The 72,089-nt window shown below is 38.2% G+C and overlaps 2 protein-coding genes and 1 non-coding gene across 3 annotated transcripts; 2 read left to right on the forward strand and 1 right to left on the reverse strand.

Annotated features, from left to right (window-relative positions):
* The first annotated feature begins 19,999 nt into the window (after positions 1 to 19,999).
* Positions 20,000 to 30,570, forward strand: LOC118617999 (integrin binding sialoprotein). Its single transcript, XM_036243975.1, has 7 exons — positions 20,000 to 20,053; positions 20,146 to 20,196; positions 20,293 to 20,370; positions 21,071 to 21,073; positions 24,766 to 24,828; positions 29,071 to 29,235; positions 30,052 to 30,570. Exons 1-7 carry the CDS (start codon positions 20,000 to 20,002, stop codon positions 30,568 to 30,570), a joined length of 933 nt encoding a protein of 310 aa, XP_036099868.1.
* Positions 30,571 to 40,383: 9,813 nt separating this feature from the next.
* Positions 40,384 to 52,584, forward strand: MEPE (matrix extracellular phosphoglycoprotein). The gene is made up of 5 exons (XM_036249997.1): positions 40,384 to 40,427; positions 42,372 to 42,437; positions 47,411 to 47,464; positions 48,424 to 48,516; positions 51,112 to 52,584. The coding sequence occupies exons 2-5, from the start codon at positions 42,384 to 42,386 to the stop codon at positions 52,582 to 52,584; spliced, it is 1,674 nt and encodes a 557-aa protein (XP_036105890.1). The 5' UTR covers positions 40,384 to 40,427; positions 42,372 to 42,383.
* Positions 52,585 to 52,812: 228 nt separating this feature from the next.
* Positions 52,813 to 52,875, reverse strand: LOC118622000. The gene has a single exon (XR_004957860.1). It is a non-coding gene; the product is annotated as a U7 small nuclear RNA (small nuclear RNA).
* Positions 52,876 to 72,089: the final 19,214 nt, after the last annotated feature.

Consider the following 72,089-nt stretch of genomic DNA (forward strand, 5'->3'; position numbering starts at 1 on the left):
ACAGCACCACAGATTCTGTGTTCAATGGCTGTGGAATTTGGCACAAACCATGCCATTGTTTCCATAAAAAAACGACTCTGGTTTCATTTATTTTGCCACCGGGAGTCAGTGTGTTGTTCCTTGTACATGTAAACGCATCTCTTGTCTGGATAGAATTCAGTTCCATCTCAGGCATAAACACCTTCAATTTTAAGAATAGCTGTGTGGTCCCTTTGGTTCTAAAGACTCCAGTTATAGCCAGAAAAAAAAATGGCCTTGGACCACAGTTTTCCAGACATATTTTTCATTTGAGAACTTCTGTTCCCAGCAGCTCCATAGGCTTCAAAAGGGTGGAAAGAGGAAAATGATGGCATCTTCTTTATAGCACCATTATTATTTATTCTCTCTCTCAAACGGCTTAATTTTAGTGGGACTTTTAGAAGAAATAAAGAAGACAAGGGGAGGGGGAGGGTGGTGGAAGAAGGTTTAGGGGGTATAAATGGTGATGGGAAAATAAGAAGAAGAAAAAGAAAACAAGTATGATCAGTTCACCATGGGAATAAATGTAGTGCAGCCAGTATCTTGAACTACACCCTTCTTTGTAAATCGATTTCCTCCAAACGTTAAGGTTTTATAGCAACACTAAGAGGTGTTATGGACTTTCAGACAATGGCCTCACTATATATCTTACGGTATTAATTTTCTTATTTCATTTGACTAATATTTTGAATTATGCTATTTGGAAATTAAAAATCATCCTGTTCACATATTTATTAGTGCTGCCTTCTCCTTTTGCAATGTCAAAATATATAAAATTTAATAATTTCTACCAGAAGTAGGTATGGACAAATTTGATGAGAAACTATTCTCTCTATATTTATATTTTCCACTAAAATATATCTTATTTTTAATACAGAATTTTAGGTCCTATATACAGAATAGCTGTTTATTATATAACTATTTAAAATAAGTGGAGGACCTTAAGATTAGAAACTTTTTACCAGAGAACAAATTCTGATAATATTTAATACTGCTAAGGATTCAGTGACAGGCACGATCATATGATATTTTGTAAGAATTTACATTGGTTCACATTTTCTGGGAAGTGAATTGATAATCAAATTTGAGAACTTAAAAATGTTCATGACTTTTAATATAATAATTTTATTTCTGGGAATCGTTACTGAGGAAATGGTCAGAAATTCTATCAGAGATATAAATGTAAAAAGACCTTCCAGTCATTATCTCTAACAATAAAACTATAAAAATAACCCAAAAATCCAATAATAGGAATAAAGAATTATGATACATTAATTTAGAAAAACATTATGTAGCCACAAAAGACTGGGCTTTAAAACAAATTTTTTATAATGTAGAAAAATCACTAGAGATATAACCATAGGTGAGAGGAAATAGGATCAGAAAGGTACACAGTGTATTTCAACTACATCTATCACTAAAAGGCTAGACGTGTGTCTACCCTTACGAAATGCTTGTCTTTGGTCACTCTAACGTTGTTTCCCCTAAGAGCTATAATCAGTGCGGGATTTACCCAACCCCTATGCTAAGTGGATGCTTACACCACCAGCAGAGTGAAGACACCAAAATCAGTTTTTGAAAGAATTTTATATTTCAAATTTTGCTAAAATTTTCACTGAAATAAACATCATTGAAAAATTGATTTGTCAAACCATCTTATAATTATTTTGTAGTTTAAAAATTGATTTTATATGAGGGTCTACCTTGGTCTTTTCAGTTCTATTTGAGACTTCCTTGCTGTGGCAACCATAAAGCAGAGTTAAATTGAGTAGTTTTCTTAGTCTGAGTCATAGGTAAGGTAGGAATTATCAATTTATGTTTGCACTTTTGGGTACCATAAAAGTTTGACTGATATAGTTTCAGAGTGTATCCTGGGATTTCATACGTGATGAGAGAAGAGTTTACAGGATGGAGCATATATCTGCAATCTTTGTCATCTCGTAGCACACATAAAATAATTACTAAAATTCTGCAGCACACCAAAAATATATATATTTTTACCGATATGACAAAAAATTGATTCATTCACACCAGACAGCTATTGTTGGGTTGGCTGTTGTCATTTTTTATTTGACAATCAAGGGAAAAGAGGTCAGTGCCCCTGACTAAATAGTCAATTACTGCAATTTATTTATTTATTTATTTATTTATTTATTTATTTATTTTTTATTTGGTACTTGCCCCAGTGGGAACCAAACCTGGGCCTCTCTGGTCCGTAGGCTGATGCTCCAACTGCTGGACCAAACTGGCCAGGGCAAATTACTGCATTAAAAAAAATTCCTGTGGTGCACCAGTGTGCCATGGCACACCAGTGGAAAATGTCTGGGCTGGACCAATGTGCTGTACGTGGAATACAGAAGACAGTTCTTAAGAAAAAGGGATATAGGAGTCCTATAAATCATACGTGTAGCTTTTGAGGAAAGGACAGAGGGAACTACCATTAACAAATATTGTTGGCATTAACAAACATTACCAAGCATTGTTGAATGCCAGGCATTGCCAGCTGACCAGCAAACCTATTTCCTTTTCTTCCTATGCCTGTAGCTACATCATCATTCACAGCTTCCCTTGCGGTCTCATGTTGCCAAGTGACTGCATTATAGCTGGTAGAAATCGAGTGGAAATGATGTACACCATTTCTAGTTCTGGTCTCCTCCAAAATAAAATATCTCACAGCAGAATCCTCTTTTCCCCATCGGCGAGGTGGAGGCGACAGCCAGTGTAAACATCCTTGCGAATGTTCACACACTGAAACGGAGAGCCTCCAACACCTGGCCTATCGTGCGCGGAGCAGAGCCCACAGCCCCCCACAGCACCCCCCAGCCAGAAAACCCCAGACTGCGATTCTAGTTACTAAGCCATTAAAATTAAAGAGTCTATCAGAGTATGTTTAATTTATTAGATCAATTTTCCTTTTGTCAGCTCAACCACAGAATCACCTACTTAAAGCAATACAAAAAAATTAAATTTAAATCATCCCTCTATCTATAGGATATGAGCTAGTACTCAAATTAGAGCCTCAATATATTTTGTTTAATTATGATATATAAATTATAGTGTCTTTGATTACATTTTACACAAATTAAATTTGCTATAACCTTAACTAGACGTTAAGATTATACCTATCAAGGTGAAAATTACTTAATTTTATAGATGAAAAGTCTAAGGCTCAGTGGTCAATTAATGTATCTTAAGTGACTGAGCCAGACTTTGACCAAAGTATGTCTGGCTGTAAGTACTTCTGTCCACAGCACAGCTCTAAGTGATTTCTCCTGACCTCCAGACAGCCCCATCAAGTCAGCTGAGGCCCAGAGCCCAGGTGGGAGCACTGCAGGTGGGGCCCGTGGAGTGTTCTGCTGTTGCCCTGGTTACAGATGCTACAAAATGCATTGCACTGGCCCTTGTCCATCTTTTCCATATGCTGATTCTACTCGAGATAGTCACTTAGTTAAAGTTTAAGCCTCAAAGTTCTAACTTTATTATAGCTTAATTTAAAAATTAATCATGTCATATGTCCATAAAAAGATGGGTACAAGAGTGTTCACTGCAGCTTTTCTCATGATAGAAAAAATATTGAAAACAAACCAATGTCCAGCAACAGGAGTGTGAATAACCAAATTGTGGTATATGTTTATACAATAAAAACAGTAAACTACTGGTACGAGCATCAAAATGGATGCGCATAAAAGTGTTATGTTCAGCCCTGGCTGGTTTGGCTCAGTGGTTAGAGTGTTGGCCCTTGGACCAAAGAGTTGTGGGTTCGATTCCAGTCAAGGACACATACCTTGGTTATGGTTCAGTCCCCAACCCTGTTGGGGGTCATGCAGAAGGCAACCAATCAATGTGTCCCTCTCACATTGATGTTTCTCTCTCTCTCTCTCTACTCCTCCCACTCTATCTGAAGATAAATGGAAAAATATCCTCAGGTGAAGATTTTTTTTTTTTTTTAAAGAGCTATGATCAGCAAAAGAAGTCAAACACAAAAGATTTACGGTACAATTCCATTTCTATGAAGTTCAGTGGAAGGCAAAACTAATCTCTGGGATACAAATCAGAACAGTGAAGGAAAAGACTTTCTACAGAAATAGAGTTGAGTACTAACCAGAACATGGAACTCATTGTTCTCCATAAGATCCAACTTTTTTGGTCACCATTTTTGCTCCCAGTCCCCACCCCAGCAGCCCCAGCTGCCTCTGGTACTACGCCTGTAACTTCTCCATGGGCTCCTCATCTGGACAGTGGTTCCCCTGTAATCCAGTGCCTCATTTGATACACCTGCTGCCTTCTCTGTAGTCCTTTAGATTTAATTTTTCTAAAGTAACCTGCTCTTCTGTGAAGTTCTCCTTTAGTCCTGAGTATAACCTACTATCAAGTTTAAAATATTCAAATCCATAGAGAACTTCTGTCTCTCATGGTGGCCAACACTACCTCCACCGCAAAGACCAATTCTGGTTTCTCATGGGTGGTGGCTTCTCACCGTTTGACACTGTAGCACAACAGAAGCAAAAACTCTGCCCATTTACCTTAATGAAGTATGTACTTGAATATGGAGCAAAAGCTTTTGAGCTATTACAGGAAAATATAATTACAAGGAGGAGTTGGCTCTGGTTTTGAATCAGCCTGAAATTTTAGGCAAGTTCCTTGCTCTCCCCACCCCCACCCCAAATGTAAAGCCACAGGACCAAGGGAGGACATCACCTCCTGATGCCAGCTCATCAGATTTAAAGAAACACAAGGAGTTCCATATGTTTTAAAAGATTTTTCTGACATTGTAGAATTAAATGACAAAACTTGAATTTTAATGGGCTCTCTCTCCACTCTACCATCCCAAGCTGGACTTACTATTTTCCTTATATAACTATGAAAATAATGAATCTGGCCTATTTTGGCTGTTATATAATTTTATATTTATATCAAGAAAAAACTTCCTAGGTTTATAGATATTTCTATCTAAAAGTGCAACCCTCTCCGCCTCCCATTTTTTACATATAGCGATTATTCTTCTAAAAGAGAGACTTCGCCAGCCATCAGGAAAAATAGGCATTTGAACAGTTTTGATGGTAATAGTGATAAAAGTGACAAAAGGCTAAGTTTTCCAAAGTTGCTAAATTTCTTGCTTAATCTGATTTATTTATGACTTGTCTTATCATTTAACTTGTCATCACTTTATTCCATCTAATTTTATTATAAATTGTTTGCATTTTTTTTTAGATTTTTTAAAATTGCCTTTGAGCATGCCTGTGCCTGGAGATTATAAAAATATAGATAACCATCTTGAGTTTAAAAATCACTCAAGCAAATGCATTTCTTAGGTATTTAAAAATTTGAACCTACCTAAAACTAATATAATATTGTAAACCAGTTGTAATTGAAAAAAATGTATTTAAAAAATAAAATAAAAATTTGAATCTAAATAACTGATATTTTTATTCTTTGGGTAAGATAAGGAGGAGGAAAGAATTTACATCCTTAGCTCACGTTCTGATATAGAAGGAAGAATTCATCTTTGGTAAAAAGGGTCACATACAAGAAAATGAGTCATTCAGTTAGTTACCCAATATTTAATAGGTTCTTTCTAAATATGCAGTACCATAACAGCAATGCAGAGTCATTTGGGAATAGAGAAAAGCAATGATTTAACTAGAACGTATCAAAAGAAAAAAAAGAAAACACCCCAAACTAGAAGTTTTAGGACGGAGGATCTAGATGAAAGCCTAGTTGAGGTGGGTGGGGTGGGGATCAGCTGCAATGAAATGAGACTTACATATAGAGATTCCTCTTCTAAACGAGAAAAACTTGTTTGAAATGTGCTAGGCCAGAAGTATCCCTATGAATCCTCACTAGATACATTTAAACACAAAAAAACAAAACAACAACAACAACAAAAAACTGAGCCCAACTAATGTCTACAAAGTGACCAGCTGGCCTCAGACGTCCAGTGAATGTTGTAGCCTTTACAGCTGGTGCAATGGAGTGAGCCATATCACACAAAATTACAACAGACCACAAGGAAAGACTGGCAGTGATTTGTTTTTTGTGGAATCACAAACTGTTATTATTGCAGGTCATTGCAGAAGGTCCAAGGCAATGGGAAACCTAAGAGACACCAAAAATATAACCCCAGCTAGTAACTAAAATACTATATTTGTCAGTTGTGGAATCCCTAAAATGGTGGTTTCTGAGAACACATTTCTCAGTTTTTCACTAAAGAATGCGCCGATTTGATAAAAATATTAGGTATTTTAACACCACAAAGTAAATATTCATGAAACATTCAGGTTATTCGCAAACTGAATAATTAAGTAATAACATAAAACAGAAGGTTCTCTGTTACTGTATTCTGGTAAGTAAAATTTTGTTTCTAGCTAAAAACACAAAAAAGGTTAAAATAATTATGAAATAAAGAGCAAGATCAAAATTATCTCCCAGTCTGTTTATATGTAGAAAAGAGTTTTGTTTGTTTATTCCTTGACTATTCCTTTGTTTGTAAACATGGCCTTCCCTTCCTAACTCTTAGATATTTCAATGCTTTGTGGCCCTTCAAAGGGCAACTCTGTCCAACAAAATCTTATTCCACAGTATTAAATTTCTCTCCTTAGGGAGACATTAAATTTTATTCCTTAGTGGACAATAATGAAAAAAAAAAAAAAAAAAGGTTAAGAAACACTGTGATAGATGGTCTTTTACCCATTCATTCTTAGTCAACTATTATTTCAAGAGTATGTATTGAATAAATGCCCTATGTTAGTGCTGCGGTGAAGGATTGGAGATATATTGGTAAATAAGACCCTGTCTCTGGGCTCAACAACTCCTAATCTATCCAGCAGGCGTGAGAGATAAGCAGCCAGCCACAACAGGGAAGGATCAGTGTTATCACAGGAGTGCTTTGCAAGTATATAGAAGAGGTATTCAGCCAATGTGGGGAGAGGAATCAGGCCAGGCTTCCTGAAGGATGTGACTTCAGAGCTCAGTCCTGAAGAACACATCAGGGTAGACAGACAATGAGAACATGTACAAAGGCTCTGAGAGAAAGATATGGGGTTCAGGGGAGGAAGTGAACTATTGTAGTATGACTTGAGCTTAGTATGAGGCAGGAAGTGTAAGAGGTGGGGCTGGAGTCATATGTAAGAGCCAGATTCTGAAAGACTGTCTATGAAACTCTGAAAAGTTTAAATTTTATCCTAAAGGTATTAGATCATGGAAGATTTTAAGCAGAAATTGAAAATACATTATTGGTGTTTTAGCAAGTTTATTTTGACCATAGTGTAAAAAATAGATTGGAGAAAAAGACAGTAAAGAGGTTCTTGTAAATAACAGGTGAGACAGCAGTGGCCACAGGTAAGAAGGCAGTGGAGTGGAGGTGGACAGACGTAAGACTCAAAGGTGAAGAACTGACGGGACTATGTTGGTGTGGAGACAGTAAGGACAGAGGTGAGAAGGAAGACATCCAGATTCCTAGCATAAGCAACTAAACAAACACACACACAAACAAACAAACAAAAAACAAAGAAGAAGGAAGGGCAGTTGGGAATTTGAGATAATTTTGGAACTTCCAAGTCAAGACTTTCATTTGACCCAGTGATCCCACTTCTAGGAATATACCTTAAGAAGTCTGAAACACCAGTCAGAAAGAATATATGTACCCCCATGTTTGTAGCAGCACTATTTACAATAGCTAAGATCTGGAAACAGCCCAAGTGTCCATCAGTAGACAAATGGATAAAAAAGTTGTGGTACATATACACAATGGAATACTATGCAGCTGTAAGAAAGAAAGATCTCTTATCCTTTGAGACGACATGGAGAGACCTGAAAAGTATTATCCTAAGCAAAACAAGCCAACCAGAGAAAGACAAGTATCATATGATTTCACTTATTTGTGGAATATAATGAACATAACAGTCCGAGGAAGGGGATAGTCCCAGAGACGTGGAAGTGGGGTACAGACTGACAATCCCCAGAAGAGGGGGTAGTAGGGGAGAGATAAACCACAGAACTTATATGCATGTATGCATGAACAATGGACATGGACAACAAAGCTGGGGACAGGGCAGGGAGGGAGGGGCTGGGAGGAGTCAGTGGGGGAAAAGGGAGAAACATCTGTAACAAAAATAAATTAATTAATTTAAAAAAAAACAAGATTTCCATTATAAGTTTGATATACAACCATGAAGTGCAGGAAGAAAATCCGTATTAAAAAAAAGATGAGTAAGTGAAATCATGGGAATGACAGATATCATCCAGAGAGACTCTGGAAAATAAGAAGGCCAGATCACTGAAATCATAAATATCTAAAAGACAGCTGGAGACTTTCTAGGTATGTATCCAAAGAAACACAAAACACTAATTTAAAAGTTTTATGTTCATTGCAGCATTATTTACAATAGCCAAGCTATGGAAGCAACCTGAGTGCCCATCAATAGATGAGTGGATAAAAAAGCTGTGGTACTGCCCGAACCGTATGACTCAGTGGATTGAGCATCATCCCATGGACTGAGAGGTTCCAGTTCGATTCCTGGGCAGGGCACTTTCCTGAGGTTGCGGGCTCGATCCCCAGTACGAGGCCTGCAGGAGGCAGCCAATTGATGTTTCTCACATTGATGTTTCTATCTCTCGCTCCCTTCCTCTCTCTCTAAAATAATCAATAAGAAAAAAAGAATACAACTTTAAAAAAAAAAGTTGTGGTACAAATACACAAAAAAATATTACTTGGCCATAAGAAATGAAATGTTACCATTTGCAACAGCATGAATGTACCTTATTTCATGCTAAGTGAAATGTCAGTCAGAGAAAGACAAATACCATATGATTTCACTTATATGTGGAATCTAAAGAACAATATAGTCTGGCCGGTGTGGCTCAGTGGTTGAGCATCAACCCATGCTCCAAGAGGTTGTGGCATGCCAATGAAATAAATATGTATTCATATGTCATCTAGGAGAATCAACCCATGATTCCCAGTCAGGACACATGCCCAGGTTGTGGGCCCAATCCCCAGTGGGGGGCATGTAGGAGGCAGCCAATTGATGTTCTCTCTCATTGATATTTCTATCTCTCTCTCCCTCTCCCTTCCTCTCTCTAAAATCAGTAAAGAAAAAATAAAATAAAATAAAGAACAATATAAATGAACAACAACAACAACAACAAAACAGAAACAGACTCATAGATACAGAGAACAGACTGACTGCCAAAGGGTAGGGGATTGGGGTGCTAGGTGAAAAAAGTGAAGGGATTAGGAAGTACGAATTGGTAGTTACAAAATCATTATAGGGATGTAAAGTACAGCATAGGAAATACAGTCAATAATATTATAATAACTATGTAAGGTGTCAGTTGGGTACTGAAAATATCAGGGGAAACACTTTGTAAAATATATGATTGTCTAACCACTAAGCTATACACCTGAAACTAATACAAAATAATATTGTATGTAAACTGTAATTGAAAAAAAATTTTTTTTTAATGATGAAAAGAAAAAGATAGCTGGAGAAAGAGTACTACATAAAAGCAGCTGATTAATAGGAAGGGAAGAAAAAAACCAAAGGATGTAGTACCATGCATGTGGTAGGTAAGTAGAGTTTTTGCAAAAGGAATAAACAGTCCATGGCACCAATTGCTATAAACACCTAGGAAAGTGACTGAAAAGTGTTCATTCCAGTTAACAGGCAAGGACACACTGTTTAACGAGAATGAAGTCATTGGTATCCTCTATGAGACAAGTTTCCACAGAGTTGAGGGGCCAAAGGCCATATTTCAGTGGGTTGAAAAATGAGTAGAAGGTGAAGAAATGGGGTCATTAAATGTTGACAGTGCTCAAGAAACTTATTCGTGGAGAGGAAGAGAGAAATATATGAGTAGCTGGGTGGGAATGTGTAAGGATGATGGGGGAAGGGGGTGGGGTTGTTTCTTTGTTTTAGGAAAGAGAATAGAAAATTAAATGCCACTGAAAGAAGGCCAGCAGGGAGAAGTAGATGCTAAAGTAGAGCGAGACAGTGCCTGGGAAGAATGCAGAGAGATCCAACCAGGTTTAACCTTTATTTACTCCTTCCACATCTTTATTTGAGATTTGGATAAAGAAAATTTAGAAGAAGAAAAACAAATTCAGGATCTTTCCCTTGGAGACAGGAACCATGTCACAGAGAACAGTCTGTAAGTACTCTGCTCTGAGATCTACTATCTGCTAAGAGCACCGCATGTTCACCTTTGCCTTCTCTTTCAGAAAGGGTAAAAAAAAAATCAATTGATACATCTCACTAATGTTCACCTGATGTCAGATTCTATGAGAACTTCCAGTCTTATGTAAACAACTATAGATGTGGTTTTCCTGATTCCATATACAGTAATTTAAATAGATACAATCCTTGCCTTCCAGAAACTCACAATAAAAAACAGATGACATGGACACACATCCACCACCACCACTACCACACGAGGACACAATATTATAGTAAGAGAACATAGTGGTTCTTAAATAAGAACTTATATTAGGTACAAATTTGGTATTTGTTATTCCTGGCTATGGAATACATGAAGGTTTTGCTGGGAAACTGGGTAGGGTTAGGAAAAGCGTTACTTGACTTTCATATAAACAGCAGAGGCCTGGAAGGGAAGAGAGGGGAGAGCTTGACTAGATTGTAAACTGTGAAAAAAAAGCACTCCAGAAAACTGTCTCTCTTTATTTTAATCTTTAGTTTTTCCTTTTTATTGAATTTATTGGAGTAACACTGGTTAACAAAATTATACAGGTTTCAGGTGCACAATTCTACAACATATCATCTGTACACTGGATTGTGTGTTCACTACCCCAAGTCAAGTCTCCAATGCATACTACTCAACTGTAAAAAAGAAGAAAATCTTACCTTTTGCAGCAGCATGGATGGACCTGAAGAACATTGTGCTAAGTGAAATAAGCCAGTCAGAGAAAGACAAGTACCATATAATTTCACTCATATGTGGAATCTAATAAACAAATGAACTAACAAGCAAAATAATGACTGACTCATAGATAGAGAGTAGGCTGACAGCTCTGGGTTGGGGTGGGCTGGGGGGTCAGTAGGAGGATTGAACAGAAAAGAAAAAAGAGAAAAAAGACTCATGAACACAAACAACAGTGTGGAATGCAGGTTAGTGCAGCCACTATGGAAAGCAATATGGGGTTAACCCCCAAAATTAAAAATGGTACTGCCCTATGACCAAGCAATTCCACTTCTGGGAATTTATCCGAAGAAACCTGAAACACTAATGCAAATGAATATATGCACCCCTATGTTCACTGTAGCATATTTACAATAGCCAAGGTTTGGAAGCAGCCCAAGTGTCCATCAGTAGATGAGTGGGTAAAAAAAATCTGTGTTTTATATCCTCCACCACCCAGATTTACAAGAGCTTAATTTGTGACAGCAATTGACTGACTATATAAAGTCCTAGATTCAGAGACTTATTGATAGAAGAACTAGGCAATCATTGAACAAGTAAGCCTGGGTGGAAGGCAGAATGTATACTGGAACTCAGAGTCAGGGTATAAAACCTTAGACTGGCTAGAAAAGGTTTCCAGTGATGGACTTATCAAAGAGCAACGAGGCCGATGGTGAGAAATCTCAGGAGAAGAATACTGTAGAGGTGAGGATTGGTGCCCGACCTTTTGTTTTCAGAGAGAAAGGTGCTTGTAGAAGACAAGGAAAAAATTGTATAAGGGTTTAGTAATAAATAAAATGTTGGCATAGTAAGATTTTAGCATTTTTCTGATAAAAAAGAGAAAATTGTATTATTTTATAAAATTCTAGATTATTGCACTTTCAATTAAAAGCTGCAAAGAGACTTCCTGTGAAAATGTGTTTTAAAGTATCAACATTTTAGACTTGGCTATTCATAAGTCTTATATAGAGCATACTGAAATGTATTCTAGTAGGCAGAAAGTAATAAATGATATTGGAAAGGAGATCGGGGTCAGACTTTTTCGGTAGAGAAAGTTTTACCCAAGGTCAAAAGCTAGCAAGAATCAGCACCAGGACTTCACCTCAATATTTGATTCTAAATATTTGATTCTAAATCCTGTGGTTACAGAATTGTTTGAAAGGGGAGATAGACAACATGCCTGTGATTATAATATTACTATTGGCCCTGGCCGGTTTGGCTCAGCGGTTAGAGCATTGGCCTGTGGTCCGGAGAGACCCGGGTTCAGTTCCCGCTAAGAGCGCGTACTTGGGTTGTGGTTTGTCCCCGGCCCTTGTGGGTCGTGCGGGTGGCAGCCACTCGATGTGTCCCTTTCACGTCGATGTTTTTCTCTCTCTCTCTGTTCCTCTCTCTCCCTCCCACTCTACCTGAACGGAAAATGGAAAAATGTCCTCCGGTGAGGATAAAAAAATAAATAATAATAATAATAATATTACTATTGTAACCTGGCAAGAAATAATGAGGACTTGAACAAAGACGCAGGCAACAAGAAAGGAGGGAGAAGGTTGGATTCCAGAGAAACCGAGGAGGTGGTTTTAATAGGGTTTGACAACTGAGTATAAGTGGCAGGTAAGAAAGAGGGATGCATCAGGAGTATGAGTGTTTTTCCCAGAACTGACTCATCACAAAGTGCAACTTGGTTGTGGCCTGCCAGTGAAATGAATGTGTGTTCATACGCCATCCAGGAGAATCAACCCATGATAGCATACTGAAATGGCAATATTGTTGCGACAACCCTTGATTATAGAAAAAGCAGAATCAGTAAACATCTTTGACTTTCTTTCTCTAGTACTACTTCTTAGAAAGAATGCTCCAATGAGCATGCATGAATAAATCTAGTCCATTTACAGGTGGAACTTGTTTGGATTCTCTAGAGGGCTGTTGGAAAGGACATATCGGGCTTCAATAACTTATCAAGAGTAGATTATAGTATATTAAAAAATTGAAAAAACTTTTAGAGATTACTTAGTTCAATCATTTCCATTTAAAAAAAAAACCTGTTTATAAATGATTTCAAACATATACAAAGTAAAGAGCATAGAATCATGAATCGCCATTAAATTATCACCAATTCAATCATTATTCATTTATGGCCAAACTTGTTTCATCTTTCCCCACCCCAGATCACTGTTTCATCCATAAATATTGTAGTGTGAATCTCTAAAAAATAAAAATTTTGTTAAAAACATAATAATAATGTCATCATACCTACAAAATTAACATAATTTCTTAATACTATAAAATATCTGATTAGCATTCAACATGTCTCCAATTGTTCCATAATTTCTATAGATATGTCTCTGAGGTTATTTTAAGCTAGTGTTCCCCCAACCATTGTCTTCTTGCTAATAAAATAGATAAATAGAAGCCAGTACTATGTCTTATAAGGTTTCCCACATTCGGGATTTTGCTGGACGCATCCCGGCGGTGTCCTTTCACACGTTCTCATGCTCCCTGCATTTCTTCCAACCTAGTAGATATGGAGACTTCATCAGGGTCAACTTTGATTGTTTGGCAAGAATGCATCACAGGTGATAGAAGCACACAATGGCTGCTTCTTTTTTTGGTGTGAAAAGCTCTTATTTTTAAAAGATGGATTAAATTGAGGCCTCAGGGTGGTTGAGTGGTTCACATAGCAGTAGAATCAAAAACAAAACCTCAGTCTTTTGATACTCAGTTCACTACTCCTTTCATTATATAATAAACTGTAACAACTTGCTGAGCGATTACAGTACACCAATTACTCTGCTAGGTATTGCATGAGATATGGGCCCAGTACTCACAAAATTATCCAAGCCATAAATTCAGAAGTCATCCTAGGCTTCTCCACTTTTCTTACTCCTACTAAGTCCCATTAATTTTATTTATGTAACATCGCTCTCATTTGTTCCATACTTTCCATCCCTACTGCTACTGCTTTAGTTCAGACCTTTATTATTGCTTTCTAAAATGATAAAGGTCTGAATAGCTTCCGGAAGCTCCTCCCCTCTGTGACAATATTGCCTTCGTCAGCCCAGCCCTGCCTCGTAAACAAAATATTTTTCTTCAAAGTGCAAATTTAAATATATTATTTTTCTGCTTTAATCCTTTGGTATTCCTCATTTCCATGATGGAGCCCATACTCCTTAGTGCAGCCTCTTGCCCCATGCCATCCTCTGATCTTTGCCTATCCAACCACCCTCATTTGTCACTACTTCCACTCACTCTGTTTGAATCTACTGAACCAGTGAAGTTTTCTGACTGTGCCAACAAGGATACATACTTTTTAAAAGTAGACTCTAGAATTAGACAGACTTAACTTTGGTCCCTAGGGCCCCCTGTTTATTAGCCATGCAACCCAGGATATACTTACCATCACTGTGCCTCATTTTCCTCACCTATAAAATGGGAATGATTACATACACTTATTTTCTTATGTGTGAAGGATGAGTAAAACAGCCCAAGTGAAGAATTAGCATGAGAGCACTCAACAAGCACTAAATGGTGTCTCCGTTGTTCACACATTTCCATGTCTTTTAAACCCATTCTCAAGAATGCTTTCTTGCCCTGGCCGGTTTGGCTCAGTGGTTAGAGCGTTGACCTGCGGTCCATGAGAGAGACCCGGGTTCGGTTCCCGCTAAGGGTGTGTACCCCGGTTGCATTGCAGTTTGTTCCCGGCCCTGGTTGGGTTGTGCAAGAGGCAGCCACTCGATGTGTCCCTTTCACGTCGATGTTTCTCTCTCTCTCTCCCCGCCCTCCCACTCTATCTAAAAAAATAAAATAAAATCAATAAAGAAAAATATTTTTAAAAAAGAATGCTTTCTTCTCCCTTCTTGGTAACTGTTCCCTATTGATAACCTAGCAAATTCCTATTGTGAAGTCGGGACCCAGCTCCACTGCTCTTTTGTCATTGAGAACTAAACCTCCCTATTTCTGTAGCATCTCTAAACCTTGCAGATATTTTTATTGCTTTGCCCTAGGGCTATAAGTCTGTCTCTCTGCACAACAGTAAAACTTTTAAAGACAGGGACCAGATCTTATTTATATTTGGCTCTCTATGTCCTGGTACATTGGTTTTCCAGTGCTCTGGTTCAAGACAATAAATGGAAAGCTTAATAATTTAAAGTTTGTTAAACTGACCTAAATTGATGGGGTTGAATTAAATTGAAAGGGTCTATCTAAATTCCCTTTTTATGAATCTATATTTTCCAGGCAGCTTTTCTGAAATAAAATGTGATTTATTCAAAATCATCTGTGGCAGGTTAGTAAGACGCTAGGAAATTCCTTGGCAAGTGAAATGGGGAAATTGAGACAGATAGTTGAATAAACGGTCGACCAACTAATAGTCAGCTAATAAATTGCAAAATTTTATCTTCCCTAACCAAGGACACTTAGGAGCAAATGGTTTACATCTCTCTTCTCAAATCAGAGAGTGAGTAGCTTAAATCACCCTAGTAAGGAAGACAGATAACAGAGACCCAGCTGGTGCCAATAGTGCCAGCCAAACCCCAGAATGGATGAAATCAGGGGACTAAATAACACAAAAACCAATTAGAGCCAAACAAATCCAAGATAAAAGCTGACCGGAAAATGATCCCCCCACCCCCCACCCCATGTTCCTTTTGATTTATCAGTATATTAAAGGACACACCTGGAAAGCTGATGACTATTCTACTAAGACCCTGCCCTAGGACCTCCTCTAAAACTCCTGCTTGTAGAAAACAGATAAAAACCCTTTAGACAAAGGCTGCTCTCCCTTGAGCATGCCTGTGCTCCTCCTTTTTTGCTTTCTTTCTCCTAAGCTCTAAGGGTTCCCAGGAGACTCGCACCTAGGGAAGCAGAGGGTAGCAGCAGCTTGTCCAGGGCTAACCCACTAAACCTGTCTCCAAGGGCCTTTGTTTTACCTCTGTAACTTGTTTACTGAGTCCATGCAGCCTAGAATGGCTCACTTCTTCTGCCTCTGTGACTTTCATTCTAAAAGAGCCAAGGCATGCCCTGGTCAGTGTGCCTCAGTTGGTTGGAGCATGGTCCTGTATATCAACAGGTTGAGTTATATGTCCCAGTCAGGGCACATAACGGTTTCAGATTTGATATCCAATTAGGGCACATACAGAGGGTGGCCAACCAGTGTTCTCTCTTACTTGATGTTTCTCCCTTCCCTTCACTCCAAAATCAATAAGCATATGCTCAGGTGAGGATTAAAAGAAGAAAAAAAAGCCCAGAGAGCTCCACCTAGGCTCACTCCGATTGCTGTGATCTTGCCTTTTTTATATTAAACCTTCCTTTTTTTCACTGCCTCCAGCTTTAATTAACGTGCTCTCAAAGTCACCTTGACGTATATCTTGAAAGTTTTCCTGCACGAAGTCAAGAACCCCCACATTCCAGGCTGTGCCGGGGCAGTCTGCCTCATCCCGATCCCTTTCTGGTGACACATCTAATCCCTTTCTGGCACACACTCTTAAAAATGATATTTTATGTCCAGTTGGAGTGACTCAGTTGGATGAGTGTTGTCCTGTGCACTGAAAGGTTGCTGGTTCAATTCCCGGTCAGGGCACATACCTAGGTTTTGGGTTTAATCCCTGGTCAGGACCCGTATGGAAGGCAACACATCAGTGTTTCTCTCTCACATTGATCTCTCTCTCTCTCTCTCAGCATGTCCTTAGGTGAGGATGAAAAAATAAAAGATATTTATTAATTTTTCATTTCTTAAGTAGAATAAAATTACTCAGGAAAGAATAAAATTACTGGACAAGGAGAATATCTTGTATATTCTAAATTTCTCTTTGCAAATTATAAAACTTAGCACTTTAGTTTATCAATCAGTCCCTTGTGGGTTTGGTTTTCATGAATCATTTCAATAACAATGGATCACACTTACCAGCTATAATACTATTTTTCCATATACATAAAGAAAACATTAAATATGAAAATGAACAGAAAAGAGGTATTCAGAAGCCCAAGAATATAAAATGAGGTGATATCACTTCTGCAACAAGAAAGGATCATATGAATAACTAATCTAAAGAGATTTATTTTACAAAACAAAAAAATGACACCTTTCTATCAGTAGCATGATCCTCAAAAGTCCTAACTTTTATACTCAGTGATACATTTTAGCAAATATATCTTAAAAATTAATAAGATTAATTATATTAATTTTACCTTATGAGGCACGGAAGCATATTTTAGTAAAAATATAATATAGTTGGTATTAATTATTAATTATTATTTAGCTCCTTATGATTTAGTTTATAGTAATGTAGCACTGTATTTGGTGACAGTAAGGTTTTATTCCTTTCAACATAGTAAACACTTGTATAATTATGACATTTTAAAATGGTTAAATCTTCTATTTATTTTTCATTCAAATCCAGTGTATTATATATATTCAGAATACAAACTATTCATCTTCATCTAAACCTTCAATTAAATTCCACAATGCAAACTTCTTGGCACTAGAACTGTTTCATGTTTATTCAACTGAGCCTGTCTTGAAACAGTGTTGATGTTTGGGGGTTTTCTGGTGAGAATCCACATTCTGACATCACCTTGACCATGACAGTGATTGGCTGCTGGAAGGCAAAGAAGAGTTTATAGCCAGCAAAAGCAAGTGAATGAGTGAGTGAGAGAGCAGAGGAAATACTCAATCTGTGTCACTCACTCTTCTGAGCCTGCCTCCTCATTCCAGGACAGCAAACGGGTAAGATTTAATATGACAACTTTATTATCTTAAAATCAGACACTCCACATTTTACATCTCTGGACTTGGCTTTAAATTTTTTTATTTAAATGTTGGTATCATTGCACTGTATAAAATGGCTATGTAATTTAATATTTGTTTACCTTTAAACTAGTACCTTAGATTTTAGATTCTTTCCAAGAGGCTAAGCTTATTACCTATGCATTTGAGTTCTTAATATTATGCACATAAATTAGAAAATTATGCTTCCTACTTTCTATCTCTGCATCTCATAGATAACTGTTTATTTCCTCAGTCTGAGGCAGTCAAGATAACCTGAGTGAAATACCATTTTGCATTTGCAAATCTGCCTCAATATATGCAGATCTCTCCATAAATTATGCCTAATTAGTATTTCTATTATATACAGTATCTTTTTACTATGTTATACATTCTGTTTCAAAGTGTTAGTATACTATAGCTCTGAAATCAGTATGAAAAAATATATAATATGAGAGAAATAAATAATATTGGTAGTTTATCATACTTTTCCAAATAGAAACTTGTAATTAGAGCAGCAAAACTATTCTTTGAGAATATTTAAATTATAGTCTGGGTTATTATGGTCAATATAGAGGTCTTTGCTTTTGCTGAATCATGAAGTAAATAAAATGAGATTTATGTAGGCAGCCTACCTGAACCACTTGGTTCTTTTTATATTACCTCTGTTATGTTTTTATCTAGTTGTTTTTATAGTTTACTATAAGAAATTTATGTTATAAAAACACCTGCTATAGTTCTATGTATTTAAGTTTTTAGTTCTTTAACATATCCCAACTCTTTTCCATAAAGCTGCAGAGCAACAATCTTCCTGTGCACGGGTGGGCTCAATTATAGCTGGCAAAATTCAAAGTGTTATTCAGAACACCCCAAGCTCCACAAAAGCTTCTTAAGCAGATAAGCCCCCTTCCGGGGCAAAACTTCTTTATCCCAGTGTGACCATCAAGAACTTTTACTAAAGTAGGGAGGACTGTGATGAAGTGTGTAGGCATCAAAATCAAAAGACCCACTCTGCCACAAATCGAGTGTGACTTAGAACCCGGCAGCTTCGTGGTCTCACGCTTTACATTATGTAACATTGAGTTTAGTGTCAGATACTCAGTAAGGAGGCAGTAAATCTTGGTGAATGATGACACAGTGCAAAATCAACCTTTAGGGAACAGTATATACATGGGTTTTAGACATTTTGAATATTATTTTTCCAAGAATGTTTAAGGGGAAATTGTCATCACCATTACATATTGCTTCTAAAATACAGCCAAAGCAGTGACTCTGATGGAGGAAGGACTCAGTTAAGTGTGTATGTCAGTGCAAGTGGGTGGGTGTTAGCAGGCTGTCAGCTAAGTTGATACAAACTCTATTAAAGTGGATTTTATCAAATAAAATAAAATTAAGACAGAATTTCACAATCCTTCTCCCTTTGTTTATGAGGAATCCATGTGGAACTGAGCTCTTTGCATGACTACATACACCAAGACTGTTTAGGAACTATTCCCACTCTGAGAGTTGCATCATAGTTCTTCCCTGACCCTGGAGGGCCCCCGATCTATCCCATGACAGTCTCCCACACGAGTGATGGAAAGCTTAAATGGAGCTGGAGAAAAACCTAACTTGAGGGAATTTGTCCCTGATATTTCAAGGTGAAACTCTGATGAACTCTTCCCATAGAATCATCCTTAGATATATGGCTGATGGTGCAACATGCTATGAGGAGAATATTTCACATATTATGGATCCACATCACACAAATAAAAAAAAATACCTGTATTCTAGGATATTCATAGGAAAATGGTGCCTATTCTCCATTTTACAAATGACCTTTTAGTTCAAAAGCTACATAGAAGTTGGAAACGCCTGTAGGATCACTGGCATAAAAACAATCATTTAAATATATTTAATTTTTGCTTAGTTTTTAATTATAAAAGAGAGAAACAGATCCCATAACCACACTAATAATTCAATTCACCTGGCTGATAGTCCTATGTCAGTGACATTAGGAGGCCCCCTAGCCCCAGTGTGAAGTATGCTAAGCATTCTTGCCCTTGTCAGTGATGAAAGGTCTTCTCGTGACAGATCAGAGCAGATGGGTTAAGGTCAAACATGGAACTCGAGATTATTTAAACAGGAAGGTAAAGTCAGTCTTCTATCACTTAAATAAAAGGAACAATTTTAATTACTCAAAACTATAATTGAGCAGACATAAAAAGAAATTAAATACTTCATTGCCTAGTATAGGCAAAACAGATTATACTTCCAGCTTTAATATTTATTAACTTTACTACTTCATTAATTCCAGAAGCAATCACCAAAATGAAGACTGCTTTAATTTTGCTCAGCATTTTGGGAATGGCCTGTGCTTTCTCAGTAAGTTCTTTATCAAAAACCTGTATTTATTTCTGTTTTTGCATTTTTATGTCAGAGAGAGAAAATGTATTAATTAAATATTTTTTAAACAGATGAAAAATTTTCACCGCCGAGCTAAATTGGAGGATTCTGAAGAAAATGGGGTAATTAATTTTAACATACTTCCTTGGCCTGACTACCCTTACTCTGGATGTATTTGCACATTAAACATGAATATATCATTTATTTTGTTTATGCAGGTTTTTAAGTACAGACCTCGGTATTATCTTTATAAGCATGCCTACTTCTATCCTCCTCTAAAACGATTTCCAGTTCAGGTAAGTATAAAAATTAATTTGTCTTTTCACCCATTGCAACTGAAAGACAATCAAATTTGACTATGAAACGCTAAATTAAGCTCTCACTGAAATTCAGCCAGGAAGATCAATTTACTACAAAAAAGTTTGTTTTTAACATAAAACACCACAGAGATACACCACACAGAGTAACATCATCTTGGGTCCAGTCTAGAATATAATAAAAGCAAATACCTTGGCACACTGAATTCAGGTATTTTTCCTAACTCCCTGACTACAGTGGACAACTTTACCAGTTGCTGACAATTAAGTCAATGGTAAGGCCACTAATCATCATGTTATAGTTGATTCAGTACTTTCATACAGTTGTTTTATAGCCAATAATTTTAGATTTCTTTAATTGGTAGAAAAAAATTGACTTTGTAAACAGTAGAGACCATTTGAAAAGAAATTCTTGATAATCAGTGGGGATTGCTGAAGATTTTTTAACCTTTGACTTGTGTGGATCACTAGAGCAATAAATATGTCAACATCAGAGCGTAATTATTACTTTGGCTCAAGAACTGCAGAGGAAGAGAGAAATTCATGAAGTAAACCAACATGCTTATGAGAAAAATAAACATTCTTAAAATTTGAAAACAAAAAGGAAAATAACTAAACTAAAAATAAGAGTTTCTGTTTTTAGTGTGTTACCTGTGAAGAGAGCCTTTGAAAACTGAAGGGTGTGGTGTTGACTTTAAATATACAACAAACCAGAATTGCACTATTTTTATTCCTATACAGTTTGGGTTCAGGGTACCAATTACACACCATTTGACCTAGGACTCCCGAGGCACTAAAAGCAGTCAAGATACCTAAAACGATGTCTCAGCACAGTGGCTTGGCATAGCATTCTACCATATGTTGGGCTAACCCATCTCTAACTCATACAATGATAGGAAATGATAATTTTAAAGTATTTCTAGCATCATAACAATTATGGGGAATGTGTGTGGCCAAAGAAATATGAGCACAAATGATACAAGAGCTGTGGGTTTTCAGAACTGTCTTCCATTCTTTGGTTCACCTCAGGCCCATAAATAAACATTGCTCATTTGAAAGTTTGCTTTGTTTTTTTCTTAAATAAAATGGAAATGATAATAAATTTAACTTTCTGACTAGCTCCTCAACTTTTCTAAAATATCAGGTACTTAAAAGATATTCCCACCTAGAAAATTTTGTAGATATATATGTCTGTGGTCCAATTAAAATATCCATAGTAAAATGATATTAGGAGATGTTTTATTTTTCATTGATAGACTCAAAGTTCGTACATCTTTAAGTACACAAAATTTCCACAAATCATGTGTAAGTCCATCTCAATTAATTAAGAATGTGTAAGTAAGATAGTTGTTTTAAAGAAGAATCCAATAAAATATCTCTCCCGATCTAACAGTCTGACCCAGTATTTATGACATATTTTTCTATTTTGCTAAGTTTGATTTTCAGGACTTTTTTTTTTACATATTTACTTATAATTTTTTTTTATAGTTCTTTATTATTTATTTTCTTAAGTCTATTAAGCATTTAGTGCCTAAATTTCACCTCAAAATGGTTTCAGCTGTATTGGCTTTAAAATTCATGTTGTAGTTAAACAAATCTGTGTTTACATGTAATTATTTCTAAAATACCAACTTGCATGAAATATACTATATTGATTTCAAACCTATCAACAGTCTACCATAGCTTATCTATTTGTGTGGCTATAGAAATGGAAGTATAAATAATGTCACATCGTAAGCATTTTAATTGAGGAAATTGCTTTTTTATCATTCATATGATATTTGATTAGTGTGTGAACTCTTAGAGGGCAAGAACATTATCTTATATTTCTTTTATTGAACTCATCTCAGCTATCACAGTGCTTGATACAGGAAAACTGTTCATATTTCCAACCTCATCTCTTGCTATGACCCTCATTCTCAGTACAATGCCTGGGGTGTGTATTTGGGAGATCGAAGAGATAAAGTGATAGAAGTTAGAAGGAGTAATGGTTTAAAAAATTATATATGACTTTTGGAAAATCTATAGGACTCAGTGACAAATTGGTAATGAGGCATAAATGAAAGGAAGGAAAAGAAGAAAAAGCCAGGACTTCAAGGCATTACATGCAGTTTTAACCTTGTTCTCACTGCAGTATTAATTGAAGAGTAGAACGGAAGCTAGATGTGAGAAAGTCTGAGAAATGATGAAACACTCCCACCGAGGAAAATATGCTGTCCTCTCTATATAATTTAACTAACAAATAAAAATAGTTCAAATATTAGGTCATTATTTACTCTCTGGGCTAGGGAAAGCATACCCATTAAGGTCATGGCAGTGGAAGAACAGGTCTAATTATTCTCTTTTCCACCCAAGGTTATTCTTGGCTCAAGGGGACAAGCATTCCCTTTCCTTGGGTGGAAGGTGTGGCCACCTGAAGAATGAGCCCAGCGGGGATGGCCCTGAGGGGGGCTGGATTGTGACTGTTCCCTAAAACCTGATTTCTGACCTACAGGTTCTTCTACAGCTATATTTTCTAAGACCCATGGAATTTAATTGAGTTAGAATCGAAGTTAACAATTGCAAAGTAGAAAATGACAGAATCATAAGTTGGGTATCCATTTGTATACCTGTTGCATTAAGAGTGGTAGCAGAAAAAGAAGGAAAATTCAATTTGAATTAAAACTGGGAGGAAGATGAAGACTCTCCTCTACTGTCTTAAAGGCTCTGAAAGCAAAAATTTAGATTTACGTTTTCTTTTAAAAAGTAGCAAAGTTCATTAACTTATAATTACATTTTTATAACAGATGCCTTGGTTTAATTTATTCTCATTCAATATTGAGCTCTATAGAGAATGGTACTCTAAACTCTCTTAAATGAGTAAATGAATTAATTTTCTCTTAAATAACTTTTAATATATAGGGTTGGCAAAAGTAGGTTTACAATTGTGAGTATGCCCAAGATTATTCTTGTATTATTATATTATTTATTTGTATTACAATTGTGAGCCTACTTTTGTCCATCTTTGTCTATATATTAAAATTTTAGATATTAGTTTTAGATCAAAAGATATTAAAATTATATACAAATTTAAGTTCAAGTCAAATTCTAATTTGTTAAATTTATTTTTTATTTTTATTCTTTCTACAGTTTATTGAATTTATTGGGGTGGCATTGGTTAATTAAATTATACAGGTTTTAGGTGCACAATTCTACAATGCATCATCTGTATATTGTATAGTGTGCTCACCACCCCAAGTCAAGTTTCCATCACCATTTATCCCCCCTTTACCTTCTTCTACCTCCCCCCACCCTCCCTTTCCTCTGGGTACTGTTGACTGTGTTCATGAGTCTTTTTTTATTTTCTTTTTAAAAAAAATTTCTGCTTTTATTTATTTCATTTTATTTTTTCCATCACCATTTATCCCCTCTGTGCCCTGTTCCTCCTCCACCCAGCCCCCTCCGGCCCTGCAATCACCCACTATTGTCCATGTCCACGAGTTCTCTCTTTTTGCTCAATCCCTCCACCCCTGCCCGAACTCCCCCACCACCTCAAGCTGTCTGACTGCCCCCTATTTATGAGTCTGTTTCTATTTTGCTAGGTAGTTCAGTTTATTCATTACATTTTACATCTTAGTGAAATCATAGGGTACTTGTCTTTCTCTGACTGGATTATCTCACTCAGCATAATGTTCTCCAGGTCCATCCATGCAAAGGGTAAAATTTTCGTCCTTTTTATGGCCAAATTGTATTCCATTGTGTATATGTACCACAGCTTTTTTATCCACTCCTCTACTGATGGACACTTGGGCTGCTTCCAAATCTTGGCTACTGTAAATAGTGCTGCTATGAACAGAGGGGTGAATATAGTCTTTCAAATTAGTGTTTCACGTTTCTTCGGATAAATTCCTAGAGAACTCAATGTTTAAGAGAATCACCGAGTAGCAATCATTTTGAAATAAGCCTAATCATCATTTTATTCATAGTTTAGAAAGAAAACAAAACAAAACAATGTGATCTATGCATAGCTCAAGATTTGCCTTGAACTGCGTGAAGTCACACAACCTTTCTGGGCTTCAGATTCCTTCTCTGTAAAACAGAGAAATCGGAGCAGATAATCCTCTTGGTCCTCAGAGCTAAGCAATCTTGTGATTTATTGCTCTAGCTCTTACCTACAAAGTGTTTTAACATATTGTCTATGCTTTGGGGTTAAAAATGGAGTCGCTCATACATATCTTGATCATTGTAAAATGGCCTTTTCTCTCTAACCTCATTTTATATGTGCCCAGTCCTCTTCATATCTTTCTTACATTAGCATGAGAACTGTTTAAGTAAATAAATGTAAATCTAAATATATATTCGCATGTGTCTGAATTCATGTGTATACTATTTTAGAGCAGTGACTCATCTGAAGAAAATGGAGATGGTGATAGCTCAGAAGAGGAGGAAGAGGAAGAGGTAAGAAGTTTCTGCAGGTGTTTTCATAACAAACCAGGCAGCACAAAAACAAATAGGAAGCTCGTTTACCGTAGTAGGGACTCTGCAAACAGCCATTACCAGCTTACCAACTGCCCACAGCCCTCTATTTTAAACAAAATGTTATTTAAACTAGAATCAACTAAAATTACCTGTTTAAAACACTATTGCAGTTTGGGGTTAAAGTTTCCTATAAGTGGTACACAAAACCAAAAGTGTCTCCATTTTAAGTGGAAGAAGTATGGATTTGGACAAAAAGGAAAGTATTATTTACATTTAAGTGGGTAGAACATAATGGTAAAAAACAAGTACAAGTATATAATAGTTCTAAATTCAGTGAAATGCTTATTTTAATGACTAAACTTAAAAAACTTAATGTATTAAGTGAACAGTATATAAAAACTAATCTTTATCTTTTATAGTGCGATTGTGATTCATCTGCCTTTCTTGACCCACCAAACTAGGGTTGTTCTTTTTAATAGGAATTTTATGTCTTTTTTGTCTAATGATAAAATTCACATTCTTACAGAAATGCAAATACTCAAGATGTAAAAATATCTTCTGATATACTACTACAAATCAGTGTACTCATGGCTAAAATCCATCTCTATATCTCGGAAATTGTGCTAACATGTTTATAACTGACACTCTTGCCCAAGGAAACGTACTAATTAGGTACATTTTCCTGGATTGTCAATTATAGCAAGCACTGGTTTGGGAACCTTCTAAATTCAGGTGTTCATAGGTGCTATTTGTGAATGGACAATGACAGTCAAAAATGGATCATGAATAAATGTCTGTTATCTTGAAAACAAAACAGTGTGAGAACTTTAAAATGACAAATAATTAGTTTCATTTTTTTTAAAGTGTAAAATTAACATTTCCAGTACAATAATTTACCCTAGTAGCTTTAAAAAAGGCCCTAACAGAAAGAAGTACCAAGCCAGTACCAGGAAAAATGCACCTGCTAAATCCCTCAGATTTTTGCCTGCAGTTCCACATAGTAACCTTGCACAAGGACTAAGGTAGGGCAGTCCACTTACTACAGCTGTTTGCTGTACAGTGACTGTAAGGTTGCCATGCAGCTAGATTGCTGTCGAACTGCATCCCTTTTGGCAACGGCTCTTCAATTGTGATGGTGTCTGGGGATGGAGGAAGAATAGGACTCCTTTGGGACTCTGATGAAATCACACACACTCAAAATTTTGCCAACAATCTCTGAACATTTAAGGTCCTCCAAGAAGTTATCTTCAAACTCCTCATGACCCAGGAAACATAAAGACTATAGGCTTCATTCCTCTTTAGGGAGGACAGTGCTGTACTCTCTTCTGTATCTCCTCATGAGTAGCACAGTTTCTGATATGGATATGGCGCACAGTACATATTTTTTGGTTTGGTTTTGAACCTTCAGAGGAATAAATGCTCCAAAGATCATTTATTAAAAATGATTATGGAAAAGTGGATGAACAAACCTTGGAGTCGTCCATTCTAAAGAGATTCTATAAGCTCCCCCCCAAGCCCCTCACTGTGGCCCATTTCTTCCCTAAAAGTTTATTAGCAATTCAGATTAAACACAGAGTCCCCAGGAATTGTATCCACATGATAAGGTGCTTAGGCATATTTTCTATTTGGTAAACATACATTTTTTCCCCACATCTAAACTATCCAAGCTCAATAAATATAAAACCTCTATTGATATATAATACACATAACAAAATTATCGTAAGTACACAGATCATTGAAATTTCAGAAATCAAGCACACAAGTATAACCAGCACTCATATCAAAAAGCAGCACATGTTTTGGGCACCATCCCATTCATTTCATTCCAATCCCCACCAGGGGCACCTGCTATTGTGACTCCTAACCGATTATTTTTATCTTTTTTGCGTGTATTATATGTATACATGAAATCACACAGCATATACTCATGTGTGGCCTGTTCTACTCACAACTTCAGAGACTGATCCATATTGTTCTATAGTTGTAAATTATTCATTTTCATTGCTAGTATTTCATTATGTGAATGTACCATAATGTATTATTTTTCTGTTTATGGGCATTTTGGTAGTTTCCAAGTTTGGGTTATAACAAAGAGTCCTGCTGTGAACATTCTAGTGTTCTTTCTGGTGAACACATGCATTCATTTCTGGTGGCCAATTTACCTAGAAGTGAGATTTCTAAGTCAAAAAGCTATGCACACATTCAGTCTGAATTGATGCAACTACACAGCTTTCCAAAGCAGATGGACCAGGGTAAACTCCCACTGTCAGTGTGAGGGTTCGAGGTATTCCACATTCTCACCAACACCGTTTCTTTCAGTTGTTTTAGCCATTCTAGTGGGTTAATAACAATTTTTAAAGGACAAGTTACTGCTAATTTTTCGATCCAATAATATATTTGAAACCTAGAGGACATCAACAGCAGACTGATCTATTTCCCTTTTTAACTTATTATAGCAGGACATCCTTAAATAAAATATCTAGGAAAAGAACATGTGCTATAGGAGAAAATATAGATGTGTATAAATTGGGAGTTTGGGCCTATATTCATGACCCTGACACTAATTAACTGCTGTCTGTTTGACCTCATACAAGTCACTTATTCCATTGGACCTCACATTTTCACCTGTGAAATGAGGGTACAGAATGCAACTTGTATATTCTCTTACACTAATGATTGTTCCTCCTCTACCCCTGAAAGATTTAGTCTATTGAACTAAAGCATAAAGATAAAAAGATAAGTAAATAGTATGGTATTTGTGGAATATTTAACACAATTAGCTTGAAGACTGTTTGGGGGTTGACACTGGTATTCCTAAGAGTTCAATGAAACAGTAGAATTTACAAATTTGCTGAAACAAACATATTCTTTTTTAGTCACTTGTTTTAATAATAGGCAGTCTAACTCTGAGGGGTTTTTCTGGTTTCTTTTCAAGTCTTCAAATATGGGATCCCTAGTTAAAGTAATCCTAACATCACAGTATCTTTAAAAATACACCAAAATAAAATAAAGTTTCCAGGACTTATTTAAAGTAAATACATTTTTTATGCATGAATTCCTAATTTTTAGTATTAGCTATGAATTACTTTGTGAGATTAACTTGATTAACAAACAATTGCCCAACAACACTGAGTAAAGGAGAAAGACTAAAATGCTAAGAGATTATGGTAAGCAGTCATTTGAGGAGTGGTGATTTTTTAAAAACATATTCATGTAACAGCATAATATATTACTAAGGATTTCTTGGAGTGTTGAGTTTCCTCATTGCGCAAAAAAATTGATTGTGTGTCAAATTCCTGACGTCTTTTGAATACTGCATATGGCACAGAACTGGCTTACATACTGGCAGATGGATTTTGAATTAAATATATCTTTTTTCTTTTAATAAACTTGAAAGCAAATGAGATGTGTTCACTTCTTTTGGTAGTAAATAAGACTTACTGTCAATCTGTTTAAAAGGAGTTGGTTAATATAAAAAAATCCCTCTTGAACAATATATCCTAGGTGCAGTGTGGACAATTCATACATATTCCAATCACCGTCAAAAACTTTGTGATACTTTACAAAGGGCTGAGCTTTTTGAGTTAGAAAGTATAGCTTTATCACTTACTATGAGACCTCAAGCAAGTTATTTACCTTTCCTGAGTTCAATTTATTTTTCTAAAGAGTAAGAGCAACAATCTTACCTCACAGGGCTGCTATAAAGAATTAAAAAAAATAGGTATAAAGTTCTCAGCTTATTTGTGAGCAAATATAAGAATTAATTTACCACCACATTGTAGTAGTTATTAATACAACTTTACATTTTAATTGCTTAAATTAAACCATTTTAATCAACTTCAATTTAATGAAACTTAAATTAAATTACTTTAATTAAAGTAATTAAAAAGACTTTAACTGATAGACTTTAAGAGCGTAAGTCCTGTATGAGGTGATACCATATAGTAAGATATCTTGAAATTACACAAATATTTTTTAATTAACTAGAATGTAGAAATATCTAAAATGCATTGTAGTGAGGTAAATAGCGTGTGATAACTTTGAGTTGAGGTCTTAGAAGTTAGAAGTGTAGATGGCATAAGAGGAAGCAGAATTATCAACACTGGGTGATGAGCTGGTTGAGAGATACAAAGTTTTTCTCAACAGTGGTTCATGGCTCCAACAAATCTTGAGTTATCTTCTGGCTAAAATAACTTTTCTTGCTCTGGACATTTCTACCAGGAGACTTCAAATGAAGAAGCAAACAATGAAGAGTCTAATGAAAATGAAGATGAAGAATCCGAAGCTGAGAACTCTACCCTTTCTGCTACGACACCTGGCTATGGAGAGGAGACCACTCCTGGAACAGAAAATGCAGGTCTAGCTGCGATTCAACTTCCCAAGAAGGTAATAATTCCTCCCAAATGTTAAATATATCTCATTCTTCTACCGAAGGCTAAGGGTATCCTGACACTATATGCAGAGTATTCTCTATTTTCTTTATAACTCACTGAAAAAGCAAGAGCAGACACAGTCTTCCAGTTTACAAATAAACAAAGATTTTTTTTCCCAGGCAAGTTCACTTCCCGTGTTATCACAGTGACTTTTACATTATAACTGAAGATTAAGGACAAGCATCTTAGCAATGGATAAAAGGTCTTACAAGATGCCATTACATTTCAGGGAAGAGGATTCTAAGACAGAAAGTGAGTAGCAAAGCTATAGAAAGCATCTCACACAGAGAAGGCTTATTTATCAAGTACATTTTTCTCCATCAAAACACAATCACACTTTCTGGACAGTGTGGCTCAGTGGTTGAGCATTGACTCGTGCACCAAGAAGGTCGCAGTTCAATTTCTGGTCAGGACACATGCCCAGGTTACGGACCCGATCCCCATTAGGGGGTGTCCAGGAGGCAGCCAACTGATGTTCTCTCTCATCGATGTTTTTATCTCCTTCTCCCACTCCCTTCCTCTCTCTCTAAAATCAATAATTTTTATTAAATCTTTTAAAAAAACAAACAAAAATAAAAACCCAATCACAAAGGTACTAATTCTGACTTTTGAAAGTCCCCACCGATCCTTCTGTAAATTAAAATTGGCTCCAATTCAGAATTACATCTAGAACACGGCTGTCAATACAGACTGTGTTGGATGAAGTAATGACCTTAAGTTTTACATTTTTAATGCCTAGATTTGGATTCTTTCCAATTTTTCCTTACAGGCTGGAGATGTAGGAAAGAAGGCTACAAACAAGGAGGAGAGTGATGAAGAAGAAGAAGAGGAAGAGGAAGAAAACGAAGAGAACGAAGCAGAAGTGGATGAAAACGGGCAAGGCATAAATGGCACCAGCACCAACAGCACAGAGGTGGACAACGGCAATGGCAGCAGCGGCGGAGACAATGGAGAAGAAGAAGGGGAAGAAGAAACTGTCCCTGATGCCAATGCAGAAGGAACCACAGTGGCTGGAGAGCAAGACAATGGCAGGTTTGAACCCACGACTCCACCACCGGAGGTCTATGAGGCCACCACCCCACCGCTGGGGGAAACCACCACCAGTGAATACGAGGGGGAGTATGAACAAACAGGCACCAGCGAATATGACAATGGGTATGAAGTCTATGAAAATGAGAATGGGGAACCCCGAGGGGACAATTACCGAGCCTATGAGGATGAGTACAGCTACTATAAAGGGCGTAGCTATGATAGCTATGATGGCCAAAATTACTACTACCACCAGTGAAGGCCTAGCCTGGGATGAATTCATCTATTCTGGTGTTTCATGTGGCTACAGTTTTCAAAGTTCAACTCAGGAAGGTGCAATATAACACACGTGTATATTATAATGTGGAATGGTGCTACTGTTCCTAACTGATTTTCCATAATTGCTTCTGCAAGTAATGGGCTTCATGTTGCTTTTCCCTGGTATGTTATTGAAAGGTCATTGTAAATCAGGGCCATTTATCAAGTGGTAAACCAATCCATGAGATCGAGTTCGATGGAATGTTTTGAAGTTGTAGTTCTATAAATAGTATTTTTAACATGTTTGCTGTTACTGCTAAAACATACTTTTTGTGAAAAAAGTGCTTCTAAGAAGAAATTCATTGACATTAATGACATTGTATACAATAAATGTGTAGTTCTTTAATCACACTACCTATTCAACACTGTATAGTTTAATTATCATCCTCATGTATTTTTATGTGACCTATATGTATATTCTATCTATGGGTTTTTATCACAAATAAAAATGCAATCCTTCAAATGTGTTATATGGGAAAAAATGAGATTCAGAATGGAAAAAAGTGAGACAAATAGGGATACAATTCAACAGAAGGATAAAAGCTTATTTCCACTACAGTTTAAAATTCAGAGAAACTATAAATATTTTCTTGTAGATAAACTAAATATCAAAGATTTTGACATACTTGTGGGCAGGGTCAACCATATACATCAAGGGAAATAAATGGCATTTATTAGAGTTGCCAGATTTAACAAATAAAAATATAGGATGCCTTTTTAAATTTGAATTGCAGGTAAACAATACGTTTTTAGTATAAGTATGTTCCATACAATATTTGGCCTTTGTGAAATATTTGGATCATACTTATACTAAATGATTTATTGTTTGTCAGAAATTCCAATTTAATTGAATGTTCTGTGTCATATCTTGCAACTCTACTCCTACTTAATTTGGTTTTAGGTGGGGTAGGGAGTGGGATAGGGTAGAAAACTCTTACACATATGCACACACACACACACACACACACACACACACTCACACACACACACAATGAGGGCTGATACGCAAAACCTAAACTGTAATTTATGCTTTAATCTAACTCTAAAAACACATTTTAAATGGGTAGTGAAGAAAGTAGATAGTGGTCAGAAGCAAGAAGACAAAAATGTATTCATGTTTTTATTTATTCATGTATAAGATGTATTGAACATCTTATGGAGAAGGACAATGTTTAGACATTGAGCATATGAAAACAGAGTTCTGTCCTCAAAGTGATTTTAGTTGGAGAGCTAACAGTTGTAAGGCATTACACACATCAACTCATTGTCTCCTCCATTTTTATTTGGAAAAATACCAACCCTTCAGAAAAGTTAGAAGACTAGTACATGAGTACCCTCATCATACCTTTCACCTAGATCTACCAAGGGCTAACATTTTGCCACATTTATGTTATCTCTGTTTATTTCTGTGTGCCTGTCTTCATATATATGTATATACTTCTTTGCCAAAAGATTAAAGTGATTGCAGACATCATGACATTATGACTCTTTACCCCTAAATACTTCAAAATTTAGTGTAAAAACAAGAAATTCATCTACATAGCTACAATACTGTTCTCTTTCTCAATAAATTTAACATAGATGTGATATTTTCTAATATATAATTCATAGTCAAAAATTTCCAATTATTATAATCATTTCCTTTATTACTAATTCATTTAATTCTTACAAAACTCTATCAGGCACAAAGAGGTTATCTTTGAAGTTTATTTATTAATACCCCAAAGTTACTAATTTTTATTTAACCAAATTGGTTAATCTTCTCCTTCGTGGTTTCTTCCTTTGAATTTGGACTCATGTAATGTGGATACAGAACAGAGACTGCTAATAAACAAGAAAAATATCCTTTTGTGCTGTTGTCACACTAGGACAACACCTTGTCCCTTGTCCAGCCATCAAGCATTCCCTGAGTGGCAGTGTGATTCACAGTGGCCACGAGGATCTCAGCTGCAGCTGTAAGGTTTGCACACCGCAATTCCATTGATTCAGCCACTAGAGAGACAACAAGCTCATATGGAGTCAAGAAACTATTACTTACATAGAGAACAAAACCAGAGTCAGTAAGGTGTCAGCAACCTGCGTCACTGATCCCACAGATGACACTGAACTGGAAGGGCCAGATGACAGGCAGCACAGGTGGTAGGACATTCTGATGTTGAGGAGCCAGCTCTCAACTCTAGCCAAGTGGACAGACTTACAGAGAAGTCTGCTGTTGAACCCTAAGGGGGGCCAGGTTGAAAGTTTCATGCATAAGTGAAACTAGGGAGATATGTGAGAAATGGCCTCTGATCATGTCCCATAAAATAGACAGGTGAATGAGAAACTGCCTATGGCTTCTCTTCACCAGGCTACTTATCCCTCCTTGCCCAGGTGGAATCACAAGGCACTTTGCCAAGACCCAGGTAGGACTGCAGTCAATCCTTGCCCATGTGTCTGCATGGAAACGGGTCGGGTCGTCAGGAGTGCAGCAGAGCTCCTCCCCTACATACCGCTTCCAGATTCCAAAACTTGGGAGGCGTATGAGAGTCTCGGGCCATTCTACAGGAGGCGGGCCACACAGGGGAGTTGGGATGAGCTATAAAAAGTCTTAGGGCATAAAGACGATTACTTCTGCGAGGTGACCCATAGCATGCAGGTCCTCACCAGGTAATAGTGTACTGAAAGGATTCCCAGCACAGGCCACACCATGGGGTGGGTGGTCTGTGGGCATTAGCATGGCCACAGGGCAGCTGCTTCTCAGAGATGACTCTGTGGTCACCTGAGGTCCCATCCCCTCATTTTAAGTTCCTCTTATCTCCTTCAACATGATGCCTCAGTCAACATTCTTCCTAGCTGGTAGCTGGGGAAGGGATGGTAATATTTAATCTGTGGGAAACACTGAATAGCCCCTCACCCCCTTTCAATTTATTAGGTGACATAAATTCTATACCCTGCTTCTTTCATGGCTGACCCTGTGAATTTCCTATCACCCTTTCCTCTCTTAAAATTTTAGCTTTGAAAAGCTAAAGCTTTGACTTTCAAAATGATTGTGTCTATTGAGAGCTCTAAGGGCCTATTTCAGAACTAAAAATCCAAATTTCATTTGGATTCCTCTTATTAAAACAAAACAAAACCCAATCCATCTCTAGGCAAAGTGAATCACTCTGAATGATGAGGAGAAGAAATAATGAAAGTGAGAGAAAAGCAGAAAAATATACACTCTTTTGAAAAGGATAATCTAATGTCATGAAACATGAGTCTCTTTTAGAAAAAGAATCAATACTAATGAAAAGGAAACCATGAAGCAATCACTTGGACTTTTTGTTTATCCAAATGCACATATTTGTAAATATTTTCTGTCCTTAGATTTTGAAAATATTTAGTGGGTTAAACACTCATTAATTTGATTTGTTAGTCTAAGTAAGAATAAACGTTCCCATGCAAATTAGATTCTATTGTATTCTGTTCTTTTTCAGGATGTTCCTTGCTTATATTTCACATCACCCAGGGTCCATCAATGTGTACACTACTTGTCTTATCTGTTTTTAAAACACATATTCAACCTTCACAATTTTACTCAGGGGTCATCAAACTTTCTATGCAAAGCAGAAGTCAGCAAATTTTTTCTCTAAAGGACCAGATAGTAAATACTTTTGGCTTTGCAGGCCATGTGGTTTCTGTCACAGCTACTCAAATCTGTCATTGTAACAAAAGCAGCCATACACATTATGCAAACAAATGGGCTTGGCTGCATTCCAATAAAACTTTATTTGAAAAAACAGGAGATGGGCCAGATTTGGCCCACAGGCGATAGTTTGTTAAATTCTGATTTAGGTGATGGAATAAAGTCATAACTATGAAGAACTGATTAATTTAAAATTTTAGCTGTTTAATTACTAAGGATATAAACAAATTATCAGTGAATTCACTACCTTTTTTTTTTTCTTTTCTTTTCTTCCAACTTGAAACTTGGTCCTTTGTTTTAAACTCTATAAAAGAATTAGTAAAATTTCTGATGTTTGATATAGTAATCTATGAGTTGTCTCCTTTCCACTAATACTTAATAAAATGAGTTCCTATAGTACCTGGACCTAAACACCTCAAGAAGTATTATCTTTGATAAATAATATTTAAGGATAATTTTTTCACTATACTAATTATCTTTTGAAATTTTATGAAAGAGCTAATCAGGTAAGTCTCAACCTTTAGCCAGATGAGGGAAAGCTTGGTCTTGATTCTAATTGTAGGATAGTTAAGTAAAAACAGCACAACATAAACCATTACTTATACTGTATAGAATGGGTTATCATCAAATCCAGGATCGTGACAGTAAACTGAGTCAACTCGACTGGGCTAAGGGGTGCCCAAATTAAACATTATTTCATGATGTGTCTGTGAGAGAGGTTCTGGATAAGATTAGCATTTGAATGGTGGACCTCAGTAAAGTAGATCGGCCTTGCAATGCGGGTAAGTATCACCCGACCCCTGAGGCCTGGCCAGACCAAGGGCCTCAGAAGGGAAGAGGCCCCCTGAGAAAGAACAGAGCATGAAAGAAGTAGTTTGCACAGATGCTTTTATTCTTAGACCAACTAATCCAGTTAATGACCTGCTAACTCACTGAGTATTTTAAGTCTTGAGCCCCCCTGTGGGAAGCCCAGCCTCTTCTGCTGAAGACAGAGGTCAGGAGAAGCCCCGAGGTGCCATCTTGGATGTGCCCCCCAGCCAAGTCTTCAGACAACTTTTACACCTGCCCTGCTCTCAATGTCTGAAGTGAGAGAGTCCAAGTGAGAACCTCACAGCTGAGCTAAGTCAACCATAGAACAGTGAGACACAACAATAAATTGGTGTTTTAAACCACTAAGTTTTGAGATACTTTGTTGCATGGTAATAGACTACTGGAACAGGACGTGACAAGCACAGAGGAAATCTGAGTTCATGAAAAGTAAGAAAGTTATAACGGAAGAGCTGAAAGACAAGAACAGTGCAGATGAACATGAAGTTGAAAACTAAAAACTTAGAAGACTTTAGATATGCTCCAATTTGGTAAGAAAACATTAGTATGTGGCCAATACAATGAATAAGTGGCTGGTCCATGTAGTCATATTTTGGTTCCTAAGGAGAAGATTCTTGGTTCTGAAAAACAAAGCAGTTGCCTCTGAAAAAGACTATTTTGAGAACGAGAGATACTTCCCCCTTGAGGACACACGACAAAGTTTTGCAGCTACCTCCAGCAATGTCATCATGTCCTGAAGGAAAGGGTTGGTGTCATAATTACATTTTAACTACATCCTCTGAGTTACATTTTAAGGTGCAATAAGACACCTTTCTAATATAAAAATAAAAGCCAATTATGTTGACATGTCTTCTCTTTGCTAGTAATAGCTGGTGAGTAAACAAAGAACCTAGAGAAAAGAACACGGCTAGCTAGCTAGCTTCGTGCTGTTCTATGACTTCGTGGTTCCGTATTTGGCTGGAATTTTTATGTACTTCTGTTGAAATTCCAAATACTGAGAGAGAGAGGGAGGGAGAGAGAGAGAGACAACTAAAAATAAAAATAATTCTGGGGTAGATGAGAAAGTTGGTTGCAAGTGATGTTTTAGAAAAAAATGACCTTTTTAAAACTTAGAATGAATATTGATACTTATGAATGAACAAATTTAAAACAGAACATTTTCTTCTGCAAAAGTAGGGCCAGACTTCTAGCACATCCCATTCTGGACTCTATATTGGAGATCAATGGGGAATAAATACTTCAGTGGAATGTCTAACACCTTGAAAAAGTTTTCAGGGTCTTTAAGGGAAAGAGGAGATTGTTCAACAAGGGCCCCTCTTTTCCACTCACAACACTGTAAAGATTCCCCTACTGGTTCAAAAGGGGAAATGCTGGATACTGGTTGTGTATGTAAATTAGATAGTTATTTCATATCAGAACACATGTATGTGTTTATGTCTAACTGCCTATGATGATACAGAGAAATGTGTTATCTAATAGTGTCAAAAACAAGTTGGGACAAAGGATTAAAAGACTGCCTATAATGCTAAATTAAAAAAAAAATGTATATCAAAGCAACTGGGCTTAGAGCACAAGTATAGAAGAGAGAAGAGATGGGTGAGAGGTTCCAGAAATAGATGGAGGGGGTGGAGGGGGAGAACAGAAAGCAAAAACACAAATCCTTACTCCCGGATGAGGGTCCAATAGCTGAAACTTGTATTGTAGGTTGCTAGTTAGCTAATATTTTAAATGATTGTTCTCACTCAAGTTAAGGGTAAGAAATGAATAAGCCACCACAAAATGAAACGTGTTCCATGAACCACTTTTATCTAAATATCTCTGAGGAGCAACTCGACGTGCCAGCCTGGCCCAGGAAAGCAGGGCTAGAGCATCACGGGTGGAGATGTCTGTACTTGAACCGTTAACCAAGAACCAGAAGCAAGTTCAAGTGCCCGTTTCTTGCCCTTTTATATTGCTTCCCAGTTTTGTTTTCTAGTTAAATTGAGATGGTTTGAGGATAGATAACCTTTTTTTTTTTTTTTTTTTTTTACAGAACCCTGATCTTTATTCTTGCTTCTTGGTTCGTAAGAAATTACAGCAAACCTGTTTATTACACAGAAACTTTAGAACACTTGTACTGAGTTTTTGAACTCAAGCTCAACCCAAGGAGAAATCTATAAGAAGGCAGAAGTAACACCTCTTCACAGAAATTTAACGAATGATTATTCTCAGGTTTTTCTCCCTTGAGTTTCTTCTCTGCAACCTTCCAGTCAGAGTAGGCTCTTTTTTTTTTTTTCTTTTGCTTTTGTCAATTGTAGGTTCTAAATTTAAGGCTCAAGTTGAAATTTTTTTTTAAACTTTGAATTCATTTTAGCTTTGAGAGCATATATATTTAGCTATCTCTAGTTACACCATGGTAAGACCAGCAGCTACATCAACTGTTTTCTCTTAAAATTTTCTTTCATAAGACACAGCTTCATCTAGATAGAATTAGATGCCTTCCCATGACTTAAAAAGGGCGGAATCTTTTTTATACACACAAAAGTTCTTTGGGGAAAAAGGAAAAACAAAGAAAAAGCCATATCTGAAACTATAAAATAATATCAGTGAAAAAATCAACTAACATTTTCCAAGGCTGTACTATATATAAAGCCATACCAGGTGTCTACTTTACCTGGATCATTCAAAAGTATAAAGTTAATCTTATGGAACAGTGTACAACCTTAAAACACTGCATCACTTGCTAACTGTTAGAGACATTTCTAAATTATTCACTGCCTTAACGAAATGTTAAAATGAGCATTTTTGTGGTATTCACATATGTCTACTGTTTAGCTTTATTTTCTGGTCAGTATTATAGTTGTCTCCTTTATTTCCACTTCCTTGTTAATCTCTTTCTGTATCACCCAAATCCTTTGCTGAAATTCTAGTCATTACTATTTATAATGTCTAGAGAAATAGCTCTTAAACTTCAACTCTGTTATCTTTTCACTACTTCATTGTTCTTTCCCTCTTAGCAAATAAGACATAGAAGACATGTAGGAAAACAATGGACAAAAAGAGATACAGAGGCTGTCATCTGAACATCAGATTATTATTTAATGATAGGAAGACTGGGTGGGATGAATAGCTATTATTTACTTATCATTTAATTTAGAATTAGGTACTGGGCTAAGCACCTTGTAGACATTTGTTAATTTAACATTTATGCTGACTTTATGAGACAGTATAGTGCTGTGGTTTTCAAACCTCACTTTGGAGTCAGATTGCCTAATTACAAATTCTGGTTTTTCATATTTACTGGATATGTGACCCTAAGCAAGTCACTTAACTGCTTTATGTCTCATTGCTAAAATCAGGGTGATAATACCTACAGTATAGGTATTAGTTCTTGCAAACATTAAATGAGTTAATGCACCACCCGTAGAGTAATGCTTGGAGCACTCAATGAAAATTTGGCTTATTACTGTGCTGCTTCCATTTTCAGATGGAGACACTGAGGCGTACAGCAGCTCAATTTAGTTGCTTAAGCAACTGACCACAGCTAGTCAGTATTTGAACTCGGATAAGTTTGACTCCAAGGCTAATAAAGTTCAATGTTTCCATTGTCAATGACAATGTTTAAATGCTGCAAAATCCACGGTGGGATGATTGTCGGTCAACAGTGGCCCCAGCTCAATGGCTCAAATTTTAGTTCTGGCAGGTGTTCTAAAACCAGCTCCGGACACTCAGAAGAGGCGCCTCACAACTTGGATGAAGCAAAAATAGGGATTAGCATGAACTACAAGACACCATTCTCTCCTGAGGGTAAAGCTGTCCAAGGCCTATTTGTTTTATTTTTTCTTTGTCTGTGTTGGAAGTTAGGAGAAATTGCAAGTTTACTCTTACTCTCATTAGATATTTACAGTCTGTTAAAATTGTGTTTGTAGGTAGTTCTTATTACTTAGTATGGGTTAAATAATTCTTATGTTATCTTTTATTGATGTTTCACATATAGAAAGCCTTATTCTAATATGGTATGCTGTGTCCAACTACTCAGAAAGTCAATTGTCCTACACTGACCACTTTATAATATTCATATCCAAATCCAAACTCTCAATCTTTCTCCTCAAAACCACTTCTGTAGTTTCACCAATATCAGTAAAAGGCAGCTTCATTCTTCCAGTTGCTGGAAGCAAAAACTTGCTGTCATCCTTCATTCTTGATTTTCTCTTATGACCCACATGTTGTGCATCAGCAAATTCTATTGGCTTTACTTTCAATCTATTCGGAACTACTTCTCCCATCCCTCCTGCTACTACTCTGGTTCAAGTCCCAGTCAGCTCTTCCTCACATTACCTAAAGGGCTTCCCAGCCAGGCCCTGCTTATTCCTCCCCCAGTTACTCCTCTGCCCACAGCCCCCCAAAAGCTTCCTTCTTATTTGGGGTGAAGCCACAGCCTTGCAATGACCCCTAGGCCCTTTATCATCTGCCATCTGACGCCTTTCTGACCTCAGTTTCTGTTATTCTCCTTGTCTGTCCCTTCAGCCAAACTGACCTGTTCTCTATTTCTGGAATAAGCCAGCAGGCTCCTACCTCTGGGCTTTCCTCTTCCCCTTCCTTCTACCTAGAATGCTTTTCCCTTGGAGAGTCGTATGTCTGCAGGTCTTCACTCAGAAGTCACCTCTCAATGAGCCCTCCCAGGACTCCCTTCTAAAATGTTAACCTAGTGTCCCCAGAGCCTCTCTGCAATGCTTTCTCTTCTTAGACTAAGTCTGTGTCACTAGCTAATGTCATACATTTTACTTACTTATTCTGTTTATTATCTGTCTCCCCACCAGATCATAAACTCCATGAAGACAGGGATTCTTTTCTGTTCTGTTCACTGCTGTTTCCCCAGCACCTGTCACACGACATGCACTCAATATTTTGATTAAACATTGCTGAATTTAATTCCTACAAAATAGAAATGATAAACTTTCTATATAAAATGACAGCTAAAATGTTTTCCATTTATAAACTTGTTATTCAGTCAGTCCTAGTTAATCGTTCTGAAATTAATTTTAATTATCTGACAACATGATATACCAACCTGAGGTATTTATATTTTCTGTTTATCCTGCTTTCTGGAACATTTGATAACAGCTTTCCACCACAGAAACATTTTTAGATTAAAATTACTTTACCCCCTATGGTTATCTGTGACCACTGGTAACAAATTGTTTTTGCTAGTGAGGCAATGCTGATTGGCCATTGAGAACTCGAACAAACTTTAAATTTCAGCAAAATGCCCAGAAACTTCTAATCGTGCAGAAGAAGCTAGGTATTCTGAAGATAAAAGATACCAGGTAATTTGGCTTTCTTGATGTTCTCGATAGCTTTAGAATGTAATTGTGTACATTTTCAGGATGCATGCCAACCGGGTAGAGAGAGTACTTTTGAAACTAAATGCAAATTGAAGGTATTCTCTACTGAGCACAACTGTATAATATTTAGTGCTTTGTTTTACAAAACAGAAAGTACATCACCAAGCTTTAGAAATTATCAATTAAAATTGATGGCAATTTCTTTTTTGATTTGACTCTCAGCATGATCGAGATCCACAATAACTCAAAGGCTCTCATACTGCTCTTTCCCTTCACTTATAAACCCGGATGAGGATCTTATTCATCCTTTCAACCTCATCGGTGCTGATACTTCTCAGCATCAAGTCGTTTAATAAGTGACTTGTATTGTTCTAATCTTTAAAATGCTCAGATGGCTACATTATAGTTAGAATTAAGGTTCTTAAAATTGTATTCATTTTGAAGAGAATAGCCTAGAATTTTAGAATATATTTAATAGTTATATTTATTTCTCCAATTAAAAGTTTTTTAAACCTTGAAATGTTTAAAGATTACAATAATTTTTAGATTATTTTTCCCATTTAAAGTCCTTTTGCCCAAATATTCCCAAAGAGTACTATAAGTTTTTATTCTGATATTGGTTGTTATATGTCTATGTGGTAGTAAAATACTTAATGTTTATCAAAACCAACAGATTAGTAATTCAAGGTTATGTTGACTTTTTTTTTTCACTCTAATGGCCACTTAACTTCAGTGAGCTAACTAGATCCTCTTAGTATATTTCCCAAAGGATAAACAGGTACTTTTATCCATAGCTAAATGTTAATTTTTTAAAAATTTATTGTTGATATATTACAGATGTCCCCAGCTTCCCTGCTTTGCCCCTCTGCCCAGCCCCACCCAGGCCTTCCCCACACTACTGTCTGTGACCGTGGGTAATGCACAGATGCATATATGTTCTTTGATTAATCTCTTCCTCTCCCCACTCCCCCTGAAATCTGTCATTCTGTTCCATGCATCCATTAAATGTTAATGTTTGAAATTTAATTTTGTTGAGCCCAATATAAAATATGATTTGCTTTTAAATCAACTACATGTAGATTTCTCTGTAATAAGTAAAAGAATAGAAACATTTCAGGTGGCATAAAGTTTTGATTAAGAATACTGGCTCTCTAGCTGCATTGCCAGGCTATTAATCCCAGTTCTGCCCCTTAACACCTGGGAATTCTGGGGCAAGTTATTGGACTTTCTGTATCTATTTCCTAATCTATAAAACAGGACTAGTAATGCCATCTAACTGACAGGGTTATTATGAGGCTCAATTAATTAAATACATGAAAAAAATTTAGAATAGTGCTTGGTTTAGTATTCAATAAATGTTACTATTAATATAAGTATTATATCATCGTTTCACTCTTCAGCCTATGGGTGGATACTAGATCAGATACATTGCTAATGAATATAAGAACATATATTGGGGCACCAGCGTGGTAGCAGAAAGAATTATATTCCTCACCACAGAGACTGCTACCCTGGTAAATCATTTAAAGAGTATGTATAAGATGCGATACTAACTTAATGTCATTATAAATTATGTAAATATAAATTAAATGATCTCTCTCTAAAGACAAAAAGGAAAAGTTTGGGCTAGTAATAGATCAAATAAATACGTTTATAAAATTTATTTCTAACAACTGACTTTATTGCCTTTACAATATTGGACGATTTTCATTTTCATATTGGAATAATTAGATATATGAAAGCACTTTCATTAAAATATCCACAATTGGGTCTAAGTAAGTTATATGTAGGTTTTTGTTTTGTTTTTTCTTTAAAAAGTTTTGCTAGGAGAAGGGTATTTATATATACTTTTGTGCTGTATTTATTTTTAGGGTCGCCGTTCATAACTGGCAATGCTGTAGGGTAAACTATATTGTCTTTTTACAGAGACTCTCAAAGATGCAAACTGTCTGTTTGGGACTGCTCCTTTTCAGTCTGACCTGGGCAGCACCCGTAAGCATTTCCGATTTTAGCTCTGCATCATAAAATCTCTTGCTCTCTTTATCTACTTTTCTCTTAAGCGATGTCTTTTCAAATTAGAAACGCTTACCTAGTTCAGTGCTAGTGCAGCCAAAAGAAAGCCCCCAGCACTCGACACCAAAGGCTGCCACCAAGGACGCCTTCAGTGAGCAGGCGTGGATCACAGGATGTCCACACACCGCCTTTGAACAAACTCCAGAAGACCAAGAGCCGGCCACGGTGTTTCCAATCAGCTAACGCTAAGGAGTAAATGCTCAGAGACTCCAACTATAACATGTCAAAAGAACTTTTCGATATTTTACTAAAAACTGGGGGAAAAAATGACTTGAGTATTTTAAGGCTAAACAACTAGATTTTGTAACACAAAGGGAGCAGAACTTTCCCATAATTCTGGCAGCACCTGAACACTGTGAGATTCTGGTTATAATTTCCTCTTCATCAGTGAGGTTTAACCCAAATCAAGCTCCAGTTTCCTTTTGTGTCTCTTTCTCCCTCTGATTCACCCAGATGAGTCCTCAGGATGTGACTAAATTATCTTGTGAAAATGCTGAGTGTTACCGATATTTTCTGCAATGCAGACACAGTGCCAATTAGATAATGTCTGGAAAGCATTCTGACTTCCCAGAGTAACCTTTTCAGTGGGGAACCAAGGAAACGAGCGGTCACTCTGTTGCCAGAAGTACTTAAATATAGGTCCTGAGTGAGTGGGTGACCAGTTGGGTAACCCACTGACAAGCATGAACCTTGTCATTGGCTGAGGACGGCGGAAGTTGAGGAAAGCGTGTCCCCTCCCGGCTCACAGCCTCTAGCAGTCCTGTGGGGGCTGTCCTGCTTAAAATAGACATGTCAGACCCAATCCACATGGCTTAGCTCTATCATAATGGAGGTCGGGTAGGTCTTGCTGACCCAGCTCAATTCCACCAGCCTACGATGAATCTATTTTGAGCAACACAGTCCAAGGGACAGCTGGAGTGGCACCCTCCAACCATTTTCCAGTAAATGTGCTATGTCAACATCAATCCAGTGACCACTGGTCAAAAGCAGGTGCCAGCATTCCTCCCCAGAGGGGGACAACGCCATCTCCATCACAGGGCCACATTCAAGCTCAGGAGAACTGCCAAGGAAGCATGGGGGGAAGGCAAGGGTGCATATTTCAAGTGAAAGAGGTTCCCCAAAGACATAGAAACAAAATTTGGAATGATAAATGGCTAAATATGATGTTTTTCTCCCAGATATATAGATTCTATTTAAGCATTCATCTAAATTATTTAATAATAGGTTGGTGGCACCAAAAATTGGTATATATTGAGTCATTTACATATGCTTTGGAACTAGAATCCAAATTTAAATTGTAGGGGAAGAAAACATTTTTCTCGACCCTCCTAGGGTCCCTGGATGGGTCTGAAAATTAAACTGAGAGAGATATGTCAACAGAAGAAAAGCATACGAGCTTTATTGAATTTTTACATGTACATGGGAGCCTTCACAAGAAATGAAGAATCGAAGAAGTGACCAGGGCAGGAGATTTTTTACCTTATAGACAAAGAAACAATAAATTTGTGAAAGTTTGACAAGAGAAAAAGGTTTGGGCTAGGGGTAGTCCAGCGAGGACTAGGGTGTCCTTATCTTCCTCAGTGAGATTAGGGTTAGTTTGACAAGGTTTGTTTGCACATTCTTCCGGTGTGGTCTCTGGACTGGTAAGGGTCTGTTTCCAGTAAAAGGAGAATTTATTTCCTGCCTTTAGGCAGATGAGAAGAAACTTTTCCTGCTTATTACTTTTTTTTTATCCTCACCCGAGGACATTTTTCCATTTTTTGTTCTGATAGAGTGGGAGGGAAGGAGAGAAAGAGAGAGAAACATTGACGTGAAAGGGACACATCGAGTGGTTGCCACCCACACAACCCAACCAGGGCCAGGGACAAATTGCAACCGAGGTACATGCCCTTAGCGGGAACCGAACCTGGGTCTTTCCAGACCACAGGCCAACAGTCTAACCGCTGAGCCAAACCGGCCAGGGCTGCTTACTACTTTTTAATTGCCCTCAGCTCAAAATAATTTTTATTTCAAAGAGGCACACTAGGGGGCGATGTTCTGGTTTCCCTCAAAAACAAAATTTAAAAATGGAAGAAAAAGATGATTGGTTATTAGGTCATGCAATTTAATTAATATTCATCAATATGTGACTCGACTATCAGACTTTGTTATAAGTTACTCTGTTGTAACTTTATAATTTATTATTGGGAATTATATTAAGGTGCTCCCTCCTATCAGATATGTTTTAATACATGCACTTGTGTTATGTTCTGTAAGAAGATGCCAAATACCCCAAACAGTCATTTCTCTTTTAAATCAGAGTCTACTCATCTAGTTTTTATGTTTTCTCTTTCCTATAGCCCCATTTCCAGATCTGTTTTTACATATTTGAGAAATGACACAATGATCTACATGTATACGCACAAGATCATTGTAAGAACCAACATTTAAAAGGTAATAAAGATAAAATGATAAAATATGCCTGAAGGTTCTTAATATAAACTACAGCAACATTTCCTCTTATTATTAAATATTTTTTTCATATATCAGGCCATTTAAAAATTTATTATTTTAACCCTGGGACTTTGAGGCCGAAGATTTAGGCTAAAATATCTGCCGTACTTGTAGAACGGTGACCACTGTGTGTGCAGGCCATTCAGTGTCTCTGCCCTTTTCTCACAGGGGTTACTATGGGAACCAGATGAGAGTATTTATATAAAAGCAGTTTACAGACTGTAAAGTGCTATATAAATATAAAGTGTCATTGACAAACTATTTTTCATACAAATTTGTACTTTTATTTTTATTGGCATGATTTGTACTTTTATTTTCTAAAATAGATTTCTGAGAATAGAAATATTGAATAGGAAAGAATATGTATTTTTTCCATAGATACTGCCATATTTCCTCCCCCAAGCGTTATGCATCTTAACATTCTCACCACCTATACGCATGACACTGCCCTTTGCTGTAGATCCCCATCCGTGACTATAAAGTTATATTTCATGATTTCTTTAATATGTATCACTCTGTCCCTTTAAAGTTGAATTATAATTGACATACGATATTATATTAGTTTCAGGTCTACAACATAGTGATTCAATTTTTTTATGAATTATAAAGCAATCATCATGATAAGTCTAGTTACCATCTGTCACCATAAAAAGTTATCACAATATTATTGACTATAGTCCCTGGGTGGTACATTACTTCTCTGTGACTTATTTATTATGTAACTGGAAGTTCATACTTCTTAACCCCCTTCACCTATATTGCCTTTCCCCCTTCCCCTTCCCCTCTGGCAACCACCAGTTTGGTCTCTGATCTGTTTATTGGCCAACCAGAATGGACTGGAATGTCAGGCAGAGCTGCCTTGAAGCTCAGCCAATAGAGCACTTTTACTACAATTCTAAGTTTATTTCTAAGATGATTTCATCAGTTGGAGTCCAGTCAGAAAAACAATCCACTACAGGGAGTTCAGTAAAAAGAGCTCTATTTGGAGAACAATTATGAAGCATAGGATGAGCAGAAAGAGCAAATCAAGGGTAATGAGGCACGAGGAAGACTGAAGCCAGCCACTACCATGCCTCAGGCTGCAGGAACAAGGAAGGAGGTGGTGTTCCCAGTGCCCTGGGGATGGAGGGGCAGCAGGAACTAGGGGCACAAGGGAGGTGCATCCAATCCTAGAGCAGCCCAAATCGAGAGAGCAGGAAGGACATACCTTGGCTTCTTTCTCCTTCTACCCTTCTGTCTCAGACCAGGTCTCCCATCAGCCAAACCCAGATGGGACCCAGATGGCAAAGGAGGTCAGGAAATGTCGTTTGTGGGAATCATCACAGGAAAGCAAACAGGATCACTGCTCACATGTCATTGCTAGGAAATACAGGACTCTAAGGTTTAATCAGGCCTAATATTAGGCCTGGGTGGATAGTCAGGCCCAATATTCTCTTTCCCTTGGGGGTTTCTCTCTCTTACATGACTGACGCCACCATGGTGCCTGTTTCCACTTTAGCACATGCATTCAGACATAAGCCAGTCCTACATGTTGGTTCCTCTTGCCACACCTGAGATAACCTAGGAATTTCAAAAGCGATAAGAAAATAAAAATGCTGAGAATAAAAGAATTGGTATGTCTGTGGCTTCCAGGGCAGCTTGCTCCAGGATTCTCAGGTCTCCTTCCGCATGTTCTCCCGTGACACCTAAAGTTTAGCCTAAACTCTTGGAACAAGATGCCTGAGTCTATGCCTCTTTAGTTTCTGGCCTTTCTCTACATTACTAGATACCTCTTGTCCCCAGGTACCCTCAAGATACTTTTGACACTTTCATATCAGATCAAGAAAAAGTATTTGTCCTAATCTGCAGGTCACCCCGTTTTCCTTTCCCTGAAAGAAGTACCTGCCCCGTGACTAGCAATAATAAAGTCCCCTCCTTGGGCGTGGTACTTCCCCTTAGGTGCAAGATGATGCTGTTACTCTTGCAGGATAATCAGCAGCAGTGCGTCCTAACTCACACAGCAACTGCTGACCATATGTAATGAATGCACACGAGGGCCACATCCCTGCACTGATGCTGGTGCACTGACTAGACAACACCCAGCGTTCCAGCCGAAACCTCCTTTTCAATGGATACCAGCGGCGTCCCTGCTTTTTCACCAGGGTGCCGCCCCTCCCGAGCCTGGCAGTTCTCTCAGCCTGAATGTGGTTCTGTGATGGAGATGGCATTGTCTCCCTCTGGGGGAGGGACGCGGAACCAAACATCAATGTGGTCAGTGTGTTCATCCTTTTCTGGTCAGGATGGCTTTCCGCATTGACTAGAATAACCCAGTGAAAGAAAAAAATAGAAAGATTTGTTGTTTGAAGAAATGAATGAAAGAATGAATGTTTGGTGAAGTTTTCTTTCTTGTTTTCTTTCAGATGGTTCAACCACAGAATGAGAAAACGAAGCAGGACTGTGTGGAAGAACAGAGGGTAAACAGAATTATTCTTCTCAAATAAATCCAGTTCAGTTCTGTAAAGGAAAGACTCAGTCAGAGGAAAATTTTGACTGTCAAAATATTCATGTGTACTTAGAATAGAAATGCAAAGTTATACAGCATAATTTTGGCACTTTAATTCCTACAATGTGTGATGGAAAAGAGAAAAGCATTCTAAATGGAGGTTTCTCAATATGATTTCTTCCTTCACAGGGATACAATTTTCAGTGAGTGAAGATTCTGGGATATTGTTATTAGCAAACACCATTTCCCCACACGTGTACATGAGAACAGAGCAATAGTGAGGGAGAAAGCAAAGGGAACAGCATAACCAAGTCTCCGTGGGGAGTTCTGTTTACGGGGAGTCCGTTTTCCCATACGCATCCAGAAAGTCAAACAAGTTCCCCCAGCCTTTCAGCCACCAGATTGCAGCTTACTTCTGCCTGCCGTGGTTTCTTCGGGCAGTCTCAGAAAATTCTGTTCCCAGAACTAACAATCCTCTGTTCTCTGTCTCAGTTGAAAATGACAAAGGCAAAAACTGCACATTTAAGAGTCTGAATCTTCATGCTGGGAGTTTTGCCAATTTGACATCAGACACACATACTGTAACATTGCCTTTCTTCTGATCCCCTGGCCTCTCCCACCTGGAAATATTTCCAAGCGCTCCATTTCCAATGAAAGTTGGTAATCAAATTGATATACCCTGGGCGAGGGGGCAGTTGATAGTCATCCTTAAGGAAAACTCCTTTAGAGATAATGTAGAAAGAAAGGAACAAGCAGCTATCTTCAGGGGCTGGTGGATACACGCCCTCCTGTGGTTATAGGCAGTACTACCGTTTGATAGATGCAGAATTACACTTGGCCCAAATTTAAAATATCTGTAGTATGAAAAAGAGAGCCGGAAACTTCTCAGTGAGAGATAAACCCATCTTAATTAATGTTGTATTTTTGTAGATAACATACAAGGGCCACCATGAGAAAGATGGGTACTATATTTTCAAGTATGTTTACACATCACCTGGGAGAAAAAATCAAACTAACGTAGAGGTAAGCTGAGTGATGATCTTTATTGTGACTCAAACTCTGGACTAATGCCAGGAGGAACCATAAGGAAAACAGAGTTTACTTTTTCCTGCTCTGGGGTTTCTGTCTGCGGCTGGTGCCTTTGTCTTTTTGCCACATCCCCGGCTCCCCGGGCATGTGGGACTCTGTCTTCCTGAGTCTTCCCGACACTGCTGGGCCACCCCATGCCACGGCCCAAATCCTACCCTGCTTCAGGGCCTGTTGAGGCAGCTGTGGTACTGGTAGACCCCGGAAGTCCATGAGATTTTTTGTTTTATTGCTTCTGATTAATGTTTGGTGTTATAATTCATAGGAGGTTTTCTGGACATATTCTGCTATATGTTCTAATGCTGAAGATTAGAAGTCATTTTGGCCTAAAGAGTGATGCATATTAGTGTCCTTTAAATTCATTCCACAGAGGACACCATCTGTGTCAGGATGTTCAGAAGAGAAAGAATAAGGGCCTTGTCACTGGAATAGAATAATCATTCATTGCATTCAGTCCCTTCTTGCAAATTCACTGGCCAAAGAGCTAGACACAGCTTAAAAGGCCACCAGCAAAAAGAACTGCTTATTTTTCCAAATCTGGCTTCATTTCCCATGAAAATCATAGTTTCCCTTACAGAATGTTGTTTTGTGCTGCTCGATACTCTTTAGCTGCATCTCTAAGACTAACTGCCTGTTAAACTTATTTATTATAACAAATATGTACAGAACACTGCATACTGTGCAAGATACTAGGTGAGATGAAATGACTGAGAAAACAACTCTGTCTCTCCAGGATGTTAGAATTATAAAAGAGACAAATGGCACTTTTAAAAATCATTAACCCAAGACAGAATGTACAAAATGCTACATAAGTGGTACTCAAAATAGTATACTTTATGGCTTGGAGTAGAAACAGATTAGTTCCTAGTCTGGTGTCCAGGGAAAACTACATAATGGAAATAATTGAACTAAGTCATGGAGGATGAGTAGGATTTGAGCATACAAGTGGGTGGGAGAGGCCATTCTTCACGAAAAGATTGATGTAAGTGAAGGTGTAAAGATAGAAAAGCAGAGCAGAGGAAAGCAGACCAGCCAGCTGACACGTGGATCATCGCACAGTCAACACTACAACCAGCTGGCAATCAGCCAACATGAGCAGATGCGAAAATAATTGACCACCACATAATTACAATTTAAAAGTTGTTTTATGTTTTCATTTATAAAAGAACTCTATTCAGTCTTTAGTAAAATGCACACAATTCAGTAGTACCTATGCTACTGTTTTGAACACAGTAAAAGCACAAAAATGAAACAAAACTTCCCATTTCAGAGTACAGAGGGAAAAAAATTAAGAAAGGAATTGTTATAATCTACTGATTTTCTAATGCACCTGCTTCAACTCAAAAGAGTATATTAGCAATATGCAAATGAATATGATTGCCAAGGGAAATATAAATGTCCATGTAAAACTTTCCAACATTTAATGTCTTAAAGTAAGTCAAATGTTTAAAAATACTTATGTAAAAACAACTCACTATGAAGTTTTTTCTATTATATTTTTCCTCATTGCAAAATCTTATTTTCAGAATTGCCAAATAAGAGATTAGTGAATAATGATGTTGTAACTCCCACAGATAAATCATTGCATATTATCTCTTTAAAATATTACAAGTTGGCACTTTTGTATATTGCATATTAGCCAGCTCCCTAAGAAAAGAGGGCACATCCATAAACCAATTTTATCTTGAGATTCAAATGTGAGCTGACTCAACAATTTCCTCACTGCTTCTAAAATTAATAAAATACATGTATAAAAACAGAAGGTCCTTCAAGTAGAACAGTACTATTTTGAGAGAGAGAGAGAGAAGGATTTTAAAGATATGAACTCTGTGTCCCTTGCAATGACTCACAGGTCACAAGACAAGGACTACCCTCTGTCCTCCTTCAAAATCAGGCCTTCATCATCTACATTTCCAAATGTATTTCTTATTTTCTTCTTTAAGATTTCTCTAAACTTATAGTTTTATTTATATTATGTTTCAAATGTTTCCTGTTTCCAAACATTTGAATATGCCACTTCTTTTTTTTTTTATCCTCACCCGAGGACATTTTTCGATATTTTGTTCAGATAGAGTAGGAGGGAGAGAGAGAGAGAGAAACATTGACGTGAAAGGGACACATCGAGTGGTTACCACCCACATGACCCAACCAGGGCCGGGAACAAACTGCAACCGAGGTATGTGCCCTTAGCGGGAACTGAACCCCGGTCTCTCTGGACCGCAGGCCGACGCTCTAACCGCTGAGCCAAGCCGGCCAGGGCTATGCCACTTATTCTTAAAATAGTCTCACCACTTCCTTTCTATGTATCTGAATCTTACCCATCCTTCAACCTTGCTCATTCTTCTTTCTCCATAAAACCAGCTTTGGTCATTCTAGAATTAGCTTTATTAACAAACTTCTATTGAGTTAATAGAATTTTTATTAAATATATGGTTGTGAGATTATATATATATTATAATAATTCCTAAGAATTATCATATTTTTAAAAATCTAATATAAAATAATCACTCTATGTTAAAAATTACACTTTAGCAGGAAGAAAACAACAAAGACAATATTCGTCTTCACCATTCTGGCAAGAAAAGAAATCAAGAGCCAGCACCTAAAAAAACCATTGTTCAAGAAAGAGAGAAAGATTTGTTCCTTATGGGAGTCGATAAAAGTAACCAAATTAGTAAATCCCAAAATCTTTTTGAAAATAGACAGACCATGAATAAAGCCTATAGTATTAGTAACAAAGAAAATGCCCACAATAACCTAAAGATGCCCATTTACCCTGAATCCACTGGGAATAAGGAGTCTGAGGATGGAAATGATGTTCTCAGCAAACTACATGACCAAGAAAACTCTGGTGCAGCCCTCACCAGAAAAAATATGCAACATATAATGGAGCCAGGAGCTGGGCTCGAACTCCTGGGGGAAGAAAACAAAGAGATCAAACCCAGGAATATCTTAAGCAAAATTCCAGCAAGTGGGAACCATGCTAAAGCCCCCTCAAAGGGTAAGAAGAATCATCGACGAGATCCACAGGCCCCACAGAGTCCACTACAAAGCAAGACCACCCATCATATCCGGCACAACACCGACTACCTAAAACAGTCACCCGCACTCAAAGACATCCCCAGTGATTTTGAAGGCAGTGGCTATCTAGATGTTCAAGCGAGAGGGGACAATGATCTCTCTCCTTTCAGTGGAGATGGCCAACCGTTTAAGGACACTTCTGGTAAAGGAGAAGCTACTGATCCTGACATAGAGGGTGCAGATATTCAAACAGAGTTTCCCGGCCCCAGTGAAGCCGAGACTATTAATCCTGACGCCGGAGGCCCAGGTTACAATGACATCCCAGAGAAAGCAGAGAATGGCAGACATACCGTTGGAACCAGGGATGAAACCGCACAAGAGGCAAACACTGCTGATGTAAGCCTAGTGGGGGGCAGCAACGACATCACAGGTCACACCAATTTTAGGGAACTCCCTGGAAAAGAAGGGAACCGAGTGGATGCTGGCAGCCAAAATGCTCACCAAGGGGAAGTAGAGTTTCATTACCCGCACACATCCTCAAAAGAGAAAAGAAAAGAGAGCAGTACTGATGTTGCTGAAAATACTAATGATAATGAAATTTCAAAAACTGGCAAAGGGAGTGGTAGAAAAGGTACAGAGCACTCTGATGGGAATCAAGTGAGCTCCAGTGAAAAGCAAAGATTTCCTGATACGGGCAAAAGTTCGGGGCAGCTCATTCCATCTCATGGTCTTGACAATGAAATTAAAAACGAAATAGGTTCCCATAGTGGCCCCAGTAATGAGGAGACTACACCACACAGTGGAGAAAACCACTATGGACCCCACAGACAAAATAACTCCATGTGGAGTAAGGGTACCCCGCAAAGAAAAGGCTCCTGGGCTTCCAGAAAGCCCCATTCCAGCAGGAGGTTCAGGCCCCCCAAAGAGCATGACAGCAGTGGATCGTCCGACAGCAGCAGTTCCAGTGAGAGTGATGGTGACTAGGCCACTAGGAGTCCCAGCAGGTGAAGGGTGGAACACCTAGACATCGTGACCTGACGGTGGAGGAGAGGCCCTGACCAGGCCAGGCGAGGGACAGGGCAGGGAACCGAATAAGCCTGGAAACCGGCCTTCTGGGGAGAACTGTGGCGATTTGTGTGGTCACAGTATGGAATTATATCCGAAGTTAGGATGCTTTATGAAATTCTATTTAAAGTTATGACACCTTTTTTTTAGGGCCTTCCGGTGAAAACTGGAAGACCTCCTGGACAAATTCAAAAAAAGCTGTAAGCACTATGACACTTTTTTTAAGGAAAAAAAAAAAATCATTAAGGATTTATGGAATAGGTAACGCTTGAATAGGTGTCATTTAAAAATAGTTTGTGAATGTCAGAAATCCTTTGCTGTTGCTCTGTAGGCATGGAAACAAACAGTATCTCTCATATAGCAATCTATAATAAATGATCGATAAGAAAAGTCTGTTTGCGGCGCTTCGATTTGGAGGTAACAAGGCGGCGCTGTGCGAGGATCTGCGGAGAGCATCCCTCCGTCCCTCCGCGAAGCCCGGTTCCCTTTCCTCTGAAGCCCCTCGGCCCCAGTACACACGTCCTGCTGCCGAGCCCTCTGCAGTCCTTCCCCTGGGGCACATGCCTACCTTCTTACAAGGAAAATGCTATTTCCAGAAACAAATCGCCGTATTATCACTTTTCTCACTTCTATCTTCTTCTATGCAAAGGGAAAGAGAACCTGAAAACAAGGATTATCTTTTTCCTTCTAATTTATTCTCCGTCTTTCAAGTATAAAAGAAATCACTATCAACAGAAAGATTTAACACATCAGCTAATAAATTAATCAGCATCAGAATTCCAGAATAAACTATTCCTACGACTTTTTTTTTATTTTTTATAAAAGATTTCATACACACACACACAACTAAAGGTAACTAATGAAGAAATTTATATCAGAATTTAAATTGTATGTAAATAAATTGAAATCAACCTGCTACTCATATCCCAGATTGTATCAGTCTTATACATGTGAATGGTCTGAACACATGAAAAACACTTGGTGTTTTAAAGGAAAAAAATGAGCTGCTAGAGAAAATGAATGGGTTTTTTTGGGTAATTACAGGCAGGGCCTTCAAAGGCCATCTGTCCTCGTCTGCTATCTAGCAGAGAAACTGTATTTTGATTCTCCAGTCAGATATTAATTCCACTCTCAACTTGAGTGTTCATGCATATTTACTCAACTTTTCTTCATCCTGTCAAGGGAAACTCAATGTTTCAAAATCTGCCCGGCATTACTATGGGATACAACTTGGAGGGGTGAGTCCGAACAGAAGGAGCAGAGATCTGCACTAGCTTCACTTTTTTTTTTTTTTTAAATAAACATACATTTCCAAAATAGGGCAGAAAATTTTAGCCTCACAAAGCTGCCTTATATGCCGTGATTGAAATGGGCATAGTCTGCCACCTTGTGCCCAAAAAGAAAAGGTCCCTCCAGGCTCTGGCGTTTATTTCCACGCCAGCTACTCCCCCCAACCCCACCCTCCTAGATTTCTCTGCTTGTAAATATCTGTCTTGATTTTGCAGCCCTAATTAATCTGTTCTTGACAACTCCAGCTAGTCAGGGCAATATATCTAATTCTGTCTGGCATAACATTCAGCTCAGTTGAAAAACATTTACCGAATGGTCCCATTTGACAAAATGGGGATCAAAAGAAGAGAAGAGATGCTCCTGGCCCTTATTAAGCTGATACTTTAGTCAAGGAGAAAGGCATGAGAAGATACAAGGTAGACCATGGGAAGTTCAATTATAGAAATATAAATAAAGTGATTATAGGAATTCTGAGGACAGAGATAAACTCTGGCTAAAGGAAACAGCAAAATATAGTAAAATCCGCTCTCCTTACAGTATAGCTCATTCGGGGGCTGCAGAAAGTAAGTTCCAACAGGCAAATGAGTGCCTGACAGTCCGTGACCTTAAACGACACTGTAGGCATTGTAGAGCGCAAGAGGGGTCACTCCCACCAGAGTGTGGGGAAGTGGGGATGGTTAGATGGGGTGGGGGAGCTGGAAGGCAGAGACTAGCAGTAAGGACACCCAAAAGGCTATGCTGTCATCGAGAAGAAACAGAACCGTGTCTCCTCCCTTAGTCTTTAGTACCTGCTTTGAACTAAGTAGGCACTCAAGATCCCATTAGTTTCAAAGACACTATGATGCTTTCCCAGAAGCCCACGTTTCAAAAACAATTTCTAATTAGGTAAACTCTGCTAGTTAAGATACTGATACCTGGAGCTAGGTGTTACAATATAGCATTAGATGGTCTAAAGGAAAAGGAGAAGAAATAGATGGGTCTAGATGAAAGTCATGGATAGGAAAACTGGGAGCAAAGGGGAAGACGGGAATAAAGGCTTTTTAGAAAAAAAACTTATGAGGAAATCCATAAAGAAAGGAGAACAAAAATTCAATACAATCTCAAGGCCAGAAACCCAGATAAAAAAAAAGTAAAAATGACAAGTGGATTCATACACCTACAAGAAGAGCTACATGAACATACATGGTTTAGACTTTAAATAATAAGGACAAGAAAAGCTGCAATTAACTTGTTTTATTAAATGAGCAATACTTTATACATTCAGGGGGATTGTAGAGAATACCATATATGCTCCTTATTTAGAAATATGGTTATTGCTACGTTTGAATTTTAAGTAGATTGTTACTACTGTTAGGTTAATAGATTACTAATAGAATTTAAATAATTTTAATTGAACGATTTTAATTAAAAATAAGATACAGAAGCCTCTGAAATTTCTCACAGAGACAAAGGAGGAAAACTATTTAAAGAAAACTGCTAATGAAAATAAAAATATAACACTAGATATAGAGACATTTAAAATATAAGATAACAACAAAAACAAGTTTATTATTATAAATTAGAACATTTCTTTGAAGTAGTCTTTCTTGGAAACACATAAATCCTGAAAAGTCTGAAAACCTCAAAATATCATTAACCATAAAAGAAACTGGAATATACAATTTAAAAAATTACCTATCAAAAAAATTCTCAGGACCAAAGAGTTTTACTCGTGTGTTCTTTCATACTTTCAACAAACAAATAATTGGCACCATGCGTGCGCTGCGTGCTGTTGGAGAAACAGTGGAAAGGATGAACAACCGCCCACTTCATTTTATGAAGCCAAGATGACTTTGATAGCGAATCCTCAAAATAAAGAAAGAAAGAAAGAACAAAATAAGAAAACCATAATACAAACATCACTTATGCAAATAGATTAGAAAAATCCAACCAAATGTAATTGCAAAAGTACTTTTAGAGTTCTTCAGTGTGACAAAAAAGAGTTTATCTGAGAAGTATGGGAGTGGCTTAATATTATGAAATATAGTTTTATAGTACATCACGTCAGTAACTCCAGTCCCATCAAGAAAAATGACAATGTCCCTCATTCAACAAATATTTGAGTTGAGTTCAGTTTATATCAGCTGAGCGTCATGTGCCGGGTACTGTCATTGGTGCCAAGGATGCCCTCATGGAGCTCACATGCTAATGGGAGAAAGATGGGCAGAATATAGGCACAAAAAAAGAAAGAGTATGTTAGATGGTAGATGGTGATAAAAGTTGTGGAAAAAAATAAAGCAGGAAAGGGTGATTGGAATCGCTATTTTAAATAGAATGATCAGAGAAGGCTTCACTGAGGTGACATTCCAGCAGAATCCTAAGGAAGATGAGGAAGCTAGCTATGTGGATGTGAAGGAGAGAAGCATTTCAGACAGAATTAACAGCAAGTGTGAAGGCCCTGAGGCACCACCTTGCCTGGTGTACTGAGGACAGCAGGGAAGCCAAGATGATTTAAAAAAATTTTTTTTTCTTTATTGATTTTAGAAAGAGGAAGGGAGAAGCAGAGAGAGAGAGAAACATCGATGAGAGAGAACATTGACTGGCCACCTCCTCCATGCCCCTGACTGGGGATCTGGCCCACAACCTGGGCATGTGCCCTGATTAGGAATCGAACCAGTGAACTCTTGGTGCATGGGTCGATGCTCAACCACCGAGTCACACCTGCCAGGCAAACCAAGATGATTTTTAAGTGGATGTGCAAGGGGGTGGAGGGTGGGGGATGGTAGATCTGCTCAAGTCCAAGCAATAGAAGCAAAGAAGACAGTCATGTAGACGAAGAAACGAGATGGAATCAAATAGAAGATTGTTAGCATAAAAAATGGATGGCTACTGTGGCAGAGACCAGAATGTAGGTCAAGGTAAAAGCAGGGTAAGGTGTAGAGGCTGCTGTAATCATCTAGAGAAGTGGCCAGATTCTGTGTGTGTGGGGAAGCACAAGCTGACAGGATCAATTGATGGTCGGGTATGAGGGTTCGAAAGAAAAAAAGGTTACACACAACTTAAAATTTCTGGACTGAGCAACAAGTGATTCTGAAATACTCAACACCCATTTCTGACTGTCAAATTATTAGTAAACAGGGAATACCAGGAAGTGGTATACTCTAAATATGATAAAGAATGTATATCTTCAAAGCAGCCAATAAATAATGACCAGCTAATATTATGAATGATGGCAAAATACCAGTGGCATTCAGATTTAATTTTTAAAAACAAACAGGAGTTTATGATGGAGAAAAATTGTGAAAACACTAAATATCCTTCAGTAGTGGATTGTACATATTGTGGTAGTTAAATAATGAAATTTTTAAATCATTTAAAAATATTTGGTAATGTGATGAAATGACTCATTAACAGAACAGGATACCAGACAGAATATAAAGTATGATACCAATTTTTCTAAAATGTATGTAAATATATATTTAGGAAGAGGTCTGGAAGGGAAAATATGATGCATGTGTAAGTGATTTTTTTTTCCTTTACATTTTTCTATATTTTTTGTAAATTTTTTTTTTATCCTCACCTGAGGACATTTTTCCATTTTTTTTGTTCAGATCGAGTGGAAGGGAGAAAGAGGAAGAGAGAGAGAGAGAGAAACATTGACGTGAAAGGGACACATCGAGTGGCTGCCACCCGCACGACCAACCAGGGCCAGGGACAAACTGCAACCAAGGTACATGCCCTTAGCAGGAACCGAACCAGGTCTCTCGGGACCGCAGGCCGACGCTCTAACCGCTGAGCCAAACCGGCCAGGGCTATTCTTTGTAAATTTATACACTGAATTCTTTTCTTTTGTGATCAAAAAGACTACAAACATTATTTTGGGAAAGAAATACACGCAGACTGATTCCAGGCTTACTCTCACATGCTTTTAGTCAGTGATAGACGACGAGCAAGAGGCAATAAAATGATGGTGCCTCCTCACTCAAAACCACACAGTCCCTCTAAAACTATGTGCTGGACGTCAGAGTGGCTTCTCGGAGGTGGGGGGAGGCCTGAGGGGAGCGTTCACACCCCCGTTCTCCATCATCACTCTCCCTCCCGTTGCTGTAAAACATGTTGCCCCCTGACAGGTCCTCCCTGGAAGGACCTCATTCCTCTCAATAATCCAGGTCTCTGTGAAGACAGAACGCCAACACTCGACAGGTCACAAAAGCTGACTTTGTAGAACAGACTCACCAATTCTATTAGCTGTTAATAGTATCAACAGGGGACAGTCTCCCAGAACACAAACCTCTGGGAAACCTAAGGCAGCAAACACATCTCAAATCAGCCACTGTGACCTTTGCTCCTTTTGCACTTTCAATCATTGCTCCTTTGGTTTCTTCTTTGTGTCCTTGGCACCCTTTCTGTTGGCCCAGACATACATTGCAGGCACGTCCTGTTAGAATACGTGACCTGGCGGCTGGCCACAGCCCTACAGCCACCACATCATTCCCACGTGGGGTGAGCTGGGAAGACACACCCACACACTGGGAACAAGTTCTGTTTTGAAAGAGCCTGTTTAGAGGTCCATGTCTGAAGGGTGTCTTGGAAGTTCACTTTCAATCATTTTCATTATTTGTTGATAGGGCTAATCCACAGGTCACGCCGTCTCTTCATCGGAGACTGGGCGCATTCCCGCATGCCAGGCTAACCCAGGGAGAGATCTGGCCATAGATCTAGAGCCGCGGTTTCCAACCCGTGTGCTGCAACAATTTTTAAAACATGCAATACCTGACTGTTTAGTCAGGGGCACTGACCTCTTTTCCCTTAGATTGTCAAATAAAAAACTGACGATAGCCAACACAACAGCAGCCCTCCGATGTGACGGAATCAAAATTATATCTATTTTTTGGGTCAGATCGACAAAAAGTATATATTTTTTGGTGTGCCAAAGACTTTTAATAACTAGTTTATGTCTGCATTTGTTGAAAAAGGTTGAAAATCACTGGTCTAAAGGACACTTAGGAGATTGATTTGAGGATCACTCGGAAGATACCTGTGCTAGTGATTTTAAACTTTGCTTTGTGTTCAAATCACTTGAGGACCTATTAAAATGAAGATCCATCTGCCCTGTTCGTGGCCTTATATCATAAATACTGCTCTAGCTACTCACAGATACAGTGTTTCCAAGATCAACTCCAAACCACCAGCATCAGAATCACTTTTTTGCTAAAAATACAGCTTGCTTTCTTAACATACTCCATCCGGGGTCTGTTATATATACAGCATATATAAAACTACTCATTCGTTTTAAATGCTTGCACAAAATATCGCTGCTTGGATTTACTGTCATTTTTAGCCATACCCTATTGATGAACATTTAAGTAATTTTTTTTTTAATCCTCACCTGAGGACATTTTTGCATTTATCCTCAGATAGAGTAGGAGAGAGAGAGGAGGGAAGAGGGAGAGAGAAATATTGATGCAAAAGACACATCAACTGGTTGTTACCCACGCAACCCCAACCAGGGCCGGGGACAAACTGCAACCGAGGTACGTGCCCTTAGCGGGAACTGAACCCAGGACTCTCTGGTCTGCAGGCCAACACTCTAACTGTTCAGCCAAACTGGCCAGGGCCATTTAAGTGATTTTTAGTAAATGTTGTTAAAACCAGTGTTACAATAAACATCTTTGGTTGTGTGTCTTTGGGTATAGCCATAGGGTACATTATAGCAGTGCCAGGCCCATTTTAAGTATCAGAGATACAAAGATGCAACACCAGGTTGCATATGCCTGAAACCAGGTTCTTAAGCAAGTAGGTAAATGCTGCATTTTACATAAATTTGTAGATGTCCCCCACACATACTCAATATGTCCCAAGGGCAGTTCATTTCAAATACTTGGTGGTGGACTAGGTGAGGTAGTGTCATCTGAAAAAATTTAAAATTAAGCAGAACCTCCGGAGCTTCATCTCCAAAGAATCTGATTCCAGCCACAGGTGGGTCTCAGGAATCTGTAGTTTAGGAAACTTCCAGGTGATAGGAATGCACAGCCAGGTTTGAGAAACTGCCATGGGGACCCATATTCAAGAGCCTCTAACGTTAAAAACCAAAAAACTGTCACTAGATGGCAACCTCGTTCACTTTTCTTGTTAAGCAATGAAATTAAAATAAAATCAGAGAGAGACAGAGAGAGAATTCTTGCTCTTGATTACATTTGGAGATGTTATCTCCCTATAGGAAGTAATTTTTTTAAAGACCAAAACAGGTGCCTCTCTTTCATAATACCCATATACCATTACTTTTAAACTTCATAATAAACACACACACACACACACACAAGGGCTCTTTTGTTTGAATAATAGTCCCCCTGGAAATTTCTAATCCAGCTCTTGTGTGCACACATCTCTCCTATAAAACACTAAATTTCCTGTTTCCTAAGATAAGAGCTGAAATTTATCTTAACTAAAATATCTCTTTCCTTTCTTACTAAATCTGGATCCCATTAAAGCCAAAGACCAGCTGTGCTCTGTTTTGTGAGGCTAAACCCCTTGACCTTAATACCACTGATTTTTTTTTTTTCTAATTCTGCCTACAGAGGTGCAGAGATTCTTGGGAGGAACCTTACAGGTCATCTATCCAGGGCACCTAAAGCAGGATCACTTTCTCTTACCCTTACTGGCTGGTCATGTTGCCACTGCGTACAGATGCCCACAGGGAACTCACTGTTATGCACGTCTGTTTCTAGGCAGAATGAGTCATTCTTTTCCCACATGACATCTTTCACGTTCTCTACCCTTCTCCTCATCAAATCAAATATTTCTTAATGGTGTTTCATGTGACCTGTCACCATGCTTGTCACCTCCAATTACTGTCTATATATTGTCCACATATCTCAGCACATAATGCAGCACTTACCTCCCTTATTCTGGCCACTCACTCATGTTAATATAATCCAGGATTGTGTCAGATTCCTTAACATCTACAAAATTCCCGTGCCCGTGCTTGGCCCCAAATACAGGCTGAGTTAATATCCGTTTCTTTGAATCTTGAATTTAGGATCCTATATATTAACTATCCCAGTTTTTTGAGATTCAAATATGCTATTATCTTTTAGGCCTTCATCTCAGCTATTTATAAGATGCTGGCTCTTCGGCATTCTTCAGCATTATCTAAACCTACAAGTTCAGTAATGCTGTTAAAATCAGAATAGTAGCAAAACTATACAAAAAATTGTAATAACGTAGATGTAATGAAATAATAGCCCCTCTTACCTCTTCTTTTTAACATCATACTGGAAGTTCTTACTAATGCAACATGTCCGCGGGCGGGGGGGGACATGGTGGTCTACATACTGGGAAGGAAGACGTAAAACTAATTCTGTTTATAGATGACGTGATTGCCTATATAGAACACCAATAAACAAAACAAAACAAAAAAAACCTAACCTGGAACTAATAAGCGAGATAGTAAGGTTGCAGGATACAAGTTAATATATAGAAGTCAATCGCTTTCCTATACCAACAATGAACAAGCGGAATTTAAATTAAAAACACAATACCATTTACATTAGAACCCCCAAAATTGAGCACTTAGGTGTATATCTAACAAAATGTATAAAAGATTAAAAATCTATATGAGGAAAACTACAAAACTCTGATGAACAAACTTCAAAAGGTAAATAAGTGGAGAGCTATTCCTTGCACATGGATAGAAAGACTCGATATTATCAAGATGTCAGTTCTTCCCAACTTGATCTATAGATTCAATGCAATCCCAATAAAAGTCCCAGCAAGTTATTTTATGAATATCAACAAGCTGACCCTAAAGTTTATATGGACAGGCAAAATACCCACAATAGCGAATACAATATTAAAGGAGAAGAACAAAGTTGGAAGATTAACACTACCTGATTTCAAGAAATATTGACCGTTAGAAATTCCTATATTCCCCTTTGGCGGGGGGGGGGGGGGGGTTGATAGTGTGACACAGATAAGCTTTTATTCTTTCTTGGTAAGTTCACAACAGAAAAAAAATTGACTTCTCAAAAGCTCATCCTGCAACCTAACCAGATTGTGCCTTTGTAATTAGAGGTGATATATATGTACAATTTTGAATGAGCTGATTATGGATTTTCCCTGGAGTTGAGGTTGTCCTGAGTTGATCATGTTAGTTGCTAGAAGTTCCACATTCCTGACCTGGATCATTAACCCTAAATAGATCCATAAAATTTTAAATTCTTTTTAAGATGTAAAATCAGATCAGAAAGCAAGGTCTTAACTTCACTTCAGTTCTACAGGTAATTTTTTTTGCAATTATGATTAATAATTATACTAATAGAACTTATTTTCTTTATTATCAGTACTTATGCATCCAAGTGAAATCATTTTGAAATAGTCATCTTGGGAGGCTATATGCTACATTTCGGCAAGTCTTTTAGAAATACCTTCAGTATCCATGTCAACTACACTTTACTGGCACATCTTCATTCTTTTTCGTCTTGATTTTAGAATTATTAATACTGATATTAATAACAGCGAACATAATTTCATGACTGCCATAAACTGAATGTGTGCCTCCAAATTCAGGTGTGGAAACCTAAGCCCCAGTGTGATGGTATTTGGAGGTATAGCCTTTGGGAGGTGGTTGTCATGAGGGCAGAACCCTCGTGAATGGGATTTAGTGCCCTTATAAATAGGACCCCAGAGAGCTCCCATGCTTCTGCCGCCACGTGAAGCTCCTGCAGGACTGTCTATGAACCAGGAAGCAGGCCCTCAGCAGCCGCTGCGTCTGCTGGGGCCCTGATCTTGGGCTTCCCATCCTCCAGAACTGTGAAAAAGAAATGTTTGTTGCTTAAGCCACCCAGCCTATGGTACTTTTGTTATAGCAACCTGGACAGACAAAGACAATCATTCTTATAAACTGACTCTGAAAGAGTAATCTCAAGAATGTTTGCAACAAAATGTTACGATACAGGTTTAATAGATAAACAGGACCACACAGGAGAAAACTCTCAAAAGGTGTAGAATTATTAATAGAAGGAAAAACTGTAGGGATCCAGAAAGAGACAAGACCAGCTACATCATTTGCAAAGCCTAGTACAAACGCAAAGGCAGGGCATCTTGCCCCGAGAGCAAGGGGCAAGTGCCGTTGAAGGTACTGCATTGCAAAGCGCCTTCCTTCTGCGTGACTCTTCTGCCCCGGCACGTGCTCTCTTCTCATCAGACTTCACTTAAATAACGTAAGTTCAAAGATAATTATTAAGAATTTCAAGATGGCAATAGCAAAGCATTAAACCAAGTTTGGGCCCTTCCTTCTGAGTGTGGGGTCCGTGTGACCACACTGGCCACTCACTGGTGGAGCTAGCCCTGCAGACATCACCGCTCCTCAGTTATGACCCATTTCCACTGATGTATATGAAAGTTCAACCTAGCCCTGGCTGGTGTGCTCGGTGGTGAGAGCACTGAAGGGTTTCAGGTTCAATTACGAGTCAGGGCATATACTCTGATTTCAGGTTCCCCGTCTGGGTCCGTGCATGAGGCAACCGATCGATGTTTCTCTCTCACATCGATGTTTCCCTCTTCTTCTCTCCCTATCCCTTCTCCTCTGTCTAGAATCAGTCCTTGGATGAGGATTACAATGTTATCTTTACCTCCCCTTTTTGCTATAAAAACTTCTGGTATTATACATATTTGTGTCCTTGTAGGTGAAAGAACAAGAAGAGTCAAATGCCAAGAAGAGGTGCGTGAGTTAGGGCAACAAGGCAGGCCCTCCACGGGGGGGTGAGGCAGGGAGCGCGGGGAGCCGGCCTTCCTGTGGCAGCCCAGAGGGCCAGGATATGGCAGCTTATTCCACCTCGAGTTCAATCAAAACAGCATGTCCCCTGTAGGTGGGTTTCAGCAAACATCCTAAAGGCCACTTTAAACAAGACTTCCTGGAAACACAGTAGGACGAAACCAGCACCCGCCTACCACTCTGCCCTACCTCATTTCCTCTGCTTCCTGGGGCTGCCATGTCTAATTCAACAGACGGCCACAAAAACACTGGCTATTAAACAACCCGAGGTTAATTTATAGTCTCATCTTGTTCTAGGTTTTTGCTAAAACACACACAGGTGATTTAAAGGCGTATACTAGCTCTAAAACTAAGTTTCTTTAAGTCCCCAAAGCAGTTCCATGTGAGTGCTAGCTTATCTTTTCAATGATCATTTTCTTCCTGGCAGAGAAATACTTAGTTTTCTTGTTTATAAACATTTCTTTTCCTTTTTATTTATTTTTAAAGAGAGAGGAAGTGAGAGGGAGAGAGAGATAGAAACATCAATGAGAGAGAACATCAATTGGCTGCCATCTGCATGCCCCCCACTGGGGGTCGGGCCCACAAGCTGGGTATGTGCCCTGACGAGGAATCAAACCAGCAGCCTCTTGGTGCATGGGTCGACACTCAACTACTGAGCCACGCGGGCCGTACCCACTTAGTTCTTTTGTATCTCCTATATTTTTTACTATAGCACTAAGCATGAGAGTAATTATATATTGAACAAAGTTTAACCATCTGCCATAACTGGAGAAGAATGTGTAGGTGCCCCCCCCCCCCCAATGCATCCAATTTTAAATGTAAATCTTAACATTAATGCATTTTCCTAATTACCAGTGGTATAGGATAATTTACAGTGTTACTCAAATCTGGTACATGCCAATGGTGAGAGTATGAGAATGAGGTTCCTATATGTCTAATCCATTCATTTCCAGGCCCATTTATGGTACATCAAAGACTTTCTTAAATTATTTTGAGATACTTTATAAAATTCTTGAAAGAATTTTCAGAACAAAACACATTTTACTTTAATTGATATGAACTCACAGAACTAGGAGAAAGTAGGGATATGGTCTCCATCTTTAAAATATTAGCTATTCTCAGGACATACAAATGGCCAAAAGACATATGAAGAAATGCTCAACATCACTAATCATCAGAGAGATGCAAATTAAAACAACAATGAGGTATCACCTCACACCTGTCAGAATGGCCGCCATCAACAAATCATCAAACAACAAGTGTTGGCGAGGGTGTGGAGAAAAGGGGACTCTAATACACTGCTGGTGGGAATGCAGACTGGTGCAGCCGCTATGGAAAACAATATGGTGCTACCTCAAAAAATTAAAAATTGAACTTCCATTTGACCCAGTGATCCCACTGCTGGGAATATACCCTAGGAAGCCTGAAACACCAATCAGGAAGAATATATGTACCCCCATGTTCATAGCAGCACTATTTACAATAGCTAAGATCTGGAAACAGCCCAAGTGTCCACCAGTAGACGAATGGATAAAAAAGCTGTGGTACATATACACAATGGAATACTATGCAGCGGTAAGAAAGAAAGATCTCTTATCCTTTGAGACGACATTGAGGGACCTGGAAAGTATTATCCTAAGTGAAAGAAGCCAAGCAGAGAAGGACAAATACCACATGATCTCACTTATATACGGAATATAATGAACATAACAGTCTGAGGAATACAGTAGACCCAGACACATGAAAGTGGGGCACAGACTGACATCCCTCAGAAGAGGGGATGGGGGGTGGGGGAGGGTGGGAAGAGATAAACCACAGAACTTATATGCATGTATGCATGACCAATGGACATGGACAACTAAGCCGGGGACAGGGTGGAGGGGGGGGGCCAATGGGGTAAAAAGGTAAAATATCTGTAACAAAAAAATAAATAAATAAATAAAAAATTTCAAAAAAAAAAAAAAATAAAATAAAATAAAATATTAGCTATTCTGCCCTGGCCAGTTTGGCTCAGTGGTTAGAGCGTTGGCCTGCGAACCAGAGAGTCCCGCGTTCGGTTCCTGCTAAGGGCATGTACCTCGGGTGCAGTTTGTCCCCAGCCCTGGTTGGAATCGTGTGGCTGGCAACCACGTGATGTGTCTCTCTCACATGGATGTTTCTCTCTCTCTCTTCCCCCTTTCTCCCTCCCGCTCTATCTGAAGATACATGCAAAAATGTCCTCTGGTGAGGATTAAAAAATAATAAAAATAATATAATAATATCAGCTATTCTTCCCAGCTCCATAGAGTTCTTCTCAGCTGAGGTTGTGTAGCTATTTCACTGCAGGACTTAGGTTTAAGCAATAGAGAACAGCATTTGCTGTGAGGGAAACAGCAATTACTGCAATGAAATTTATATAACACAATGAGATTTTCTAATTACCTCTGGAAAGAAACTCTTAGACAAATGAGTTGAACTTTCCACGAAGCTCCTCAGACAGAGAAGAAGAAGGCAAATTTGTGCAGGAAGAAATTAGAACTGCAAGGACTGAAATTTCCCCAAAGTGAGCATGAGGTAAAGGATTTTCCAGTCACAATGAAAATAGAATTTGCTGACAAGGTCATGATCATATCAGACAACCCACAACTGGGGAAAAAAAAATTACCAAAATAAAACGTTGTTTATTTTTAACTACACAATCTGGAATATTTCCAAACTCTGTCTGGGAAGTACCTGCCTGCCCTTGACCATTATATTGCTCCTTTTCTTTCTTTTATCTCTTACTCCTTTATCAACACTCATATGTCAACTTAAGGTACTGAGGAATTCACTTATATAAGGTATCTACATAGCCTAAAAAAAAAAAAAATACCCATGGAAGCAGAGTAGAAAGGTGATTGCCAAGGGCCATGGAGAGGAGCAAGTGGGGAGTTGCTCTCTGATGGGTATAAAGTTTCAGTTTTGCAAGATGAGTAAATTCTAGAGATCTGCTGCACATCGTGCCTATATGTGCACTGAAGACTTACTAAAGGGTAGATCTCATGCCAAATGCTCTTGCTACATTTTTTCAAAAGGTACTGAGAAACCACTCAGATTTAATTTCAGCCATAATTTGTTCATTTAATTTGTACGTTGATTAGACGATTCAGGTGTTTATCATCGGCATGATGTTTCTGATTAAATAATCTGGATTATCTATGCTCCTAATTTAATGCACAAGCCCCATGCCTTTCTGATGTTTGGACATTATTTTTGAGAAGTCTAACTTGGTATTTGTATTGTACAAAACACAATTTAATGCCTTTAGGCCAGCTCTAAAGAACTGAAACACACTCCCGAGAGACCATTCAGTCTAAATAGCTTCCAGACTAATTAAATAAATTCCATAACCCCAATAAAGTCCAGGGTTCATGAGGCCCAGTTGGTTCAGGTGCTGCTTCCAAGAGGCACAATCAGTTGTGGTTTCTAAATAATATGGGCATAGGGAGTTATATCATTGGAGGGATACTAGAGAACCTAAAATAGAGGCCCTTCTGTAGCATTTTACATAAGATTGAAAAAGCAGGAATTATTCATTTCAAAGAATTGACTTTTTTGATGCCACCACACAAAGTAAATGTAATTATAATCCTTATCTACTTCGGCATCAAAAAGAATTCTATTTAGAAACTCATTACTACTTTCCTCATTTCTGTTGTGTTCATTTCTCCACACCCCAGAGATCCCCCAGGTCTTTCTTGCCATACTCCCCTGAATGTTCTTCCCCGCACTGACTTACTAGCTCCTTTCTTTCTGAGTCTTCTTTGTTTTCTTTGTCTATACCTAGTAAATCTGACCTGTTAATTCCCAACCTCTCCCCACCTGTACCTTCTTCTCGGGTCTTTGCTTTCCCAATTACCCTAGTTTACATCAGTTTCTCAACCTTTTTATTATTGCCTCCTACAAGGACAGTTTTTCAGGCATATTTTTCTTAACTCCCTCCCATGGATATTGAAAGCCATGAATACCCCATATACTTGCTTACATATTACGTAAATATCTGCTCTGTACACATAGAGTATGATGTGTTTTTTTTATGCTTTCTCTGCAAGAACCAAGCCCTTCCTTGGGGGCAACATCCTCTCGGCTGAGAATGCATGGTCTACAACACAGGAGGGAGCAGGGGTAAGAACTGAAGGGCAGGCTGTGCCCGCTGACTGCAAGTTCTCCTGTGAGAGTTTCAACCTACTCCCTTGCTGCCTATTTTTAAGCCACTTGAGTGCACACTCGCGCCAATCCCAAGCACACTGTGTCATCGGGCCTCCCTTCTCAGCTCCTGTTTTTTGTTTTCCCTGGGTAACTAGTAGCCCGCTGCACCTTATTCAAAAATCACTCTTACTCCTGCACCCAATAAACTCCTAGGCCTTCAGGATCTCACCCCCCACCCCGAGCTGTCAAACAGAACCTGCTAATCTGGGATAGTTCTTGCATGTGAAAAGCTACTCTACAAAACTGATGTATTACTCCTCTGAAAAATCACTTGTATTTGAAAAGGGCACCTCCCTCCAAAAAGACACTATCTTTCCCACAGAAATAAGTTTTCCAGTAGTTCAGGCACATAGAAAGCAGGCAGGGAGGTGGGTGATATAGAATAAAATCATTCTGTAAATACCTAAAATCATTTAAAAAGTCATTCAGATGCCACCTCCTCTGCCTCCTCATAATGCATAAGGATTCCTCTTTTACCCACCATCTCTCTCTGTACTAATCTTACCTATTCACCAAAGTGGAAGCTTCGTTAATATATACATTCTGACCACATCCCCTAGTATGGTACATTGCATTACTGTCACTCAGCGAAGCCAAGCTCAATTCCCAGTTCCACACATGTCTCCTGTTAAGAAGTAGCCCCGCTTCACTTCTGCTCCTCAATCTCTTCATCCATCAACTAATAAGATAAATCTCGATTTCTATCTCTTCCATAGGCCTGATCAAGAATCTATGACAGGCAGCACAGGGTGGCTGTACTTTTCACGCTTTTTTGCCTCCAACACATAGCAAACATTACATTTCATCTGATAACCCAGTCTATCACCAAGCTACCATCCAAAAAGACCCTAACGTTTCTCAATGATGTTATGAGCTGTGCTTACCTACTGGAACTAAAGACGATTCCTGACAGCAAAATGAAGAGGGATAAGTTCAAAGACCAAGGTGCTGAGTTCAAAGACTAAGATGTGATGGGCATCGTGTGCAAAAAAGGCCAAATGCAACAGAAGAGGAACTGCGCATGCCTAGAAGAATCTCTCCAAGCCACAGCCTATGAACACAGGCGGCTATAGCCCAGTGTGGGAGAAGGTGCCTTAGAGCATGAGCTCACCTTTCCCCATACCTTGATCAAAGAATCAAATTTCTGCTCTGCTTACGAACTCAGTCTTGTTCTATTGGTGCAAACGGCACTGGGCAGAGAACCTTGGTTTGGGTCCCCGACATGGAAGGGTGAGTAACAAGTCCACTTGCAAAAATACAGACACAGAAAATTCATAAAATAATATTATGTGGGATATACTCTGATACAGTCTACTTAATTTTATTTCTTAAAAGTATAGATGTGAGCCACATCTTGTGACCCAGTAGTGGGCTGTGACCTGCAATTTGAAGAGCAAAGAGTAGCGGGTGAGAGTAACTGTGGGTTCGAGTCAGAGATGTGATGTTGAACAAGTGACCAGCTGATTTAGCCCCTGTAGGCTTTAGTGTTCTTTTTCTTTCTTTCTTTCTTTTTTTTTTTTTTTTATCCTCAGGTGAGGACATTTTTGCATTTATCTTCAGACAGAGAAGGAGGGAGAGAGGGAGGAAGAGAGAGAGAGAAACATCGATGTGAGAGAGACACATCGACTGGTTGCCACCCACATGACCCCAACCGGGGCCAGGGACAAACTGCAACTGAGGTACATGCCCTTAGCGGAAACCGAACCCGGGACTCTCTGGTCTGCGGGCTGATGCTCTAACTGCTGAGTCAAAGAGGCCAGGGTGGCTTTAGTGTTCTTTAAGACAGAAATGACTCTAGTACTTATCTAGAAAGATTGTAGAGGAGGATTAAATAAATAATGTATCCAAAACTATTTGTTCAGCATAAGGCACATAGTAAGTGTTAATAACGTTTAGCTCTTATTTTTCACTCTTTGAATTCCTTCGAGAAACTTGGAGGACAAAAAAATGTTATGTGAAAGTAAAATAAGATACTTATATTTTACTCACTGTGCACTTAATTATGTTCTAAAATTTTATGCCCTTATTTTATTCAATAATTTTTAAAATATTTTTATTGATTTTTAGAGAGAGGAAGGGAGAGAAAAAACATCGATGTGAGAGGGAAACATCAGTTGGCTGCCTCCTGCACACCCCCTCCCAGAAATTGAGCCCGAAACCGGGGCATGTGCCCTGACTCAGAATCAAACTGTCAACCTTTCGGTGCATGGGATAACACCCAACCAACTGAGCCACACTGGCCAAGCCTCACTCAGTGATTGTTATATGCTTATAAATGTGTTTTCCAGGCTGTATTATGAACTCCCTATGATGGGGTTGCTTATAAAGTTTTTCTTCTGTATGTAGCATCTAGCCCAGAGCTGAGGTTCAGGTACTATTAAAGTTCTCATCCAGCTACATTTTGCAAATGATTCTTTATAACATGTAAAGGAAAGGATAACATAAAATGGATTGGAGAGCAGGGAAAGAAGAAATTGCTTGCACCTTACACATTGCCTCCAACAATGGCCAAAGTGTATCTTCAAAGAAGACTTAGATTTCATTACTGTAATATGGAACTTTTCCCAAATAGTATCTTAAAAGAAACATGAGAACCTCAAATCATAGAATCATGGTTTTTTTGAGAAGTGCCACTTAGAATGACATGTCTTATGAAAACAACTACTCCTTACTTGCTTTGACCTCATAAATCAGGAAGTGGTATTCCAAACTGATGTAGCAAAACAGTGAAAAGCTGTTTCTTAAGATTCTGAAACCTTATATTGCTATACACACAGATCTAACAAGATTATTCCCTGGGGGCCGGATATGACATCCTATTATACCAAAAATGCATTTTTATGAAATAACTCTATACAAATAATAATAATAAAACAGATGGTAAAATAAAATTGCTCTACATAATGCCAGAAAGAGTAAAAGTAATAATTATTCATTGAATACCTACACTGAAAACCAGGGAGGATTAAAAGAGTTACGGTACTCAAGAAGTTAACATCTGCTTGGGCAACCAAGAGAAATACACGTAAACTTCATTAGCAAAATGAGTTAAAATAATATGTCGAGACAGTGAGAGATAGCACAGGGGAACGTATGGTTCACTGAACAACGCATGACTACTTGACAAGAGAGGTAAAGAGTGTGGGGGCAAAGATAATGAGGGAGAGCTTTCTAGAGAGAAATTTAAGGCTTGACACCAGCCGCCTTCCCACTTGTCCTTGTGGAAAAGGACCAGCACTATCTGTCTCAACCAGAATGAGCCCTTACCAGGAGTTAGCTAAATGGTTACTGAGTATGTTGGGTTCACTATGAATTCAGCCCTTGGCTAGACCTAGGACATAATAGGGCAATGAAACGTTTGAAAATGCTGATGACTTCCGCTGTCCACAAATTGGAGAAGAAGTATATATTTTACAGTCTGTGGATGCCACTCTGGCATCCATCTCGGATCCACACAACTCCCTCCCTTTTTAAATATAGTCGTTGTGTATTTAGGATTTGGGGTTAGACATGTTAAAATATGACACAAGTCTTTCCTGATGGATACCTCAGAACACCCAGTTATAATTATGTAAACATTGAAAAAATGTTACAAAGGAAGTGAGAGGTTTACATATTAAAATGAACACTAGCATTACCAATGGTGCGCAAATATAATTTAATTCTATTCTAAGAAAATGCTCAAGATTTATTCCAATTGTTTCTGCCAAATTTTGCTCACACTTTGTGCTAGAATTTTTTAAGAGTAGGAATGTCTCAAAGAAAAATGTGTGTTTTCTATTACCCAGGAAGATGATTCTCTGTTAATAATTGTCTCCTGGTGACATCCGGAGGCTTGACAAGAGTAATAAGGACAATGCGGCCAGTGATTGAACATCATTATATTGATTTTTTCATTTATTTTCCTTTGATCAAGCTTTCAGTGGACTTCCTGAAGTTGACAACTACAGCAGCACATTAAAGAGGAAATGATTTAGGAAAATATCAAACCCATGCTAGGAAGGATAATTTGCAGTTAAATATAGTATATATGTATCTGAAATCACTCTAAACATCCTTAGAAATATTAACAACTAGACAAGCTAATCAACCAATAATGTTTTGGCCTCGGAGTAAACATAGACCCTTTCGATTTTATTTTTTAATTTAGTTA

This window comes from Molossus molossus, unplaced genomic scaffold, assembly GCF_014108415.1.
Source record: "Molossus molossus isolate mMolMol1 unplaced genomic scaffold, mMolMol1.p scaffold_m16_p_1, whole genome shotgun sequence".
Taxonomy (NCBI): domain Eukaryota; kingdom Metazoa; phylum Chordata; class Mammalia; order Chiroptera; family Molossidae; genus Molossus; species Molossus molossus.

Bases quoted from the DNA above. Each gene is read 5' to 3' on its own strand.
- LOC118617999 (XM_036243975.1), top strand. From the start codon at position 20,000: ATGAAGACTGCTTTAATTTTGCTCAGCATTTTGGGAATGGCCTGTGCT. The intron at 20,197-20,292 runs GTAATTAATTTT...TTGTTTATGCAG, and splicing joins AGGATTCTGAAGAAAATGGG to GTTTTTAAGTACAGACCTCG. The intron at 24,829-29,070 runs GTAAGAAGTTTC...CATTTCTACCAG, and splicing joins AAGAGGAGGAAGAGGAAGAG to GAGACTTCAAATGAAGAAGC.
- MEPE (XM_036249997.1), top strand. From the start codon at position 42,384: ATGCAAACTGTCTGTTTGGGACTGCTCCTTTTCAGTCTGACCTGGGCA. The intron at 42,438-47,410 runs GTAAGCATTTCC...GTTTTCTTTCAG, and splicing joins GTCTGACCTGGGCAGCACCC to ATGGTTCAACCACAGAATGA. The intron at 47,465-48,423 runs GTAAACAGAATT...GTATTTTTGTAG, and splicing joins ACTGTGTGGAAGAACAGAGG to ATAACATACAAGGGCCACCA.